This window comes from Zingiber officinale, chromosome 7A (assembly GCF_018446385.1).
Source record: "Zingiber officinale cultivar Zhangliang chromosome 7A, Zo_v1.1, whole genome shotgun sequence".
In the NCBI taxonomy this organism is placed as follows: Eukaryota; Viridiplantae; Streptophyta; class Magnoliopsida; order Zingiberales; family Zingiberaceae; genus Zingiber; species Zingiber officinale.
In genome coordinates, this window is record NC_055998.1 from 85,525,087 (window position 1) to 85,597,175 (window position 72,089).

Consider the following 72,089-nt stretch of genomic DNA (forward strand, 5'->3'; position numbering starts at 1 on the left):
TGATAGAAATATCGCCACCTTTTCTCTCCTTCTTCTCCAAGCAAAATCCGGCCACCACAAGGACTCCAAGGATAAGATGAGGTTCGGCCACAAGATGGAGAAGAGAGAAAGAGGAGAAGCCGACCACACCCAAGGAGAAAAAGAGAGGAGAAAAATAATAGAGTTGTTAGCCATGAAGACACCTCTACCCCCTCTTTTATAATCCTTGGTCTTGGCAAATAAGGAAATTTAATTAAAAAACTTCCTTAATTCTTTTGCCATGAAAAGAAAAATTTATTTAATTAAAAATAATTTTCTTCTCATTAAACATTATGGCCGGCCACATTAATCTCCAAAACAAGGAGAGTTTTAATTAACACAAGAATTAAAACTTCCTAATTTGTCTCCGAAAATTTATAAAAATTTCTCCAATAATTTTTCCCTTCATGGTGGATTATAAAAAGGAAATTTTATAAATTAAAAACTTTCTTTTAAACATGTGGATGATTTCCAAAAAGGAAAGTTATCTCTAAAAATTAAAATCTCCTTTCAATCTACAAATAAGGAAAGATATCAAATCTTTTCTTAATCTTTTGTAGAAACTTATAAAAGAGAATATTTAATTTTTAAACTCTCTTTTAAATCATGAACATGATTAAAAAAGGAAAGTTTTCTCAAAATTAAAATCTTTCTTTCAATCTACAAATAAGGAAAGATTTCAAATCTTTTCTTAATCTTTTGTAGAAAGCTATAAAAGGAAAGATTTAAATTTTAAAACTTCTTTTAAAACCATAGAATCCACATAAGAAAAATTTATAAATAAAATCCTTTTTAATATGATGTGGCCGGCCACATCATGCTTGGACTCCAAGCATTGGTCGGCCAACAACTTGGCTCAACCTTTGGGTCTTAGCCGGCCCTAGCTTGGGTTCCAAGCTAGCTTGGCCGGCCACCAAAGAGTGGGTAAGAAGGTGGGTATATGGTGGGTATAAATCTCTATATACAAGAGGCTACGATAGGGACCGAGAGGAGGAATTGGTTTTGGTCTCCCGATGAAATTAAGCTTCCCGTGTTCGCCCCGAACACACAACTTAACTTCATCAATAATAATTCATACCACTAAATAATTATTATTGAACTACCGTACCAATCCCAAATTACATTTTGGGCTCCTTCTTATTATAAGTGTGTTAATCTCCCTGTGTTTAAGATGTCGAATGTTCACTAATTAAATGAGTTACTGACAACTCACTTAATTAATATCTTAGTTCCAAGAGTAGTACCACTCAACCTTATCGTCATGTCGGACTAAGTCCACCTGCAGGGTTTAACATGACAATCCTTATGAGCTCCTCTTGGGGGCATTATCAACCTAGATCACTAGGACACAGTTTCCTTCTATAATCAACAACACACACTATAAGTGATATCATTTCCCAACTTATCGGGCTTATTGATTTATCGAACTAAATCTCACCCATTGATAAATTAAAGAAATAAATATCAAATATATGTGCTTGTTATTATATTAGGATTAAGAGCACACACTTCGATAATAACTGAGGTCTTTATTCCTTTATAAAGTCAGTATAAAAAGAAACGACCTCTAATTGTCCTACTCAATACATTCTAAGTGTACTAGTGTAATTATATAGTTAAGATAAACTAATTCCTAATTACACTACGACCTTCCAATGGTTTGTTCCTTTCCATCTTAGTCGTGAGCTACTATTTATAATTTATAAGGTACTGATAACATGATCCTCTGTGTGTGACTCCACACACCATATTATCTACAATATAAATTAATTGAACAACTACATTTATCATAAATGTAGACATTTGACCAATGTGATTCTTATTTCTAGATAAATATTTATACCAAAAACTAGGCTTTTAGTATACATCCTAACAAACACCACTACAACAGTAACACCACTACGACAGTACCCAACAGTGTCACCACTATGACAGTACTACTACTCATTTCCACCTGTCTCACTTTTCCAGATACTTTCCTTCACCCCCAAGCAAGTCCTTCTTTCTGTTAGAATATATACTAAAAGTCTAGCTTTTGTATAAATATTTATTTTGAAATGAGAATCACATTGGTCAAATGTCTACATTTAGTTAAATGTAGTTGCCCATTTAATTTATATTGTAGATAACATGGTGGGTGGTGTCACATAGAAGATCATGTTATCAGTTCCTTATAAATTATAAATAGAAGCTCACAACCAAGATGGATTCGGACAAACCATTGGAATGGTTGTAGTGTAATTTGGTACTAATTTATCTTGACTATAAAATTACACTAATACACTATGTGTGTATAGAGCAGGACCATTTGAGGTTGTTCTTTTTATACTGACTGCATAAAAGAACATAACCTCTGTTATTATGGATGTGCGTACTCTTAATACTGATATAATAACAAGCACATGTACTTAATATTTATTTATTTAATTTATCAAAGGGTGAGATTTATTCGTTAAATCAATAGGCCTGATAAGTTGGGAAATAATATTATTTATATAGTGTGTTGTTGATTATAGAAGGAAGCTATGTCCTATTTATTAGGATGATGATGCCCCCTTGAGGAGCTCATAAGGATTGTCATGTAAAACCTGCAGGTGGACTTAGTTCTGACATGACAATGAAGTTGAGTGATACTACTCTTGAAGTTAGATGTTGATTAAGTGAGTTGTAAGTAACTCATTTAATTAATGAACATTCGATATCATAAACACAGGGAGATTAACCCACTCATGATAAGAAAGAGCTCATAATGTAATATGGGATTGGTGCGGTAGTTCAATAATAACTCTTTAGTGGTATGAGTTATTATCGATGAACTTGAGTTGGGTATTCAGATCGAACACAGGAAGCTCAACCTCATCAGGAGGCCAAAATTAATTCTTCCTCTAGGTCCCTGTTGTAGTCTCTATATATAAAGCCTCGCATCCATCCAAGTCATCCTTATGGCCGGCCACATCCTTGCTTGGTGCCCAAGCAAGGGGTCGACCACCCCTTCCTTGGTGCCCAAGCAAGGGGCCGGCCAAGATGGGTTTAAAAGTGAGTTTTTAATTTTTTAAATCTTTCTTTTTGTAGCCATTTACAATGCTTTAAAAGAGAGATTTTAAATTTTAAAAATTTTTCTTTTTTGAAGCCATCCACATGGTTTTAAAAGAGAGTTTTAAATTTAAAAATCTTTCCTTTTGTAGTCATCTACAATAGTTTAAAAGAGAGATTTTATTTTTGTTAAAACTTTCCTTTTTTGTAACCATGATTTAAAGAAAGGTTTTAATTTTAAAAATCTTTCCTTTTTTAGCCATCTACAATGTTTAAAAAGGGAATTTTTAATTTTAAAATTTTCCTTTTGTAGTCATCTACAATAGGAAATTTAAAAGAGATATTTTAATTTTTGTTAAAATCTTTCCTTTTTAGCCATTACCAAGGATTATAAAAGAGGATAGATGGTGCCTTAGAGAAAATAATCATCTATATTTTTTTTTTCTCTTCTATTCTCCTTGTGGCCGACCCCCTCATATTCTTATTCTCCCTTTGCTTTCTCACCTAAAGCCGGCGGCATCAAGAGGCTTCAACCATTTTGTGGTCGATGGGTTGCAAGGAAGAAAGAAGAATAAGAGGTGGTGTTCCTAGCTTTGATCCCTTGGTGGCCGAAAGTCTTGGAAGAAAGAAGGACTTGGGTGTTTTTTGCATCTTGGTAGATCATCGCCCACACGACGTCCAAGAGGAGGAGAGGAATACAGCAGAAAATCAAGAGGTCTTTAAGTTACAAAGAAAGGTATAACTAGTTAATTGTTTCCGCTGTGTACTAGTTTATTTTTCCTTTGTATGGGTCCTGAAGTACCAACACAAGAGGCTAGCGATCTTGTGCTTTGATTTAGGTCTCTGTAGTTTAACCTAGGGTTTACTGTAAGGAGTTTAAATATTCAATTTCTTTGAAAAGCTTTGACTAGGAAGTGGTGGATGATTCCATACCCAAGAAGGCCGAGTGCCTCGCCAACGACCTGGAAGCCAATCCTTGAAATAGATATTTAATCAACTTCCGTAATATGGTTTAACTTCTAATGAATACAGGGGTGGAACTTGGATTAATAATGTTAAGTTTCGTTTGCAATCCAAGTTTAACTTCTGAAAAGCACATGGGTTGCTAGGAAAAGTTCTGTGCTTGTACAAATTTTTATACAAGGGAAACAGAATGGAATTCCGAGTAGTGCCAACACTTTCCACCTGACCCTCTTTTGTCAATGCTTTCCTTCCCCCCCCCCCCCCCCCCCCAAAGAAAGTACTTCCTTCCTTCGGAAGCTATCTCTACTCTCTTGGCTATAAAAGGCCATCCTCTTCTGGTTCCAAGGATCCACAAAAAATTCTCTCTCTCCCTCTTTGCTTCCTCCCATTCCAACTCTCCATTCTTTAAAGCTCTCCCCTCTTCTCAAGTTCTCTACTCTGTAAGTATTTTGTTCAGCAAGTAAGTAATATAAGTTTGTATGGTTTGTATCATGTATAATATCATGCTATAGTTTGGTTTGCTTCCTATAGAGTTTGTATGGTTTGTAGGCCCTGTGCAACTCACCTCACCACCACTTGCCCTCTTGGCTGCTATGATTTACCTCCCTCGTGATGACCTGGGGTCGGGTACGGCAGGGGCACTGGGGGCGAGTGATTTCACCTTTTTGCCACATGTATGGTTTGTAGGCTAAGTATGCTTCAGGTCCATGTATCAAACATGTAAAATATCAAGCGTAGGCAATAATAAAAGTTGCTTGCAGTACTGTTTCTTCTAAATCTTCTTCAGTCCTTATTGTTGGGATCGAAAAGTAGCTAGAGGGGGGGTGAATAGCTCGGCGCGTGCTCGGTGCTTGACGTTGCTTGTTTCTTCGAAGATGTGCAGTGGTAATACAAGAAACAAAAACATACAACGCTAACACTTGGGATTTTACTTGGTATCCACCTCACAAGAGGTGACTAGTCCAAGGATCCATGCACACACACACACCTCCACTAATAAACACTCCTTTTCGGTAACTACCGAAGACGGAGAAGCCCTACAAGTTCACACTACAAGAAGAAAGGGAAAGGATACACAAATACAAGCAAAATCTTACAATGAGTATAGAAACCCTAACCCTAGCTTTCTTCTTCAGCTATAGATCCACCTCTTGACTTGGAAAACCTCCAAGAACCTTCAAGAACTGGCGATCTGATCTTTGTGGAGAAGCTGTGGAAGCGCTGAAGTGATTTGAGATGAATCGGTGAAGTTCTGCTGAAGGAAACACTCGCCTGCAGTTAAATACGACGCCAACGGTCAGATCCCGATCGATTGGATTGCTCCCAATCAATCGGGGAGGCTTTGGATCGATCAACCGATCGATTCAGAGTGCCTCTGTGCTTTCTGGAATAGCCTGGATCGATCGGCTGATTGATCCAGGGCTTATCGCGCACAAACAACAGTTCCCAATCGATCCACTGATCGATCGGGACCTCTGGATCGATCCACGGATCGATCCAAAGGGGTTCTATTCATGGGGACTCACCCGATCGATCAGCTGATCGATTGGGCATGATCCAATCGATCGGCTGATTGATCCAGATCTGCTGGATCGATCGGCTGATCGATCCAGATCTGCTGGATCAATCCGCTGATCAATTCAGATCTGCTGGATCAATCCGTTGATTAATCCAGATATAAAATACTAAAAATAGGCGAATATTAATAAGGGAATTTTCCAAAATTTTTGGGAATTTTTCAGAAATTTTTCGGAGCTCGTACGGACGAGTTGACGGGGATAAAAACGGGGTCCGGAAAAGCCTGTTTAGGCTACCCCATTTAAGTGAGGAAAAGTTGAATTTCTTAATTCCTTTTTCTTTATTTATTTTCCTTTTTCTTCGTTTTTGTTGTCGCCGTTCATTCCTTCTCCCCGACGCCGAGCCCGCGCCTCTCCTTGCCCTAACCGCCCCTTTTTCCTAACCGGCGCCGCACACCTCGCGATTTAGGCCTCTTCCGCTTCTCCATTTTCTCCTCGTCTGCCCTAGTTTCTCCTCCGTCTACCGCCGTCGAACAGAGAGTGCTGGCCACCTATGCTCTGCCCTAGCGCCGGCTACCACCACAGTGCCACAGCCGACGCCGCTCGCTTCCCTCTTGCACCGACTGGTTAGCCGAGCACTACCTACGCCGAGGTTCATCTGTGCCCTAGATCGCCGGAATCCAGAGGCTTGAGTAGGTCTTCAGTTGGGAGCAGCAACCCAAGCCTTGGTGGTTCCGTCCGTGCCCTAATTCCACTGTTAAGTCTTCCTTCAGCCACCTCCTACAGTGAAGTCTCGGCAGAGGAAGCAACATGCAGCCACCTTCTAGTGGCGGACAACCCAATTCGGCCACAAATCTTGATTCAGCAACAAGGTAAGAATTTGGTGATTTTAGGTAGCTGTCAGTGGAAGTTTTATAAGGTTGTAAGCTTTGTGTAACAATTGTGAGGTTTGCTTGTTTTTGTTTACAGCAGCAAAACAACCCTTCTCCGGTAGAAACTATCTGGCTGTGAGTTTGAGGTAAAATTTAGGGTTTTGGACTTCGTTGTAGATGATTTCTAATTGTGTTAGCATTACATGTTAACTTGGATTCATGTGTAGGTTTCAATTGAAATCGAATAGTGGAATGGTTAGGGTTAATGGAGCTAATCCTAATTGATTTTGAGTTCAATTTAATTAGGGTTCTTGAAGGAAAATACTTTGGTTTAGCTATTTTTCTTATAATTAAATTTAGCTAAACTAGACCTTATGTTTAATATACAGGACCTTAACGCAAGACGAGTATCTCGGAGTCAGATTGGACCTTTCTATTTACGGAGGCGGGTACTTTTGACTTATTGTCTTTGATATGCTTAGTAATGAAATTAACAATTTACATTAATTGTGTTTTCTCATTTGTTCGATTAATCACTGCCCGATACATGTTGCCTGCTTGATTGATTGTTTGTTTGCATCTCGTATTGATACCTATCTGATTTCACATGCTCATGGGTAGTGATATAACCATGTTTTACCATGTCAGGACCTATGTTTGATACCTTAATTGATCAGTATACCTTGATATGATTTATTTACTTTGGTGCACATTATCATATGTCCAGAGATTGATTTAGCATATTACCATGCTTAGTGACATGCATCATTCGCATGATTGCATGCTGTGTGAGAGATTGCTCCATTATTGTCGAGCACTTTGCCAGTTTTCATCACTGTTCGGTGCTCCGTTGTGACGCTCATGGGTAGCATGACACAGCGTGGTAGCACGTCAGTTTGACTCTTCCGGTGCTCCGTTGGCCCGTCATAGTGTACCGGGAGATGAGAGCATTGCGCTCCCCCATTTATGATTTGGGGTAGGAGTACGTGTGTACTCCGACAGCATCCCGTCCACTCGGTCACTCATCAGGAGTAGTGATGCAGAGTGCACGGTCGTCACAACCCTACCCACTTGGTCCCACTTTTGTTGTGAGTTGACTGACTGGCATCAGGGGTGACCATGAGATTGACATCATATGCATGATGCATTTATTGTTTGTGATTGTGTTTGCTGCATTTATATGCTGCATATTGTTTGGATACCTATGTTTGACATGCATACAGGTCTTCTATACCTTTCGGACTGTTTGTCTTTATACCGGGTCCTGGTTAGTACAGATTCTCTCCTGTCTACTTCGGTTTGCATTTATCTTTATTTTTATCAGGAGACTGTACGCATGATTAGTGCTAGGTGTTATTTCTTTACTTTGCATATCAATTGTACCTGCTGAGTGTTGGACTCACCCCGCCTCCATTGTTGTTATTTTCAGGTTGATGCTGTCAGGAGGGAGTTCCAGTCGCTAGTCCTCACTGCATGTAGTGCAAGATCCCTGCAGACCTCGAGGGTTTATTTACTATTTGGCTTGGTTTTTATTTGCTTATGTGTGTACTTGGTTATTTGGATACTTGGACATCGTATGTTTTTCTTTTGATATTGATGGATGTTCTATTCGATATGTTTTTACTACATGCTTGCCTGGACGGCAGAAGAGGTGAGTTTCATCGGATTTGAGCTTTACGAGTGTAGTTGAGTAGGGTGGATTTCGAGTCAGAGTACTATAGTTTGTGGTTACTATTATTAACTGCGTGGTTGTGACAGCCAGAGGCTGAATATCTATATAAACTGCGTGGTGATTGTTTTTATTTATTGTTATTATTCCAGCCACCTGTGGCTGAGGTATGTGAGGATGTAGAAAAGTTTCAGATTGTCCACCGTACAGGGGAGATGCTGCCGAAATTTTCTCGGACAGGGACTCCTCTGGGGCGTGACACCAGATCTTGGTTTTTTTCCAAAAATAAGTCCAAAGCCCCCTAAACCAACATCCAGTCAACCATGACTTGTTGGTACCTAAAACCTAGCATCCGGTCACCCTTGGCCAGCTAGGACTCTCTCACCAAGTGTCTAGTCAATCCCTTTGACTCACTTGGACTTTTCTCCATCGTGTCAAGTATCTGGTCACTCCCTTGACCTACTTGGACTTTTCCTCATCGTGCCAAGTATTCGGTCAATCCCTTTGACCTACTTGGACTTTCACCAGATGTCTGGTCAACCTTGACCCATCTGGATTTCCCCGTGCCTGGCTTCACTCACCAGGACTTCCCTTCTGCCTAGCTTCACTCACTAGGATTTTCACTTCTGCCTGGCTTCACTCACCAGGTCTTTCACCTAGTTTCACTCACTAGGATTTTCTATCTGCCTAGCTTCACTCACTAGGTCTTTCACCTGGCTTCACTCATCAAGATTTTCCTTCTGCCTAACATCCCAGTTAGGACTTCTCAGTCAAGTATCTGGTCAACCTTGACCTACTTGACTCTTCTTCAATCAACCTGATCAGATCCTGATCAGAGGGAAATTGCACCAAACAATCTCCCCAAATGCACAATTGCATTGTCAAACATCGAAACCCAAACCAAGACTCAAGCTTGGTCAACCTTGACCTGAGGGATATTGCACTAACACTTATCTTAGTAACTATACGGTGAACAGTAACTGTAAAAGAGTAAAAACCAAAATAAGACTTGTGCTAACTTCAATAGGAAGGTCAAGTGATAGCCATCATCCTACCATAGCCGGGGCATTTGGTTTTCTTGAAAGATCTTTTATAGGTGAGGCTCACTAGGAGACTATAGAAGAAATAAATAAATAAAAAAGTTTTCTAGTTGTGTTAACATTAAGTTTGTATTTATGGGTGAGAAATCATCCCATAAGTCAGGCTCTTGGTTTACTGGTATGTAATCTAAATCTAAATATGAAGATTGTAAGAAGGAATTCACTAGGCTAAAGTCTAAAGAAGGAGATACTTCTTCCATGTCATCTACTGAGATAATTGAGTAAATAGAAGAGGTGTCAGAGACATCTGATTGAACTTCTACTAGATCTAAATTTGTACAATTAACTAATTTGGCTTCTCTTATATATAGATTTTTCTTATTGGGGCATGCTGAAGATAAATGTCCTAGTTCATTACAGGCAAAACAAGTAATAGTATTGGTATAGGTTTTTTTGTTTGAATTTTCTGACATGTTTATCTTTATTTAAATATGGTTTCTTTTCTCTGTTTTTTCAAACATAATATATTTTTCTTGGTCGGACATTTTTTGTTTGAACAGGTTTTGTTGTCCTAGTATTTTTATAATGCTTTTGTTTAGGCATCATGGAGCTATACGGTTAAGGGGTGTAGATTTGACTACATAACCCATATTACTAATTTGTAAGTTGTTTTTGGATATGGATGTAAGTACATTTTTCTTTTAATACCAAAATGATGTGTTGTATATGTATTCCAATATTGTCATACTGAGGTGCTACTTTCATATCTGTCCAGGTCTTGTGTATTTCTTTTCCTAATTCACCTGGAAGTTTGCTAAATAATCTTTCTCCTAATTCTGGATTACAGTAATTTTCTAACACTGCTGTTAAAGCAAGGAAGTCATTACAAAAGGGTTTAATCCAATTCCAATTAAAAAGTTATAATTTGTCGAATATCTAAACCTGTGTTGGCATCTCTTGCTGTAAAAAGTCAGTGAATGGTGTAACAAAAATTAAGTATATTATTTCCCTGAGAGGCAATCCTAGCTACTCCTTTTGGATGAATATTTTTATATGATTCCCATCCTGCTCTGGCTACGTCGCCTAAATAGTTTTCACCTATTCTTATCATGGCTTCACTAGATTTTATGTCTAACTCATGTTTTGCTTGGCAATCTCTTTTAACTGAGACTATCCGCTGTTCTAAGTATCATACATTTGGAGGTCATCACATTCTCCTATGTTAAGTAGAACCGAGTTTTTACCAAAGTATGTAATTTCAGATGGTCTCCTTTTTCCTATAGTTCTTAACATGTGATTATTATTTGTATAAGGGTGAATTTGTGTTCTTGGAGGATGCCCCTCTCCATAATCCATAGTTCGCATAGAACTTTTTGGACATCTTGCCTGTAAAGGTTGTGGTATGTTTTTAACACTAGATTCTGCAGAATTCATTAAATTAATGTTGGAAAAATAATCTTTCTTTTTGGCTATAATGTTATGATCTTCATCAAAGTATAGCATCCAATCTTTTTCTAACCCATGATGTAGTATGTCAAAAGTTTCTAATTCTGTAAGATCCTCTTTTGTAAATTAAATAGCTATTTCAAATGGGAGGTATACATACTCATTTAAATCATCATAAAATAAAAAGTTGTCCTTCTCCTTCTATGAGTGTGAGTACATACTGGTTTCTATATTCATTAAATTGAAATCAGGCTGGTTGTCTTCCTGGTTATCTTCTTGATAAGTTGAGGGCTTATAATTGTGAAATCTTACTAGTGATTTGCCATGTCTATCTTTATAGATTATGGACTCTCTTGATTGTAATGTTTGTGGTGTAATGTTTAGATCTAGGTTAAGATTCTAGTCCAATGCAGCAAGTAGGTCAGACGAAAAGTCTTTAGGTTTGATGAAATAGATTCCCTTTGTTGTAAGGGTTTCTATAATATTATTAATTTGAACTTTGAAATTGTTGTTATAAGTCATTGTTTTTCCTAGAAAAAGTATGTCTATTTGAATGTTGTGTTTCTGGAAATCTCCATATCCCTTGGCTTGAACAAAAATTTTAATATGGTCGATGAAGTCTGGAATAGTCATATTAAAATTTGGGAAAAAATATGTAATTTCTATATTACTGTTCATATCTACTTCTATAAGTCCAATAATTGCTTTATCATTATCTGAAAACTGTGGATCATATAGGACTAAAAAGACTTTAGCTCCTATACTTTTTCTGGTAAGTCCTGTTAGACCAAACACAATTAATCCTAAGTGGATATAATTATGTTTTCTATGTAAAAGTGTCCTGGCTGATTCTTCATTCATAAAAGTAAATCTTTCTTCTCCTCTATCTGGTAAGTGTAAGGGTTGGGTTCTATGATGTCTATAAAGTGAAGTAGAAAAGGATAACAAACTTTAATGATATAGGCATTTTGGATTTAGTGTATTTAATTATTCATTAGAGAATGTGTCTAGAGTTTGGTTTATATTTATAAGTTCTTATAATTGATATGTAACCTGCGTAGTTGTATATTTTCTATGTATCATAGAGAGATTCTTATTAGGTCTCAATGCATATGATAAACCAGAAAAACTTTCAGTTTGTGTTTTTGTCTATAGAGCCATTAAAAGGAAGATCTTCTATTTTTAGAAACTTGTAAGTGGTAGGTAACTGTTTAGTAATATGTTTTCCTAAAGAGAGTTTACCACGGTATTTATTTATATTTTCTAGTGTTTGCTTTAAATCCTGTGTTTGGTTTTTATGTATGTGGTTTCTAAAGTAAGAATTTGGTTTTCTAAAATTATAAGTCGATAATGTAGAGAAGTAAGTAGTGCTAGGATAGTATTATTTTGTTGTACTAGGATTTGATCTCCTTGACTGACTAAGGCAGAATTACTATAACCAATGTCTTTTGACTTAGCAAATTTTTGGAAAAAATCAAGGGATGCTTCGTAGTGGGAATTTGAAAATTGTAACTTGTTCATAAAAGGTCCGAATAGGATCTTAGGGCTCTGATACAATTTTTTTAATTTTTTTTTAATTTATTTCTTCTGTAGTCTCCTAGTGAGCCTCACCTGTAAAAGATCTTTCAAGAAAATCAAATGCCCCAACTATGGTAGGATGATGGCTATCACTTGGCCTTCCTATTGAAGCCACCACATGTCTTATTTTAGTTTGTACTCTTTTATAGTTACTGTTCATCGTCTGGTTACTAAGATAAGGACTGAAGAATATTTAGAAGAAACAGTACTACAAGCAACTTTTATTATTGCCTATGCCTGATATTTTACATGATTGATACATGGACCTAAAGCATACTTAGCCTACAAAACATACAAACTATATAGGAAGCAAACCAAACTATAGCATGATATTGTACATGATACAAACCATACAAACTTATATTACTTGCTAAACAAAATACATACAGAGTAGAGAACTTGAGAAGAGGAGAGAGCTTTAAAGAAGGGAGAGTTGGAATGGGAGGAAGCAAAGAGGGAGAGAGAGAATTTTTCGTGGATCCTTGGAAGCAGAAGAGGATGACCTTTTATAGGCAAGAGAGGAGAGATAGCTTCTGAAAGAAGCACTTTCTTGGGGGTGAAGGAAAGCATTGGAAAAAGAGGAACGGGTGAAAATGAATAAGTAGTACTGTTATACTGGTGACATTATTGGGTATTGTCATAGTGGTATTAATATTATAGTGGTATATTATTATTATTATTATTATTAAAAATATGAAAGCATGCAAATTGATATTTGTCATCGAGAGATAAAGACGTGGGCGATGATAATGCACCCAAATGACTCATATGTTATTTTCGACGTCGATAGGAAGACAAAGACGTCAGTTACTCTACCTAAAAAATTTATTTTAAATTTTGATCAATCTTTATATCAGTTACTTTATGTATTCTCTAAATTTAGATTTGATAAATAATAATTCTTTAAATTTAAAGAATAAAATTTCTCGTAAAAATAAAATGATATTTTTTTCTAATGTCTTTTTTACATAGTTTATAAATATAATAATAAAAAAAATAAAAAAAATAAAAAATAAAAAATTTTAGAATAATTAATATAATGTACAATGAAAAATATTTTTTTTACATTTAATAAAATGAATTATTCGCCTTCCAAGTGTAGTTTGATACGGTCAATGGGCGTGAGGTGGGCCAGCTCCTGTAAGCATCGGTACCGTGCATGCCACGAATAATCCTTACTTTATTTGAATTGTTTCGCCAATCTATCGCCCATCGCCTGATTTGGAATGTTGCAATCCTTTCGATTTGTACCGCATGATTTTGTTGTACTACTTGTAGTTGCAGAACGCCGTAAATTTCTCGGCGGTGATTCTGTTTTGAGACGAGAGTTTGTTGTCTCTCGATCCCGATGATGAAAGCTTCGATCTTTGGATTTTGTTTCGCCGGATGATGAATATGAAGGTGAAATCTTGCAGCTAAAGTACTAACGATCGTTCCTTTCTCTTTGATCGGTTTATGAGACCCTATGATGAGATTTTTGCTTGATATTGTAATAACCATATGAGTATTGCTCTACCATGAAAATGCCCCATTTACGGTGTTCTTCCAGGTTGGATCTTGTCGTTGAATGGAAGAAGGTAAACGGAAGAAGAAGCGAATGCCTACGACTGGCCAATCCGGGCTCGCGCAAATGGGGGAGCCTGAAGAGCTGCAAGAAATCGAGAAAGTTGAGGACTCGGAGGAGGCAGTGGAGACGGCGGCCTTGGAGCCCAAGGGGATCCCTCCGTGGTCCAAGCAAATAACCCTCCGCGGCCTCTCCGCGAGCCTCGCGATCGGGATCATTTACAGCGTGGTAGTGATGAAGCTCAATCTCACTACTGGCCTCGTGCCCACTCTCAACGTCTCAGCCGCCCTCCTTGCCTTCGTCGTCCTTAGGACTTGGACCAAGCTCCTCCACAAGATGGGCGTCACAACGACCCCCTTCACGCGGCAGGAGAACACCGTGGTGCAAACCTGCGCCGTCGCTTGCTATAGCATCGCGGTTGGAGGTGCACAAGCTGCAATCTTTACTCTTTCATGGCTGATTTTTGCTACTAATGTTGTGATTTGGCTTTGGTCTGATGTGATTTGTGGTGATGCTGATGATGTTGCAGGTGGATTTGGTTCTTATCTTTTGGGGCTGAACAAGAAGACTTATGAGCAAGCAGGGGTGGATACACCGGGGAATGTTCCAGGAAGCTACAAAGAGCCTGGGATTGGTTGGATGACTACATTTCTTCTCACTATTGGTTTTGTTGGACTGTTGGCCTTGGTTCCTCTGAGAAAGGTAATCCTTCTACTTCCTGTTATTCTTTATATCTTATCATATTTTGTTGTTATCACTGTTACATTGGTTAATTTGCAACCGACCAACAGAATCGTTTCTTATGTTTAAGGAGACTTATTTGACCCAAATTCTGATTTTGCACTGACATTGTAGTATTTTAGTGCATCCTTACAAGCATATATCTGAAATTTCAATTGTAGCTTAGTTGTTGTAATATTTTCAGCAGTAATAGCCAGCTAATCTGATTTTCCACTGCTGGGTAAGGGAATTTGTCGAGTTTCAGTTTCCTAAGAATATGTTGCTAACCCTCTCTCTCTCTCTCTCTCTCTCTCTCTCTCTCTCTCTCTTAAGTTGTGGAAAACATCTATCCTATCTTAAGTTATGCTTATCTTAAAATTCTTGCAAGTATCTCTGAAACAATGGAAACTGCTTCCCAAAATCTATCTGCATCGCTGCATGATTCTGTATACCCTATCTTAAATTATTGTGAATTTTAAGCTTCTGAAACAAATAATGGCATTACATCAAAGATTAAGTGCCAAAGCATCATTGAACATCTATATAACTTTATCATGGATTGTTTTTCATATGTACTGTGTTTTACAGGCTGAGTGAGTTTTATGCTACATTGTTCAAATAGAAAACATTGCTTCTGCTAAACCTTTTGCTAATTGAAGCGTAGTTAATTTATAGCGACACATTGCATCTGTGAATAGAATTGTCAGCTATTTTTGTAGTTACTTCACTAGTATAATACTACTTTGTGCAGAATACTTTTGTGCATTTATATTTAGTGTTATTTTGCAATGGTCATTAAGGTATATGCATCTATTTAGCAGTTATTAAATATTTTATAAGTCTTCATTATGGATTATATACACAATCCATTGGGGCGGCTGAGTAGCTCTTTATTTAAATAGGAGTTTTTCCCCCTCTTTAACAATTTTTTTTATTAGATCATGATCATTGATTACAAGTTGGAGTATCCAAGTGGGACGGCAACTGCTGTGCTTATCAATGGCTTCCATACTCCTGGAGGTGACAAATTGGCTAAGTAAATACCCTTCCTCCTTGGAAACTAAGATCTAGATTGACCCTAGTATACTGTATGAGCTTTGTTCCCTCTTCTTATTGACAGGAAGCAAGTATATGGGTTCGCAAAGTATTTCACAATGAGTTTCGTGTGGAGCTTTTTCCAGTGGTTCTTCACAGCAGGAGATGCCTGTGGATTCTCACAGTTGCCCACCTTTGGTCTAACAGCATTGAAACAGACGTATAATTGATCTGCAATTAATTTACTCATTGATTTTACCAGAACAATCAGTTTATACGACCTCTTATACTTGTTCCTGGTTTTGCAGTTTTTTCTTTGATTTTAGCCTGACATATGTTGGAGCTGGCATGATTTGCTCGTACATTGTGAACCTCTCTCTCATTCTTGGCGCAGCCATTTCCTGGGGAATAATGTGGCCACTAATAAGGGGACTTAAAGGTGATTGGTATTCCGATAACTTACCAGAGAGTAGCATGAAAAGCTTACAAGGCTACAAGGTATATCGCTGAAAAAAAAAACTCATGAGAGAATTCATTTGGTCATGTACCTAATCTTTTGCAGGTCTTCATATCGATTTCTCTTATCCTTGGAGATGGTCTCTATAATTTCTTGAAAATTTTAGCTTTCATAGTGAGAAGCATGCATACAAGAGCAGTATCCGAAAATTTTAACAGAGGTAAACTGACTAAGGCATTTGTCCTATGAACCTCTTTCCTCCTTTCTTATCTTAGAATTCCGGCATGTTGTACTGTGTTTTGTGCAGTGGCAGATGCAGACAATGACAATGAAGTCCTTGATGATGTGCGACGTAATGAGTTATTCGTAAAAGAGAGCATACCAGTGTGGTTAGTCTACTCTGGATATGTTCTTTTTGCTGTGATTTCCATTATTTCGATACCTCTCATGTTCCCAGAGGTGAAGTGGTACTATGTGGTCATTGCTTACATCCTTGCACCAGCTCTTGGTTTCTGCAATGCTTACGGCACTGGCCTAACGGACATGAACATGGCCTACAATTATGGCAAAGTGTCTCTCTTCATACTCGCTGCATGTGCCGGGAATGACTCCGGTGTAGTTTCTGGCCTCATCGGATGTGGACTAATAAAGTCTGTCGTTTACATTTGTGCTGATTTGATGCATGATTTCAAGACTGGGCATCTCACAATGACATCCCCAAGGTCAATGCTTCTTAGTCAGGCCATCGGAACAGCCATGGGCTGTATCATTGCCCCCTTGACATTCTTCCTCTTCTACAAGGCCTTCGACGTGGGGAACCCAGATGGGAATTGGAAGGCTCCTTATGCATTAATATACAGAAACATGGCGATACTTGGCGTGGAGGGCTTCTCAGCACTCCCACGTCATTGCCTACAGCTCTGTTATGGATTCTTCGGGTTTGCACTGGTGGCCAACATTCTGAGAGATGCTTTACCAGCTAATTATGGATGTTGGGCACCTCTCCCAATGGCCATGGCAGTGCCATTTCTGGTCGGTGCTAGCTTCGCGATCAACATGTGTGTTGGGAGCTTGATAGTTTTCATCTGGCACAAACTCGATAGCAAAACAGCCACTTTGATGGTACCTGCTGTTGCATCTGGTTTGATCTGCGGAGATGGATTGTGGATTCTACCATCATCTTTGCTCGCGTTGGCTAAGGTCAATCCCCCTCTTTGCATCAAGTTTGTGACTGGCTCATAGAGCGTGTGTGTGTATATATATATATATAGCAAAATGAGCAGGAAAGGAGCAACAAGAAGAGCTTCGATGCAGGTATATAATTTTAGTCATTCTCGAAAAGCTCAAGGAAAAAAAGAGACTCAACAGTCCTCTCATTCTGTTGTTTCTCTATAACTGTCTTTCTCCAATTTCATTGTAGAGTATGCTTTTAACCTCAAATGCAAGGTCCATATGACGAGATATTTTCTCAATTAACATGCAGATTCTCGATAGACAGAGTACAGCGAAAAGTGAGACAGCGACAAGGCAAAGATTTCACTGTTTTGTGCACCATTAGTGACAATATCAATGCTCCATCTCACCCCCAATGTCAAAGAATCAGATGGGACAACTTGCATTAGTTACTGGCCATGGAGAAGGCTTCACACCAATTGGGATATGTTCCGATACACCGCTAACGGTATGTTTCAGAAATTTCAAGCGCAAGTAAAAAAACCATGAGCGATCTGGCCTCTGCCTACCACACACGAATATCAGTTCTTTCATCCCAATCGGTAAACAATTGAGAGCCAAACAGCTTTCGTGAAAAAAATATGGAAGTTGCTTGTTCTTTTCCCCCTGTTTTCTGCGTTTCTAGTTGAACTTGGATTAGATATGATACTTGTTTGTGTTTCAGATAGACAGGTAAACTCGATAGAAATCTCATCTCAATGTCACATATGAAGTTCCAAATCTCATTTAGAGTTGGGATACTTGTCCCAGACCGGAATGAGACAGTGTTGGGCCATTTGTCATGTTGTACTAAGGTGTGTTGGTGCACTATGTCGGAGAAGGGGAGAAGATGAAGAGGCGGAAAGGAGAGAACAAGAGAGATAATATTTACATGTGAAAAATCTTAGTTGATCGATTTGTTTTGCTGTTCTGGAGTTGTTTTGGTGTTCGTAACTGTGTTGTTTTGTCATTCATGATCGGTGGCTATGGAACAAGAGTAAAGGTTTGGGTGTTGTTGGCCTGAGCAAAGGATGAGCTCGCGATGAAGATGAAATCACAATGAAGAGGAATTCGCATTGAACATATGATGGATGAGCTCATGGCTCGATTGCAAACGAGCTCGTGGATGAAGAAAAGGCTTAGATTAGGTTGTCTATGAATGAGAGTTCGTAGATGGCATTATGAATGAAGGATAGAGCTAACAAGAAAGGATGAGATCCCTATAGAATAAATAATAATGGAAAATAAAAGAATTTAGTAAAGATATTAAGATAATAATATGAGTTGTGAATAATTGTGAATTGTTGAAACTTGAAATGGAAAATGGAAGATAAATTGGAAGACATATAGATTTTTTAATATTTATAGATTAATTTTATAATTTTGAACTTGAATTTGTTACCATCATTCTTCGGCTCCTTAGCAAATGCTAAAAATTAATACTATCCTTAAATAAATATATTCAAATAATCTTTTTAAAATATTATCTTTTAAAATCCATTATTAGATTTGTTATTAATTTTTTTTCAATTTAAATAATATATTTTTGGTTAGATCATTAGATTTATATTTTTTATTTTTTAAAAAAATATTAGAAATAAATTAATAGATATTAATAATTTTTATATTGATTTGACACATGTAAAGTTATTAGATACTTGTTTTGAGACAAACATTAAAATAGTTTGATTATCTCTTTTTTTTTCTCTCTATTTATGTATTTTGATAATCCAATTATTTTTCAAACCAAGTCATGGGCACCATTTTGACCTTATGAAAAAGTCCTGTAATTTCAAATTTTGATCTCCTAACTTAATATGACAATATCTTATATGCTAACCATGTTAACCACTAGATAGAATTATGTGATTCAAATCAATGGTTCACTCGAAAAAAGGTCAACCAACCTCTAATAATTAAAATAATTTAATTAATTAATTGAATGATTGGCCTTGAGAGCCTCCAGATCGGCCCAGATCCCTGCGTGCGAATAACCAGTCCGCCATGTTGCCGTGTGCTGCACAGGACTGAAGCGGTTGCACGTCTCTGGCATCCAAGATGTTGATGGTGAAGCCGTCAATACCCTCGCCAGGCACTGCCCGCGGTTGTCAGAGATTGCATTTTTGGATTGTAGCGAGGTTAATGAGGCTGCCTTAGTGAATGTGGTGTCGCTGAGATTTATCTCGATCGCTGGCTCTCCGGTGGGCTACAGCGTCATTATCTTGGAGTAGCCTCCCAAACCTGGACGGTTTGGATGTTCCAAGGACTGATGTTTCTGCAAGTGCTGTATTGAGGCTTCTCTCTGTGACAAGGAATTTGCAGGCTCTCTGCGCTCTCAACTGTTCTGCAGTTGATGAGGAAGGCAGACGCAATCCTAGCACATTCATCAACACTAAAGGGAAGCTTCTTCTTACCCAGTTTACTGATGTTTTAAGGGGAATTGCTTCTTTGTTCAAGCAACCAATCATGAATCAACAAACTCTAGTTGTGCAATGGAGAAATTTCAAGAAGAAGGATAAGAATCTGAATGATATCATGATCTGGTTATAGTGGATACTCTCGCACTCACTTCTTCGTGTAGCAGAGAGTAATCCACATGGGATGGATGATTTTTGGTTGAGACAAGAAAGAGCTCACAAGAGGATGTGCAAGAGAGAGCAGCAACAGGACTGGCCACTTTTGTTGTGAAGCAGTGATGCAAAATGGCGGAATACCTTTACTTTTGGAACTTGCTTCATCTTATCGTGAAGGTGTGCAGTCCGAATCTGCAAAGGTTCAGATTTGGGTTGACATGATAAATATTTTACTGAACTTTGGTCTTGATTGTTGAATATAAGTAAATGGAAAAGAGGTGGAAGAGAAAAGATGTTCCATTGTGAATGAGACTTTAGTTCTATATTGGAAATTTCATGGTATGATGATTGATTTATATTGATTCACATGCACTAAGGATGTGAACAAATGCATGGGGAGAGACTTTCTTTTACACGTGGGTGCGTAGGGGGTGCAAATCCAGGGTCTGGATTGAATTGACTCATGTTGACTCATGTACAACCACGACCTGTGCATGTTGAATGCTAGACTGGTTGGGGCAAAATTCGTCCAATTGGAATCAATATTTTGCCATAGTAGACGTTTCACTGCTCGGCTAGTAATGATCATTAATCGACCATTAACGCTGTCATTGATCTGAGCTCCTATATAAACAGAACACACATGCAGCGAAGCAAGCAAAAGCTATCCACCTAATTTCCCTCCTTTGTCGTGATACTCTTGCTCGGCAGAGTGCCCATGATAGCGATCAGGTGCCACTCAATTCACCGTGATCCCCACCAAGCACTGGTGACCACCAGTGCTTGGTGGGGATCATGTCACCAGTGCTTGGTGGAGATCACGGTCAAACCGTTGTATCCTGGGAAACAAACGACCCGAGTAAGCCTCGAAGCACAGCGGGAGGTGGGGGCGAATCTGTTTCAAGGAAATTGCGACTCTCGCAGGCCTCAGTCAGTTTTCCTGGCTGGTCTCTTCGTCCACCCGGTCGGCCAGTCTGTTTGCCAGATCTGTCTACTCACCCGGTCTGCCTTTCACCAGATATGTCAAGACTTGCTCTGTCGCTCTGCAGACCTACAGCTTAGCCGATCTGCCCACTCGGCAACACAGACCTGTTGCTCGGCTGATCTGCTTGCTCGGCGACTTAGTCCGCTCTTCTGTACGTAACAAAAATCAGCCCCTGCTTGCAGCCTGAGATCATCCGCTCAAGTCATCTTTATTGTAAGTTGAATTTAAATTTTGTGTAATTTTAAAATTTAGCTAACTCCCCAAAATCTCCGGCAACATATTGTTTTATCCAACAACCTTGAAATAGATTCGATTATGTTGAAATGGTCACAGAACGAAATGTTGAGGTGTAATAAACTCAACACATGCAAGCCCCCTCCGCCCCGATTGGAAATGTGCCAATCAACCACGGGGAAAAGCCAAAGAAGTTCAGTGGACTGAACTTCAAGAGGTGGTAGCAGAAGATGCTCTTCTACCTGACCATGCTCAACCTGGCTCGGTTCTTGACCAAGGACCCTCCCAAGCGTGCTGAGGATGCTGATGCGTAAACCATCAGTACAGTGGAGGAATGGACTTATTCTGAGTTCCTCTGCTGAAACTACATCCTCAACTGCCTTGCCGACTTGCTGTACGTTGTGTATAGCATGAAAAGAACGACTAATGAGCTGTGGGAGTCCCTGGACAAGAAATACAAGATGAAGGATGCAGGGGCAAAGAAGTTCATCGTGGGTCAATTCCTGAGATGGTTGACTCCAAAACGGTGATCAGCCAAGTCCAGGAGCTTCAGGTGATCTTACACGAGATCCACTCAGAAGGGATGGTTCTGAGTCAAATCTTCCATGTGGCTGCTATCATTGAGAAGCTGCCTCCCGGCTAGAAGGATTTCAAGAACTATATGAAGCACAAGCGGAAGGAGATGAATGTGGAGGAACTCATTGTTCGACTTCGCATCGAAGAAGACAACAAGAGTTCAGAGAAAAAACTGTTCTTTTAGGCTACTATGAAAGCCAATGTGGTCGAGCATGGTCAAAGCTCGAAACGGAAGAATCCTAAATCTTCCAAGATGGGAACCAGAGGTGGCATCAATAAAAATAAGTTCTCTGGGAAGTGCTTCAACTGTGACTAAGTGGGTCACAAATCTTCGGAGTGCAAGAAACCGAAGAAGAAGCAGGAGGCCAACCTGAACGAGGGACCAGAAATGGACGACCTCTGCGCTGTGGTCTCTGAGTTGAACATGATCGGTTCAAACCCGCGGCAATGGTGGATCGATACTGGAGCCACCAGATATATCTGCTGCAATAAAAAACTGCTCCACACTTTGAAGAAGTCATTGGAAACAAGTTGTTCATGGGGAACTCAGCAACCTCGGACATCATGAGCCAAGGAAAAGTAGTGCTGAAGATGACCTCGGGCAAGAACCTTACTCTGAACAATGTGTTGTATGTTCTGAAGATTCGGAAGAATCTAGTGTCTGGATCACCGCTAAGCAAGCATGGCTTTCTCATTATTTTTGAGTCGGACAAAGTTGTATTGTCCAAAAATGGAGGGTTTGTAGGAAGGGGCTATGTATCTGATGGGATGTTTAAGCTCAATGTAATGACAATTAGGCTTAAGATAAATAAACCTGAAAGTTCTTCCACTTATGTGCTTGAGTCTTCATATTTGTGGCATGATAGACTAGGATATGTTAACTACGATGTGTTGCGTAGATTAATTAATATGCAAAGTATACCTACATTTCACCTTGACCCAAAACACAAGTGTGAGATTTGTGTTGAAGCAAAAATGACAAGGTCATCCTTTCAACATATTGAAAGAAGTAACAAACCACTTGACCTAATCCACACTGATGTGTGCGACCTAAAAGGTACGTCAACACGCGGTGATAATAAATACTTCATCACTTTTGTAGATGATAACACAAAATACTGTTATGTGTATCTTCTCAAAAGTAAGGATGAAGTTATAGAAAAATTTGCTCTCTATAAGACTGAGGTTGAAAATCAACTTAGTAGGAAAATTAAGGTAGTTCGAAGTGACCGAGGCGGTGAATATGTATCACCGTTTGCTGAGTTGTGTGCTGAACATAGGATCAGACACGAAACAGCAGCTCCTTATACCCCTCAACAAAATGGAGTTATTGAGCGAAAGAATCGAACTCTAAAGGAGATGATGAATGCTCTTCTATTGAGCTCTGGATTGTTAGAGTCCATGTGGGGGGAAGCTATGTTAACAACGAATTACCTTTTAAATAAGGTGCCCCGGAAGAAAATATATTAGATCCCTTATGAGTTGTGGAATGGAAGACAGCCGTCCTACAAATATTTACGAATGCGGGGGTGTCTTGCCAAAGTGTCGGTGTCTAATCCGAAAAGGATTAAGATAGGACCAAAGACTATTGATTACATATTTAATGGATATGCACAAAATAACACTGCGTATAGATTTTGTGTGTATGAGTCACACATACCGGAGATACACAAGAACTCGATAATCGAATCGAGAAATGCCTAATTCTTCGAGCATATGTTTCCGTATAAGACTTGAGAGGATGTTAGCTCCTCGAAATAGGCAAATGAAACACAAGGCGAAGAAGAAGATGATGATGATAAGGAACCTATGGAGGTTGAGCCTAGACGGAGCAAAAGAGTTCGGGTAGGAAAATCCTATAGATCGAACTTTATCATTTTCGTGTTGGAGAGTGAGCCCTGAAGTTACTCATAAGCCGTAGGTTCTTCTGATGGACCTCACTGGAGAGAGGCAATTGCATCCGAGATAGAATTTATCTTGCAAAATCACACTTGGGAACTTGTGGATTTTCCTCCGGGAAGTAAACCACTAGGTTGCAAGTGGATTTTCAAGAAGAAAATGAAGTCAGATGACACGATTGATAAGTATAAGGATAGACTAGTAATCAAAGGATACCGACAACGAGTGTAGGATCGTGAGAATTCGATAGAGGGGGGGGGGGTGAATATCGATTCGAAAAATAACGAGTGTAAGCGCGGCGGAATTAAAAACAATAGACAAATGAACACGGTGTTTTTACTTCGTTCGGAGCCTGTGACGACTCATACTCGAAGAACCGTACTCCGTGAGTAATTTCGTTGGGAAATTTACTAGCAATTCGAAATAATAATTACAAAGACAGTATAAGAAATGCTAATAAAAAGTAAAACAAAGCTATACCGATAGAAGGAAAACTGCAAGGACAAGAGCGCGTTGTCAGAGCTTTGTTAGCGTCGTTGGAGCGCAGAGCAGCAGAGCAAGCAATCTAAGAGTTCTGAATTGATGTTGAAGCTCCACCCCTGGGGCTTCTTTTATATGCTACTCCGGGCGCCTTGATCCCTTCCGGGCACTCTGGTGCGACGTGGCAAGTCTAATTAGCGAACTCCACGTGGCGACGACTCGGCATGGATAATATTTGCTTCCGGGCCCCCGGATCCCTTCCGGGTGCCTGGACCTCCTATTTCCAGAAACTCCTTCTCCTGCAAAATAGAGTTAGTCCGAGGCAAATATATATATCCTGCAAAATAGATTGTTAGCACAATTAAAGTTCAATAAAGTAATATGATTTAATAGAGAAGAGTATGACTTAGATTCCGTCTTTCCAAGACCGGAATCTAGTCACGATCTCGACTTAGATATCTGAAATGGATCTAAGCCGGATCGACGCCTAATGTTCCATTCCCGGGAATGCGTCCTCGCAGTCACTCCCCTCCAGTGACTTACCTTACTTACCTACCAGACGTTCGGTCAGCCCGTTGACCCGTCTGGACTTCGTGCTAGCTATCCGGTCAGCCCGTCGACCTAGCTGGATTTCGTGCCTAAGCGTCCGGTCAGCCCGTCGACCTGCTTGGACTTCGTGCCAGCTATCCAATCAGCCCGTCGACCTAGCTGGGCTTCGTGCCAAACATCCGGTCAGCCCGTCGGCCTGTCTGGACTTCTCCTGCACACTCGATCAAAGTGTTAGACAACAACAAACTAACTTAACCTGATTTGTCATTCATCAAAACCTGAGTTAGACCGTTAGTGCTACCCGCACCAACAATCTCTCCTTTTTTGATGGAATGACAACCTGGTTAAGTTAGTGAAACAGATGCAAGAAAAAAACAAGTAAAAATGAGTAAATGGTTTTTAAGTTAAGTTTTGTGTTTTCAAATTGGTTTAGCTAACTTAGCTAACTTAACCACCTAACCCTCCCCCTTTGTCATTCAACAAAAGAACTAATGTCAAGTAGGCATAAATACAGACTTCAGACAAAGTAGAAAATAATGTCAAGTTAACCTAGGGGAGTTTAGAATTAAAAGATAGTTTTACCTTTATTTCTTAAATCCTTGAAAAATAACTAAGTCTTGAAAAATAGCTGATTTATAACTTAGTAACTTTGAAAAAAATTTTAAGTTTGCAAACATCACTTTTAAAAAAAAATTCAACACTAAGTTTTTGCAAATCAAATTATCAAAATTAAGTTAAACCTAATTTTTCAGAACTAGATTCAGGATAATTTTTAAAGTGAAGTTAAACATTAAAAAAAATGATTTTGAACTTTACTTTTAGTTTTCAAAGGAGTTTGGTAAAACTAATTTTGGTAAAGTAAGATCACAAAATAATTTTTAAAATGAAGGAGTTTTCAAAATAATTTTGTAAAATTCTTTTTCCAAAATCAAATTTTCAAAGTTCAAAAGTACTAGTTTTAAAGCCATGGTTTAAAATACTTGAAAAGTTCAGTTTTCAAAGATTAAGTAAAAAGGATAAAAAGTTTGTGATTTAAAACAAAAAATTTCCACAATTTTAAACAAGTTGATTTTGAAGATTGATTTTTAAACTTTAATTTTCAAAATTAAGTTTAAAATTCAATTTGAAAAACTGAATTAGTTTTATTTCTCCCCCTGAACCTGGCATTAAATCAAATGTCTAACCAGTTAGTTACTGACTGACTATCAAAAGATAGCAGCTTTCACTTGGTTAGTCAAGTTAAGTTCAAACTTAACTTGATTAATGTATATTTTGTATTTAACGCCCAAACTTATATCGATGCACTGAAATAATCATCTTAAGTCTTAGGCAAGTGGCCTATGCATCTCACCCCTTTCTATGTTCGTCAAACACAAGCAAGGTAAGTCTAGGGTTTTGGTGAGATGCTAAAAAACTAGTCCTATGGGTACATGCTTTCTAAGGATTTTGAACTAGTCTAAGGCTAAAAGTATTTTTTAAAAATCTAAAAATAGGAAAGTTTTGAAAATGAAACATGTTTAACCTATAATTTGAGAACACTCATTTTTGAAAATATTTTTGAAATTTTGAAAATCCTAGTCTATTAGGCACATTCCTAGTTTTCTACGCCAATTGCTAAATTCACTTTCAGGGAGTGGTTTGGTGAATATGTCAGCTAAGTTTGACTTGGACTCAATGTATTTGAGCTCAATGTCACCCTTAGTAACATGATCCCTGATAAAGTGGTGCCTGATTTTAATGTGTTTGGTTCTTGAATGATGCACTGGATTTTTTGTTAAATTGATTGAGCTAATATTGTCAATTAAAACTTTTACATTTGTGATTTTTAAGTTGAAATCTTTTAAGGTGTGCATCATCCATAATAATTGGGCTACACATTCTCCTATGGCTATGTATTCTGACTCAGTTGTAGATAGTGCAACACAGTGTTGCTTTCTACTAAACTAGCTAACAAGTGATGGGCCTAGTAGTTGGCATCCACCACTTGTGCTTTTGCGGTCTAATTTGCACCCAGCATAATCTGAGTCAGAATACCCTATTAATTCAAAGTTATTGGTCCTAGGATACCAAATTCCTACATTTGTTGTTCCCTTAAGATATCTAAAAATTCTTTTGACTTGAGTCAAATGGGATTCTTTAGCACAGGTTTGGTATCTAGCACACATACTAACTGCAAATAAAATATCAGGTCGGCTTGCAGTTAAGTAAAGTAGACTACCTATTGCACTCCTATAATACTTTAGATCAACTGGTTTTCCATTTGGGTTATTGTCTAAGATTGTGTTTACTGCCATGGGTGTTTTAATTTCTTTTGTATTTTCCATTCCAAATTTTTTAAGTAATTCTTTAGTGTATTTGTGTTGATAAATGTAATTTCCTTCATTTGTTTGTTTGATTTGTAATCCTAGGAAATAATTTAATTTTCCTACTAAGCTCATTTCAAATTCTTGTTCCATTAGGTTAATAAATTCTTCTAAAAAGTCTGAGTTAGTTGAACCAAATATTATATCATCTACATATATTTGTGCTATAAATATGTCATTATTTAGTAATTTAACAAACAAGGTTGGGTCAATTTGACCTTGGTTGAATCCTTTGGATGTTAAGTAAGATGTTAGCCTTTCATACCATGCCCTAGGTGCTTGTTTAAGTCCATATAATGCTTTCTTTAACTTAAAGACATAATCAGGGTGTTCTAGATTTTCAAACCCAGGAGGCTGACCTACATAAACTTCTTCTTTTATTAGTCCATTAAGAAAAGCTGACTTAACATCCATTTGATATAGTTTGAATCCCTTTTGGGCTGCATAACTTAGTAACATTCTAATGGATTCTAATCTGGCTACTGGGGCATAGGTCTCATCGTAGTCAAGTCCTTCAACTTGACTGAACCCTTTGGCAACTAGCCTAGCCTTATTCCTAGTAATTTCCCCAGTTTCACTTAATTTGTTTCTACATACCCATTTTGTTTCTATGATTTTCTTATCTTTAGGTGGTGGTACTAGATCCCAAACTTCATTACGCTCAAATTGAGCTAGTTCTTCTTGCATAGCGATGATCCAATCTGGATCAAGTAGGGATTCAGCTACAGTTTTGGGTTCAATTTTTGAAATCAAGGAAATTTGACTTAGGTTCCTAAAGGATGATCTGGTCTGAACCCTTAGGTCTGGGTCACCAATTATTTGATTAGTTGGATGGTTAGGGCTGACTCTTATAGTTCTAGGGGGTTGATTTTCTTGAGTGTGTTCATCTTCTTCATAGTCTAGGGATTGATTGGTTTCTTCAGAATTATTATTTTCAATAGGTTGAAGTTGAGTTTGTCCTTGGGGTTCTTCAAATTTTACATTTGTGGTTTCCTCGATTTTTAACGTAATTTTATTATATATTCTGTAACCCCTACTGTTTAGAGAATATCCTAAACAAATTTCATTTTCTACTTTAGAGGTAAATTTTCCTAAGTGTTCTCTAGTATTTAAGATGAAGGCTGGACACCCAAATACTTTAAAATATTTTATGTTGGGTTGTTTGTTATAAAATATTTCAAAGAAGGTTTTATTATGTCTTTTATTTAATGTTGTTCTATTTTACACATAGCAGGCTGTACTAACAGCTTCTACCCAAAAATATTTACATAAGTTATATTCATTTAACATAATTCTAGAGGCTTCCAGTAAAGTTCTATTTTTTCTTTCTATAATTCCATTTTATTGGGGGGTTTTAGGACACGAAAATTCGTGATGGTAGCCATTTTCAAGATAGAATTTGTTAAAATTATGATTTTTAAATTCTCCCCCGTTGTCACTCCTAATTCTTTTAATTTTAAGATCTTTTTCGTTTTCAATTTGTTTACAAAAGTTTGTAAAGATTTCAAAAGTTTCGTCTTTATGTTTCAAGAATTTTACCCAAGTATACCTAGAATAATCATTTATTATTACTAAACAATATAAGTTTCCATTTATGGATTTGACTCCATGGGAGTCAAAAATGTCTAAATGTAGAAGTTCTAATATTGGGTTGGTTTGTGGCTGATTGGTTGGTTTGTGAGTGGATTTTGTTTGTTTACCTTGTTGACAAGCATTACATATGGTTGAATCTAGGATAGGTAATTTTGGTAAGCCTCTCACTAGTCCATTTAATTTGCTTATATTTCTAAAGTTGGTGTGAGACATTCTCCTATGCCATAACCAAGTTTCTTCTTTTTGTGTTAAATAACACTTAATTGAAGAAGTGGTTAAGTTGATAGCATAGATGTTGTCTTTTCTAAAACCTTTTAGGCTTATAGTAGGATTATCTAGATGTTTGATTAAACACTCTGTGGATAGAAATTTAACCTTATACCTAGTATCACACAATTGACTTATACTCAGGAGATTGTATTTAAAATTCTCGACAAGTAGAACATTTGTAATTATGAAATCTATTTTCAATTCAATATTACCTATGCCAATTACCTTGAGTTTGCCGTTGTTTCCAAAGGCAACTGTTCCTAAGCTTTTGTAGGTGAGTTGAGTGAACTTGGTGTGATCTCCAATCATGTGTTTGGAGCAACCACTGTCCAAAATCCACTTGGTTTCCTACAATGAGTAGGAATTAAGGTTAGTCTTTTAAGATTATTATTATTATTATTATTATTTTTTTAAATTTGAAATTTGAAATTTAATTTAATTTGAAATTCGAAATTTAATTTTGATTTGAAATTTGAAATTTAATTTGAAATTCAAAATCTAATTTTAGTTAATTTTAATTTAATTTGAAAATTAATTTTAATTTGAAATTCAAAATTTAATTTTAATTAAATTTAATTTTATTTGGGATTCAAAATTTAATTTTAATTTGAAATTCAAAATTTAATTTTAATTTGAAATTCGAAATCTAATTTTAGTTAATTTTAATTTAATTTGAAATTCAAAATTTAATTTTAATTAATTTTAATTTAATTTGGGATTCGAAATTTAATTTTAATTTGAAATTTGAAATTTAATTTTAATTAATTTTAATTTAATTTAGAAATTAATTAATTTAATCCTTATTCATCTCACCCGATCTAGATTATCAATCAGGGAATCCTATAATTTTGTGAGATGAATTAGATTTAATTACAGAGTTTGGTTTAACTTGTGTTAGATTCAGATTTAGCTTTGGTCTCAACAAATAAACATTCTTCGGATAAACTTCTAAGCTTGGTGAGTCACTTGGACGTCATTAGAAGTAACCAACCTTTCGAGGTTTTCCGAATAGTCCTATCCACGGAGCTTAGTACTAAACCTTGGTCTAACTAGTTAGGATCCATTTAAAGGAAGCTTCGGTCGATTCCACTTGGCCAAATGCACCAGATTGAACCATATCTTTCTAGACATGCGATGTCCAAGCTTACCCAACGTACTATTGTAAAAAAACTTCACCAGTACCATGATTCAAGTTAAACTGGGTCCCTTTTTATCTAATCCTAATTACCCTGCCGGGTTAGTTTATTTAGGTTACCTTGTCGAGTAAGTTAGTTTTGAAGGTGCCAGCTATTCTGGAGCCTCCCCCTGAATTATTGGCCTTTAATTTAAATTTTCGTTTTAGGTTTGTGTCTATTTCTTTTATAGTTATAATTAACTTGGTGATCATTTATATTTTGTTGAGTTTTAAAATGTTTAAATTTTGAATTTTTTGATTTAGGTTTGTATTTTGGTTTTTGATTTGGTTTATTCGAGTTTATATAATATATTTTTTCTTTAGGTATATAATATTGATTAAGTCCTACTTGCGTGGTCAAACACGCTTTCAGAACCCAAGCTTGATTAGTTGATTTGTATTGAGTTATTAATGATTTAAAAGTTTTATTTGAGTTCGACTTGTATCCGAGTCCGGTTTTATTATAACACGCCTTTTGATTATTCAGGATTAAGTCTAGATTTTTTGATCTTGTTGTGAATTTTTCTAGCATTTCTTTTAACTTATTAATTTCTGATTTTAATGATGAATTCTCCTCAAGTGTTAGATCTTGAGTTGGATCTGAATTTTTGATTTGTTCCTTGAGGTCTTGATTTTCCTCAAGGAGTGATTTGTTTTCATTTTCTATTTTAATCAATTTACTATTTAAGCAGGAAATAATTTTTAAAAATTTTTTGTTTAAATTGAAATATACCTCATCCGGGCCTTCGGAAACGAGTACGGACTCGTGGCTCGATTCGGGTTCGGACCCGTCTTCCGATTCATCTCCCGATTCGTCTTCCGTTTCAGCTTCGCGGGCCATCAGCGCGAGGTGGCTCTGGTGCTTCTGCTCTTCTACCTCTGATCCGTTCGAGGAGTCATCCCACGTTGCTTTGAGGGCCTTCTTTTTGGTCAGCTTCAATTTGTCGAGCTTCAGTCTTGGGCATTCGTTCTTGTAGTGCCCCTTTTTGTTGCATCCGAAGCAAGTCACGTTCTTTTGTTCCGCGGGAGAACTGATCTTTTGAATGTCCTTGCTGAAGCTCCTTTTTCTCCTGGTGAACATTTTTCTTACCAAGTTCACCAGGTATTCTTCGTCTTCGAAATCTTGATCGGAATCTTCTTCAGATTCAGACTTGCTCTTCTTTTCTTTGGAGGAGCCTGCAAATAAAGCAACACCTTTCTCAGCTCCAGCATTAGTTTGTTCATGCAGTTCTAACTCACAAAAAAGCTCGTCTAACTTTAATTTAGATAAGTTTTTAGAAATTTTGTAGGCATCTACGATCGATGCCCACAAACTATTACGTGGAAAAGCATTTAGTGCGTACCTTATTAAGTCTCTGTTTTCCATCTGGTGGCCTATCGCGTGGAGCCCATTGAGGATGCTCTTGATCCTCGCGTGTAGTTGACTTGTCGTTTCCCCTTCCTGTATTTTTATACTAAATATTTTATTTAAAAGTAAGTCTCTTTTTGTTACCTTTGCGTCGCTCGTTCCTTCGTGCAGCTCAATCAGTTTATCCCATAATTCTTTAGCATTCTGATGCGGTCCGACCTGGTTCAGCTCTTCTCGTGTTAGACCGCAGTGTAGCGTGTTGATTGCTTTGTTTTCCGTCGACGCCTTTTTCCTCATGTCCGGAGTCCACTGTTCCGGGTCTAGTGGATTTCCGGAGTTGTCGACTGGAGCTCGGTAGGCCTTTATGACGCTGAACCATTGATCGTAGTCCGTCTTTAGGTACACCTCCATTCTTTTCTTCCAGTACAAGAAGTCATCCTCGTTGAATAGGGGAGGGCGTACTGTGCTGAAGCCTTCTAGTTGAGACATCCTGCACACAAGTAAACAACGACAAAAAAATATCCCAAGACTTGGTCTTGGATTAGCAGTGCAGGAAAAAATAATAGAAATATCTAAATTGGTGTTGCACCAATTTAGATTTAATTGCAACGAGAAAAAAATTCCAAAACAGGTAATAATATCGGATTGGAATTAAGCGTAAAACTGAAAACCAAAAAAAAAATAAAGGTTAATATTTCACCCCCTGTCTGATTGGTGGTTGCACCAAATCAGAGCGGTACCTACTCTGATACCACTTGTTGGATCGTGAGAATTCGATAGAGGGGGGGTGAATATCGATTCGAAAAATAACGAGTGTAAGCGCGGCGGAATTAAAAACAATAGACAAATGAACACGGTATTTTTACTTCGTTCGGAGCCTGTGACGACTCCTACTCGAAGGCCCGTACTCCGTGAGTACTTTCGTTGGGCAATTTACTAGCAATTCGAAATAATAATTACAAAGACAGTACAAGAAATGCTAATAAAAAGTAAAACAAAGCTATACCGACAGAAGGAAAACTACAAGGACAAGAGCGCGTTGTCGGAGCTTCGTTAGCGTCGTTGGAGCGCAGAGCAGCAGAGCAAGCAATCTAAGAGTTCTGAATTGATGTTGAAGCTCCACCCCTAGGGCTTCTTTTATATGCTGCTCCGGGCGCTTGGATCCCTTCCGGGCGCCCTGGTGCGACGTGGCAAGTCTAATCAGCGAACTCCATGTAGCGACGACTCGACATGGATAATATTTGCTTTCGGGCACCCGGATCCCTTCCGGGCGCCCGGACCTCCTATTTCCAGAAACTCCTTCTCCTGCAAAATAGAGTTAGTCCGAGGCAAATATATATATCCTGTAAAACAGATTGTTAGCACAATTAAAGTTCAACAAAGTAATATGATTTAATAGAGAAGAGTATGACTTAGATTCTGTCTTTCCGAGACCGGAATCTAGTCACGATCTCGACTTAGATATCCGAAATGGATCTAAGCCGGATCGACGCCTAATGTTCCCTTCCCGGGAACGCGTCCTCACAGTCACTCCCCTCCAGTGACTTACCTTACTTACCTGCTAGACGTCCGGTCAGCCCGTTGACCCGTCTGGACTTCGTGCCAGCTATCCGGTCAACCCGTGACCTAGCTGGACTTCGTGCCTAAGCGTCCGGTCAGCCCGTCGACCCGCTTGGAATTCGTGCCAGCTATCCGATCAGCCCGTCGACCTAGCTGGGCTTTGTGCCAGACATCCGGTCAGCCCGTCGACCTGTCTGGACTTCTCCTGCACACTCGATTAAAGTGTTAGACAACAACAAACTAACTTAACCTGATTTTTCATTCATCAAACCCTGAGTTGGACCGTTAGTGCTACCCGCACCAACAACGAGAAGACATCGATTACTTTGACACGTATTCTCTGGTGTTGAGAATAACTTTCATTAGAGTACTGTTGGCTATCGCCGCTCTATAGAATCTCGAAATACATCAAATAGATGTAAAGACTGTCTTTCTAAACGGGGATTTAGAAGAGGAGATCTATATGGAGCAACCTGAGGGGTTTTCTGTACCAGGACAGAAAAATAAGGTTTGTAGATTTGTGAAGTGATTATATGGCTTGAAACATGCACCAAAGCTATGACATGAAAAATTTAATAATGTCATGAAGGAATGTGGATTCAAGATCAATAAATGTGATAAATGTGTCTACATGAAAGTCACAGAGAGTGATTATATCATCTTGTGCCTCTATATAGACGACATACTTATCATTGGAAGTAATGATAAGATAATAAAATCCACAAAAGGTATATTGAGCTCAAGATTTGATATGAAAGACATGGGCCTAGCTGATGTGATTCTAGCAATCAAAATTCTTTGAACAACAGAATGACTTGTCCTTAGTCAGTCTCATTACGTAGGTAAAATTCTTAAGGAATTCACCAAGGGTGATACTGCGTTGGCACGAATGCCAATAGATACGAGTCAACATCTATCAAAAAATTAAGGTGAAAGTATCTCTCAATTAGAGTACTCTCGAGTGATTGAAAGTCTGATGTACTTGATGAGTTGTACACGACCAGACTTGGGCTATGCAGTAAGCAAACTGAGTAGATACACGAGTAATCCCGGTGGTGAGTACTGGAAAGAGATAACAAGAGTATCGAGTACTTGAGGTATACTCGTGAATATGGACTGCACTATACAAGATATCCTGCTGTGATCAAAGGATACAACGATGCAAGTTGGATATCTGATATAAAAGACTCTAAGTCTACGAGTGGATATGTCTTCACTCTAATAGGTGCAGTCATTTCTTGGAAATCTTCTAAGCAAACCATAATAACCAGATCCACGATAGAATCTGAGTTTGTAGCTCTTGACAAATGTGGTGAAGAGGCTGAATGACTACGGTAATTCTTAGAAGATATTCCACGATGGTCGAAACCTGTGTCGGTAATTTACATACATTGCGATAGTTAATCAACAATCAGTCGGGCACAGAGCCATCTGTATAATGGTAAGTCTAGACATATATGTCGTAGACATAATACCATTAAACAACTACTCTCAACGGGAGTTATCACTGTTGACTATGTGAAGTCAAAGGATAACCTAGCGGATCTGCTAACCAAAAGGTTAAATCGAGAGTTAGTTGCAAGCTCCTCACGAGGAATGAGCTTGATGCCGTTGTCAGCGATCAGTGTAGAGGATACCCAATCTATGCTGATTGGAGATCCCAAGAACTAGGTTCAAAGGGACAACTAATCTGCACTGACTAGACACAATGAAACAGTGATTAGACCAGGGTAAGCCGATGAGCTTTTAATGATCAAGAAGAGTAGATGACAACTCTTAAGGGATCACCTATGTGAGAAAGAAGTGGAGCTGCTTCGAAAAGAATTGGAGACATAATTCATAGAGCTTCTCACAGAACCAGGCATGTTCATAGCTAAGAATGAACATACTCATGAGAACTGAGTTATATCGGGGAGAGTCTTGGGTGAGATTTGTCACTGCTTACATAGACGGTAGTATAGTTCAAGGACATCGTGTCTACTATCAGCTAGTAAGCAACCAAATCTTCACAAGGGAAGGTTCAAAGGGTAAAACCTACCTATCCTATACTTGACTCAACTGCTGAACGCTATCACATATCTTATCTCCATTCATGTGGGGGATTGTTGAATATAAGTGAATGGAGAAGAGGTGGAAGAGGAAAGAGACTCCATTGGGAGTTTTATGACATGATGGTTGGTTTATATTGATTCACATGCATTGAGGATGTGAATAAATGCATGGGGGAGAGGCTCTCTCTCACGCGTGGGTGCGCAGGGGGTGCAAATCCAGGGCCCGGATTACACTGAACCATGTTGGCTCGTGTGCGGGCACGACCTGCGCGCGCCGAATGCGGACTGGTCAGGGCAAAACTCGCCCAAGTGGAACAACCAACGTTTTGCCACGTAAACCTTTTGCTGCTGTAACGGATGCATTAAGTTTTAGATTAATGCAGAATCTAAACATTCGAGTAATAATGAGTGAAATAGTAGACGTTTCACTACTTGACACTACAAGAAAATTGGGATTTTACAACACTTAAAAGACAACGTTTTTTTTAAAAAGCATTGTCTTTTTCTTTTTAACAACGCTTTTAGTGAAAAGTGTTGTCTATTTCTTTATTTTTTTTACTAATAGACAACACTTTTTTAAAAACCATTGTCTATTAGTGATTTTTATGGGTCAAACACAACGCTTTTTGAAAAGCGTTGTCTATTAGCATTTTTTTATTGTCTACGACAACGATTTTTAAAAAACGTTATGTATTGTTAAACCCTCATCTAAATCTGGGATAATACAAACCGTTGGATCAAGTACCCTTAGGTTTCACTCTCACAACTCCTCATCTCATGCTTATCTTCCCGAACCCCTCTCACAACTCCTCATCTCATGCCTATCTTCCCGAACCCCTCTCACGCCCTCTCCTTCCAACTCCTCTCACGTCCTCTCCATCCAACTCCTCTCTAGCAAACCCTCTCCGGCAAACTCCTCTCTACGAACCTCCTCTCCTCTGAATTCCTTCACCTCTTCGTCAAATAGCAAATGCCCTAATCACTCCGCTCTTGGATCGCTGCCCTCCGCACTTGGCCTCCTCTTTGGAAGATCGATATTTGCAGCTCGGTCTTTGTCTTGCTCTAGTTTGTCGGAGAAAATTGTTATTGACGGCCTGGGGGGATTTGTTTAAGCCGATTCATCCTCGTTTCGTCTTTTTTTTTTGTTAGGGTTTGCAAAGGCGGAAAGCGGTATGGAGGATGGAGAATCGCAGAGCGTATGAAAGGAACAGGGAAACGGGTCGTCTCTTTGCTTCCTCGTCGCTCGCTCTGCCACCATGCGAGGCGAGCAAGGCCGATCCGTTCGTGCTTTCTTCCCCGAGTTAGATCTCATCCTTGATCGAGCCGAGAGCCCTTTGGGTGCGATTCGAGGCAACACAATTATGGATGATATCGCATCCATTACCATTTTTGACTGAAGCAGCTTGTTGTTTGATGATCTGCCGGAACTTGAGATTTTGAGTGCTCAGTTAAAATAATTTTTGAAACTCCGTACTAATGTCCTGTGGAATTTGTAGGAGCGATATGTGGCAATGGAAGCAAGAAGAAGAATGTTGCCTGCCAATATATTCCCAATTTGGTTTGTTTTCTACAACTAATTCTTCTTCTTTTTTTTCCCAAGGGAATTTACGTTTTAGTACCTATTTCTCAAATTCACAGCTTTACCTCTATGGGATGATACGATGGGAAATCAAACTCCACTTCGAGGATTTGGTGATTTCGACTTAGACGAATTGGATTTTGGAGGTGTCTTTGTCAACTTTGCCTTCTCTTCTGACTGTTTCAAGTCCTTCTAAATCTCAAGTGAGATAAATGGTAGCAGATGAGGTCGAGAAGGGCGTGGAGGAAGCAAACGAGGCATCAAGAGTGAAAAGGCGTCGTGTTCTAAATTTTTTTTCTGATGATGATGGTGCCACAGCCGTCAATGAGCATTTGTCCTCTGAAGTAGTTTGTTCCAAGACTGTTTCTTCAGATAGATAAATTAGATTCATCTTAATACTTTATTCAAATTAGGCTAAAGCATCCACTTGGTGCGTTTGATTTTTTTACTTTAGGTTCGAGAGGACTCGACATCAGCAAAAATATGCACACAAAATTTACAGTCGAATCTCACGTGTTCAGGTTTTAATTTTCTTACCTCGCAAAGAATTTTTCTAGCAGTAGATGTGGATTTCCAGCTATTCTAATCAAAGAATTTGTGATAGATGATAGATTTCTTTTCAGTAATGAAGTCTTGGATCCATCCTCAGATGAATGGATGGAGAACTATTTCAATGATAGTGAGATGTATTGCAACTCTAAATACACATCTTTTCCTTTCCATGCTTCATGGTTGAATTTACATAGTTGTTATATTCTGTTGATAATCTGGTGTTGACGTGATGTGATTAGATGCTCAGTCAGTAACTTGTTTCTTGCGTTTTAAGTGTACCAATGGGATGAACTTGTTTAGTATATATTGCAAGTTTAAGGACTCAATTGAAACAAAAAATATAGCAACCTGTTTGAGTTTTAGACGATAAGTGAAGGGCCATCCTTTCTTTGCACTCTAGAATCAAAGCCATGCATATTTTATATGTATAGTTTAGTACACTGGAAAACTACATTTGCTATTGGAAAATTTCAAGTTAAATTGTGTTTGATAAAGCTACAAGTTCTGCAAACCAAAGAAATCAGAACATATGCTGATTTCGACTTTAGTTCATGTGTAAGAACTCAAATGAAATATATGCTGTTCTTTTTGCACTGTATCTCTAATTATGTATTTAGGTCTCACAGTGGTTTCCCTAGCATCTCCAATTATGCTATTCTTTTTGCTATATTTCCATGGCGGAAACAAAGTAGCACATGTATTTTTCGTTTGCTCTATTCCCTGTTATTTTATGCTTAATTCTTTTTCTCTTAAAAGTTATTGTATGGTGTGAATTGTGACATTTATTTTCAGCTATTACCACTGAAAATTTCTTTTGCATAATACTGATGGTATTGTTTTCTGTGACAGATACATAGTGGTAGGTGTTTTGTCCCAGTCTCAAGCCGTCAATCCATTTTGATCTATATATCTAGTAGAAGTAAGCATGCAGATCGTTGTCTTCGAGACTGGCTAGCTATTTTGTGTTTTTTTTTTTTATTTTAAATTTGAATGTCACTAACTACTTTGAAACAGAAATATTTAGTCTTTGTGTATAGTTGAATTCTCCTGTAAATACTAATACTTTGTCATTGAATTCCATTGTTTGGTACGAGTTTGAAATCATTAGCTGAGCTAATTAATGCTATTTTATATGTCAAATTCGAATCTGGATATGGTAAAAGAAAATTAATAGTTTTGTAAATATAAAAAAATGATTTTGTAAATAGATTTTTTTAAATTTTTTTAAAAAGACAACGCTTTTAAAGCGTTGCAAAAGTGTTGTCTTTGCCAAAAACAACAACGCTTTTAAAGCGTTGCAATAATGATGTTTTTGCAAAAAATACACAACGCTTTTAAAGCGTTGCAAAAGCGTTGTCTTTGCTTCAAACGACAACGCTTTAAAAGCGTTGTCGTTGAGCAGACTTTTAACAACAGTGCCTTTAACAACGCTTTTTCAGGCACAAAGACAACACTTTAAAAGCGTTGTCTATTAGCTTTTTTCTTGTAGTGTGACTAGTAATGGTCATTAATCGACCATTAACCCTGCCGTTGATCTGAGTTCCTATAGAAGGAGTCCGCGATCATAGGCAGAGAACACACACAGCGAAGCAAGCAAAAGCTATCCACCTCATTTCCCTCCTCTGTCGGGCTACTCCTGCTCGGCAGAGTGTCTGTGATAGCGATCAGGTACCACTCAGTTCGCCGTGACCACCAGTGCTTGGTGGGGATCACGGTTAAATCGTTGTATCCTGGAAACAGACGACCCGAGTAAGTCTCGAAGCACAGCCGGAGGTGGGGGTGAATTTGTTTCAAGGAAACTGCGACTCTTGCAGGCCTCGGTTAGTTTTCTCGGTCGGTCTCTTCGTCCGTCCGGTCGACCTGTTTGCTCGCCCGGTTGGTCAATTTGCTCGCCAGATCTGTCTACTCACTCGGTCTGCCTTTCGCCAGATCTATCAAGACCTGCTCTGTTAAGACTGCTCTGTCAAGATATGCTCTGTCGCTTTGCAGACCTGCTCAAGTCGCTCTGCAACGCAGACCTGCAGCTTAGCCGATCTGCCCGCTCGGCAACACAGACCTGTTGCTCGGCTGATCTGCCTACTTGGCGACTCAGTCCACTCTTCGGTAAGTAACAGAAACCAGCCTCTACTGGCAGTCTGAGATTATCCGCTCAGGTCATCTCTATTCTAAGCTAAATTTAAATTCTATGTAATTTTAAAATTCAGTTAACTTCCCAAAATCTCCTGCAACATATTGTTTTGTCCAACGTTGATTCGATTTTGTCTATTTGCATGTGTAATGTGTAGGCTATTGCAAACTTGTCAGTGAATTCCAAAATCGCAAACGCAGTTGCTGACGAAGGGGGCATTGGTATCTTATCCAACCTTGCTAGATCCTTCTGCCGAACCTTTCTGTTGGAGAGGAGCATAAGGTCTGCTGTTCAATGGGTATTTGGAGGCTATCGTAGTTGGCTTATTCATCAACATTGGTTGTTTTGGTTTCAGGCAATTATTGCTGAAGCTGGTGGAGTAAAAGCGTTGGTGGATCTTATTTTCAAATGGCAGTCTGGGGCAGATGGAGTTCTTGTATGTTTCATTTACCTGTTCTATTGTGATTATAAGAAAGTACTTAAATACACATGTTTATTCTCAAATTAGGAACGAGCATTTCCTGTCATCAAACTTCATCGCTTACAAAATCATTATATGCCATATCTCAAACTTGGAAAACAATCTGAGATACTCCCTAGGAGGAAAAACCCAGACAACAACAACCTACGCCATTGCTTGTTGATTGCTTTGTTGCTATGGGCATGATTTAGCAGGATCTTTTTATACATTTCACCAGGAAAGCTAAGGAAGTCTGCGCACCCCTATATTGATCTATTTATTGCAACTTTAAATATGCTAACAAACATGTACTTGGTAGGACATACATCATTTATTTTCACTATAGAGTAGAATAGGATTCAATTTGCAGGATATTTTAGTAATTGGTGTAAAGGTAATTTTTTTTTTTTGTTCAGTGGGTTTGGTTGTTAGGTTAATGAGCTTTGAAGATGTTTCTAATCTTTGCCTAATCCCTTGACAAGGTATCTTGTTGGTGTATGGGGTACTATATCTTGGTTATGAATTTTGGATCTTCTTTCTCTTCCCTTTCTTCCTATCTTCTCTTCTGTCTCTCTTCTTTCTTTCACCCTAGTATTCCCTCCCAAATATTTCTCCCTTCTCCTCTTTTGTCGATCTACATAAAGTTGTGTTGGAATCTAATTCATCTTCTCCCTTTTATTTTCTCTCGTTCTCTTTGCTTTTCTAACCTAAATCTTTTGTCTTTATTTTTTTTTGTCGTTTTGTGCAACCTGCACAATTGGTTGACCGCCAATCGCAGATTGGTCCATCTGGCCTCCACTCAACCATCTTTTCATAATCGACTAGGATTGCGACCTCCTTGTCTTCATGAGATCTCCAAGCATGTGTTCATTGCCGTTCATTTAAGATCCATGATGTCCAAGAAGGCATACTCTCCATTTGTCATATCTTTATAATTCATTTATTATGCACACGTTTTTTCTTTGCCTATGGAGTTTGGTTTATTGTAACTATTATAGCTTATCTATGTAAACATCCTCACGTATGAAATAATAACCTATTTTTCACTTTTCCAATTTATAGGTGAGATACATAAAATAACAAAATAAAGTATTGAACAGCTAGCATCAGAAATGAAAACAGGCAACAAATGGATTATCACTCAGGCTATTAATCTGAAAGCTGTAGTACCTTGCAATCACCAATACTCTTGATATATGTAAAAAATACATTAAAAAAAAATTAAAATAGGAACTTTTGAATTTGGAACATTACTTTCTTTTGCTTGCTTGGCCTGATGATATATGATCTTTGGTGAGCATTATGACAATAATAGATATTGCTATGTCCAACACCCAAAGGTAGGAAATTTTGAGTTAATTTTATGGAATTGATCTGGTTAGTTACTATTTTTTTATTTTCTGGGACTGGTGATTTAAGCTGCCTAAGGACTTTTGATTTAGATTTGTGGTGTTGAAGTCTTGCAACATGGTCTCTTTTTGCTTCTTTTAGTCTATCCTAGGTGATGTGATTTGAAATTCTAGGATCCCCAATTGTACATCACTAATTTCTTCCCTTATCTTTGGCTGCTCGAGCTTGGCTAATTTGGCAGCCCATGGTGACAGCAACAGCAATAATGCGGCTGTCGGTCAAGAGTCCGGTGCACTTGAAGCGCTAGTGCAATTAACTTATTCTCAAAATGAAGGTGTAAGGTATTTGTCCTTTTGAATTGTCTTCTCAGAATTCATCTTCGAGTTTCTGAATTGTTATGTTTTATCCTCTTTGGCCTGCATTATAGCTAGTTTTTCTTCCAATATCTATAAACACTTGTATATTTCATCTTATTATGAGGTTTTTATCTTCATTTTTGTTTTCAGAACACCATTTTTTCAGCATTGCTAATATTTTATATAATAGTAAAATAATTTGTCACTTGCCCAGCAAAGAAGCTGCTGGTGCCTTATGGAACTTATCTTTTGATGATAGAAATCTGGAAGCAATTGCTTTAGCTGGTGGAGTTGAAGCCTTGGTATACCTCTTTTAATCATCCAGTGTAATTTTTTCCATCTCGAGTTATGCTTTATTTCTTATTTATCTTTGTTTCTGAAGAACTTTGAAGGTCCATATTCTCTCTCTTTTTGGATGATGCTATATTTTTCCATGTTTTGATGTAGCATGATTTTTACTTTGTGACATCAAAATTCTGAAGAAGATAATAATCATAACTAAAAGTATAGAAAGGGTGTCATAGCCCATTAACTAGATCAGATTGCTTCAGTTCAAGTCCACTGAGCTATCATCATCATGATCAAGCTGTATCTATCCAACTATTTGGCTCTCCTATATTAATGTTATCCCTCCATTGAGCTTTATGCAAGACTACATTGCTAGTAAAATGATCGATCACATTTAGATGATCACCTAGCCCACCCTTTGTTTATCTAAGTGCTCCCTGTGGTAAAGGCCCCTCATGGCAGAACATATAGGTAATGATTTAGTCATATGATAAACATCATAAGATCCATGCTTATAGGGATTTTAGTCGTACGTCTATTATGAAGTGGCCTAATTTGAGTTCAACATGAATCGTAGCTCAGCCAAAATCCCACTCAATAAGATTTCAAATAATTCCTAATTATTTGAGTCAACTCCAAAGCAGCCCCAATTAAATGAATTCTGCCTTAATTAAATCTCAATCTTTGCAAATTAATCAAATGACCTCCAACAGCAGAAAATTAAATCAGGGTATAACAAGTTTGCTTCCATTTTCGTTCTACTTGTTCTGCAGATATTATGCATAAGAATTCCTTCGACTGTATCAGCATGTCTTATTATTTATACATGATAGTCTCTTGAATTTCTTGTTTGCTGACAATTGAACTCTGTCACGAGTTCTATGATCTCCATTCTCAATTTTCTCCTTTCCCCCTAACTTTATAGATGCAAATCTTGTATTTCATTTGTTTTCCCACTCAATTCTGTACATTGATTTGATGGTTTAAATGTAACAAATCCATTCTTTTTTTCCTTCTGGATCCTGGATTTGTAGATTCCATTGTCTTTGCCACTGTTTGCATACTTTTGGTTCTTACTAGCTGCTTTCCCTTGTTTGCAAAAGGATAAAGTTTATGATTGTTTCACAATAAACTTTGACACTGTTATTTATTTTGTTAAAATTTTCAGGTGACTCTTGTACATTCTTGTTCAAATGCTTCCCAAGGCCTTCAGGAAAGTGCTGCAGGGCCTTTGTGGAGTTTATCAGTTTCAGAGGTGACTAGGTAATTTGTTATTTTATCTTAGTTGTTTCAGATAATTCTGTAATTGTGAATAGATGAAATGTTAATTGCAGCTTCTATTTGGTTATTGTCATAACAATGCATAAACCCCACTATCATCATCATCAAACTCTGTGTGCCCTTATTTAAGGCTAGCCACATGTATCATGTGTCCGTACTGTATCACTAGTTATTTTCAAATCAATTAGTTTTGTTATGTCAATCAAATTTTTCTTTAATGTTCGTGCCATCTAAATCTATTTATCTAATCGTTTTATTATTGAAGTCACACCTAATTGTTCTTAGTTGTTGGTAATTCATCCCCGGATTATGATGTAACGATAGAGTATTTAGGTTATCATTCAGGTATCCGTAGTTTAAGGCCCAGCTATAACGAATTTGTAGAAATTTGTCCTTTAAATGGGGCCCACAATTAAAGGATGATGAGTGATACGGTTGGTAACGGAGGGGCCCGAGAGGAAAGGGTGAGAAGGGTCAAGGCCATATGGCGGTCAAAAGTCAAGAAGACATGACAGTCAATAGTCAAGCTGACTAGGCAGTCAAAGGTAAGCACAGGGGGTAGGCAGGGGTCAGACAGGCTTATCGATCAAGGGGACAAAGTAGTTGAAAGACAAAGGAAGACGACAGGCGGAGCACTGGGCATAAGTCGGAAGTAGCAGAGCCGTTCGGAGTCAGCTCGGTCTGCAGGTCTGCGATTCAGAGGCCCAGAGGTGCAAGTCGCGAATCATAAGTCGGAAGTAGCAGAGCCGTTCGGAGTTAGCTCGGTCTGCAGGTCTGCGATTCAGAGGCACAGAGGTGCAAGTCGCGAATCATAGGTCGGAAGCGGCAGAGCTGTGTAGAGATGGCTCGGTCTGCAGGTCTGCAACTCGAGGAGCCGGAAGTGCAAGTCACAACTCATAGGTCGGAAGTGTCAGGGCTGTGTAAAGACAGCCCAACCTACGGGCTTACAGTCGAAGGCCAGCAAATACAGGGTGCAGAATACAGACCGTGATCGGCAAGGCTATTCAGGGATGGCCCGATTAACGAGTAACGCTTAGAGGCGAGATCTGGTCGAGGGGTGTAAGGTAGATGCTGACAGCGATAAATAGGATGAGCCGAGTTGGGCAGGAGTTGAAGCATCACAATTGTCCGTCAAGGGTAATCATTACATACCAGCAAGATGTGTGAAGGCGGAGGTTTCTAAAGGAGAAGATGCTCTCAGGACCAATAGCGGCCTGACAGGTGTCCTTCACTACAAGACAAAACCCATGTGTAAAGGCGGAGGTTCCTAAACAAGAAGATGCTTTCACAACCAATAGTAGCACGACAGGTGTCCAGGACTACACGACAACGACAAAGCCTAGCGTCTAACGTTTTCTGACAGGATGGCAGGTTCTGGAAGCAAGGCGGGGGCATAAAAAGGGGGAGATTCCTCGTACGCGGGTACGCGCGCACTCTCGTCACTTTTTCCTTTCACAACTTTTCATTTTTGAGTCTCTCTGTTTTCTTCTGGGGAAAAAGGACCTGACTTGAGCGTCGGAGGGCCTGATCCGGGGACTTTTTCCCTGAGTTCTGGTCTCTAACGTGGGAGGGGGAGGTTGTCTGAGTGTGCGCAGGGTCCTGCAGCAGCGTCAGCCACCCGTGGGAGTCGGATCACCTACGATTTTTTCCGTCAACAACCAGGCCACCGCGACCAGCCTCCGTCCGACTCAGCCTTCGGACGGGATCAAATTTGGCGCCGTCTGTGGGAAACGGTCGTCGTAGCCTCGTCAACTCCTCTGATTGGGAGAGCAGCTCTGCCTCTTTGGTTTTCAGCTTGGAAACGGTCGCTTGATGGCGCTCCACTTCCGAAGCCAAGGAAGACTCGCTTGTTTTTAAAGCCGCCTCCAACTGTTGAAGTTTGTCGAAGGCGGCGTGGGAAATGGCCCGAGCGGAGGCCGCAGATTCCCCGGCGGCACGTAGGTAAGCATCCAGGCTTCCAAGGGAGGGCTCAGGAAGGTCTGAGGAAGCCGCAGGGGGCTCTAGTTCCCGAAGACGCGCTTTGAGCGCCGCGTTCTCACGCTGAAGCTCGGCCGCTCGTTGCACGGCGCTCAGACTCGCGGAGCAGGTCTGCCAGTAGCCGGAAGAAGAGAAAGGAGGTTACAGAAACACACGGATATCAGGAAGAAGGAGAGAAAGAGCTTACCGCAACCAGGGAGCGAGCAATTTGATCGAACTCCTCCAAAGGGGAATTGCTCTCCCAGAACTGCCGATTGGCTGATTGCCAGGAGATGGCCAGGTCCCCATAGAGGTCGAGCCTACCAAAGATAGGCGACAGGTCGGCGGCGGGCACGTGGGCCGGGTCGGTCTCTGAAGGGAGCCTCCAGGAAGCTTCAAAGGCCAGGTCTGCGGATGGCAGCTCCAGAGTCGACACGGCTGAGCTCATAGGCACGAGAGGAGGAGAAGTTGAGCGAGCCAGCGAATCTGGGGGCTGATCGCCAGAGGACAAAGGTGGGGCAGGTAATACACTCTGGATTGGCAGCGGAGCGGTTAGGTCCGATGGCGGGTCTGCCACCTCCAGATCAGAGGCCTTCTCCCGTGCCAAGCTTGTCTCCTGGGTCGAGCTCGTGTTCGAGGACCTGGTAGGGGAGGAAGTGATCACTACGCGTTGACGACGAGGAGGTGGAGGAGAAGTTGCGGTAACCGGGGCCGCTCTCTTGCCCTTGCGCGTGAGGCGCAGCTTCATAGTTGGAGGGAGAGAAGACACTGGTCCTGCGGGCAATGGCTCAGTTGCAGGTTGATCAGAGGTGCGGGGCAAGGCTGAGTCTGCAGGGTTGGGGGCTGGTAGCTCTGCGAGCATCGGGGCAGTCACAGCATCAGAAGTCCGGGGCTCCGAAAGCTGCGAACCGGCGGCAGCAGCGGGATCGGAAGGCAGGCCTGGCATCAGCTCTTCGTTCAGAGCTTGCAGAACGACCACCGAGGGTGTCTCCTGACAGACAAAGGAACGGAGGATGGCGGCCACTACGAAAATAAGAAGAAAAAGCACCTTAGTTAGCGAAGAGCGGTATACAAAAAGATAACGACTTACCAAAAGGAGCTCCGATTTCTGTGGGGACAGGACTAAGGCCAAAAGCGTGCAGAATGCCTTCTAGCATCAGCACAGACAGGCGAACAACAACACCTCTCAGCTTGTCCGCAGTCGCGGAGCAGGCAGGTTCATGGACATGCGAAGGGAAGTCCGAAGCAAGGAGGGGACACCATCGGGAAGGCCCGGCTAAGGGGACGGGAGGCTTGAGGAAGAAAAAACGAGACCTCCAGCCTTTATTGGAGGAAGGTAGGTCGTCAAAAAACTTATGGCCCGGCTTGGCCTGAACGTTGAATACCCCTGCTTCGGCTCGTCGGAAGGAATAGAAGTGATGGAATAGTCTAGCGGTCAAGGGGATTTGATAAATGCGGCATAGGATGATGGTTCCGCAGACCGCTCGGAATACATTAGGGGCAAACTGAGAGATACCAATACCGCAATACTGACTCAACTCGGAGAAAAAAGGATGCAAAGGAAAGCGAAGACCACCTAAGATTTGGTCCCTGAAAACAGTGATAAACCCTTCGGGAGGAGAAGAAGGATGCTCATTTGGCGAGGGAAGACGAAACTCATATGCGGCGCCTAGTCCCAGATTGGATTGCAGTGAAGACAGGTCGTGATGGTCTAAATCAGAGATGTAACGGGAATACCAGAAGGGTTCCTTACCGTCCATGATCACAAGGAGTGAGCAGGCGAGGGGAAGGAAGACGAGAGGGGTCACAGGTCGGGCGCAAGTAGGAGAACGAGGAGTTGGACTGCAAGGAACGGCCGCAAACGAAGGGAGGAGGATATCGAAGCGTCGAAGTATGGAGAGCAGACTGCCTTTATAGTTTATAAAGCTCATTCATTCCTAGGAAACATCGAGAGTCGAGCCGAGTATCTTTTGGGGTAACGTGCCCCAGCGCCGTCTGATGGGAAATAAGCGCTGAAGGGTGCAAAAAAGGGTCAGAGGCTAGCGTCAGGAGGCATGCGCAATAAAGGCGTCGGACAGGTATCATCGCGAGAAGAAACGCATTAAAGATCGACAAGGCAAGGTAATCATGAAGGGGCGTGGCCTCAAAAAAGAAGCATTTTTCGTAAAAGGCTCAAGACTAGGCGGGAAGTTTCATGAAGCCCCAGAATCCAGGCAATTCAAAAAGGTCGCAAATAAGACAGGGCAGATCAGCGGGAGTGATGGCCAGGTCAGACAAGTAGCAAGCAGGCCTGTGGGGCTGTTCCTCGCTCGGGCCGGCTGGGCAAGTGGCTCTGCCCAGACAGCCATAAGTTGCAAGGGCACTGTGGCCCAGGGGTTGAGTAAGGTTTTTATGCTCCCTCCTTTATTCTTAATTCTATACCGTACATGATGCAATTGCAGGAAGAAACGCGATGCAAATGGATGAGCCGAAAGCTAGTGATAACAACTAGATCAACTAAAGCAATCAGGTCGACACAGGCGAGACAAATGAAGGCGAAGAAAAGCAATGCATCTATGCCTTTGCGGTTTGGGGATCTTACTGGTCACGGACCAGCGCCGTCGCCACCGGTCTCGGACCGGAGTATCATTACTGGTCTCAGACCAGCGCCGTCGCCACCGGTCTCGGACCGGAGTATCATTACTGGTCTCAGACCAGCGCCATCGCCACCGGTCTCGGACCGGAGTATCTCCAGACTCTCGCCCCAGTACGAGTTATAAGTGAGCTCTGCTCTCACGTCCAACGACCTTTCAGGTCGGCTCCCATGCGAGAATCAAAAGTGAGCCCTGTGCTCACGCCCAACGACCTGTTTAGGTCGGTAGTCCCAGACTCTCGCCCCAGTGCGAGTTATAAGTGAGCTCTGCTCTCACGTCCAACGACCTTTCAGGTCGGCTCCCATGCGAGAATCAAAAGTGAGCTCTGTGCTCACGCCCAACGACCTGTTTAGGTCGGTAGTCCCAGACCCGGTCGAGTTATAAGTGAGCTCTGCTCTCACGCCCAACGACCGGGTCCCATGCGAGAATCAAAAGTGAGCCTGTGCTCACGCCCAACGACCTTTAGGTCGGTAGTCCCAGACTCTCGCCCAGTGCGAGTTATAAGTGAGCTCTGCTCTCACGCCCATTCGGATCGGCTCCCATGCGAGAATCAAAGTGAGCCCTGCCCAACGACCTTTTAGGTCGGTGGTCCCAGACTCTCGCCCCAGTACGAGTTATAAGTGAGCTCTGCTCTCACGCCCAACAACCTTCGGTCGGCTCCCGCAAGAATCAAAGTGAGCCATGTGCTCACGCCCAACGACCTTTTAGGTCGGTAGTCCCAGACTCGCCCAGTCGAGTTATAAGTGAGCTCTGCTCACGCCCAACGCGGCTCCCATGCGAGAATCAAAAGTGAGCCCGTGCTCGAGCCCAACGACCTTTTGGGTGGTAGTCCCAGAACTCTCGCCCGGTCACGAGTTATAAGTGAGCTCTGCTCTCACACCCAACGACCTTTCAGGTCGGCTCCCACGCGAGAATCAAAAGTGAGCCCTGTGCTCACGCCCAACGACATTTTTAGGTCGGTAGTCCCAGACTCTTGCCCCAGTACGAGTTATAAGTGAGCTCTGCTCTCACGCCCAATGACCTTTCAGGTCGGCTCCCATGCAAGAATCAAAAGTGAGCCCTGTGCTCACGCCCAACGACTTTTTTAGGTCGGTAGTCCCAGACTCTCGCCCCAGTGCGAGTTATAAGTGAGCTCTGCTCTCACGCACAACGACCTTTCAAGTCGGCTCCCATGCGATAATCAAAAGTGAGCTCTGTCTTCACGCCCAACGACCTTTCAGGTCGGTCCCCATGCAGGAATCAAAAAGCAATCCCCCCTGCGAAAATCATAAGCGAGCTCGGCGCCCACGCTTGACTACCCTTCTAAGGGATATGCCTCACATTGAGCGGAGCGTTTTCAATAATCAGGTCAGCTACATCTGACTTTATTTTACGCAAATTGCAAATATGCAGCAAATACGCAGGGCAAGGAAGGCCGTCTACTCTACCCTTAGAGCGTCAATATTAACTACGAAATCAGGTTTTGTACGTTCATTACAGCTTTAAATCTCAAGCACCCTGTCGGTTTTATTATCCAAAATTCATACATGAAAAGGAATCATGAAACAACTCTTGGCTCTCACATACGGGCCAGCTTTTAAAAATGCTTGAGACTCTGAAATTTGAGCAGGAACCATGAAAAGGAATCATGAAGCAACTCTGAAATTTGAGCAGGAAAGACTATGCTAGAAGGGGACAGACATACAAGTACAGCAGCACAGTTCAATAAGCAGGCAATACAGCTCAGGCTACAAGAGGGAGAGTTTTGCGGAGAAGGAGCCACTGAGACAACTATGGCCCGAGCTAGCCTTAACTCGGGGAAAAGATTGGTCATGGAGAATGAGCACTGCCGTGTGAAGAAATGTCTGGGGACTCAGGGGCCTCGGGGGTGTTCAGAGCCCGAGCCAGCTCCGCATGTAAGGAGTCGATGACTGCTTGTTGCTGGGCGATCGTGTCTTGCTTGACGTTAAGGCACGTGCAGAGAAGAGATAACTCTGCCTCATGCTCTCGCTGCAAACGTTCTTGGAGGTTGATTTGGCGCTGCAGGCTAGCCTGGCATTCCTCTTTACTCACCTTTTCAGAATGCACGCAAGACTTCGCAACACGATACTGGGCTTCCATGGAGTGCAGGGCAGCTAGTTGACGATCTAGATCCTGGGACACACGCTCCAGTTCGCGTTCTCTCGCGGCAAGCAGCGAGGTGAGTTGATTTATCAGCATCTGGGAGGGCGGCTGATCAACTTCGTCAGAGGAAGGAGAAGGCATCTCGGGGGAAGGAAGCTGGCAGAATGTGGATTAGCAGAAGGAAGTAGGAAAGCAAGAATGAAGAAGGATAGAGTAAAGGGGTGACCATGAGGCTCTTTATAAAGAAGGCGGGTGGCCAAGTCAAAGAAACTACGTGGGCACGGTACCCTAAGCGACTGGCGAAGCAATTAAGGAGGCATGGTATCCCAGGCGACACGACACAAAGATTGATGCATGAGGCGGGAATCAGGGCGCGCAGAGTTATGCTGAAGCAGAGACACAGAGATAGGATGAGGTCACCAAGATATGCTGAGATCTTAGAGATGTACTGAGGTCTAGTCAGTCAGACTGTCGTCCTCCTTCGACTAGACTTGCGGGGGAGGCTTGTGATACGGTTGGTAACGGAGGGGCCCAAGAGGAAAGGGTGAGAAGGGTCAAGGCCATATGGCGGTCAAAAGTCAAGAAGACGTGGCAGTCAATAGTCAAACTGACTAGGCAGTCAAAGGCAAGCACAGGGGGTAGGCAGGGGTCAGGCATGCTTATCGATCAAGGGGGCAAAGTAGTTGAAAGACAAAGGAAGACGACAGGCGGAGCACTGGGCATAAGTCGGAAGTAGCAGAGCCGTTCGGAGTCAGCTCGGTCTGCAGGTCTGCGATTCAGAGGCCCAGAGGTGCAAGTCGCGAATCATAAGTCGGAAGTAGCAGAGTCGTTCGGAGTCAGCTCGGTCTGCAGGTCTGCGATTCAGAGGCCCACTGGTGCAAGTCGCGAATCATAGGTCGGAAGCGGCAGAGCTGTGTAAAGATGGCTCGGTCTGCAGGTCTGCGACTCGAGGAGCCGGAAGTGCAAGTCACAACTCATAGGTCGGAAGTGTCAGGGCTGTGTAAAGACAGCCCAATCTACGGGCTTACAGTCGAAGGCCAGCAAATACAGGGTGCAAAATATAGACCGTGATCGGCAGGGCTGTTCAGGGATGACCCGATTAACGAGTAACGCTTAGAGGCGAGATCTGGTCGAGGGGTGTAAGGTAGATGCCGACAGCGATAAATAGGATGAGCCGAGTTGGGCAGGAGTTGAAGCATCACAATTGTCCGTCAAGGGTATTCATTACATACCAGCGAGATGTGCGAAGGCGGAGGTTTCTAAAGGAGAAGATGCTCTCAGGACCAATAGCGGTCTGACAGGTGTCCTTCACTACAAGACAAAACCCATGTGTAAAGGCGGAGGTTCCTAAACAAGAAGATGTTTTCACAACCAATAGTAGCACGATAGATGTCCAGGACTACACGACAACGACAAAGCCTAGTGTCTAACGTTTTCTGACAGGATGGCAGGTTCTGGAAGCAAGGCGGGGGCATAAAAAGGGGGAGATTCCTCGTACGCGGGTATGCGCGCACTCTCGTCACTTTTTCCTTTCACAACTTTTCATTTTTGAGTCTCTCTGTTTTCTTCTGGGGAAAAAGGACCTGACTTGAGCGTCGGAGGGCCTGATCCGGGGACTTTTTCCCTGGGTTCTGGTCTCTAACGTGGGAGGGGGAGGTTGTCTGAGTGTGCGCAGGGTCCTGCAGCAGCGTCAGCCACCCGTGGGAGTCGGATCACCTACGATTTTTTCTGTCAACAACTAGGCCACCGCGACCAGCCTCCGTCTGACTCAGCCTTCGGACGGGATCAATGAGCTTCTGAGCTGCCGCTGCGAGTGCTTTCCGATTTACCCTGGTGGTCGGTGGAAAATTTTCGTGGGGTCGGAATGATCACCCCAGACTCGACATTATCCAACTTGATTAATCATTTTTTTTTAATTATTGGTAATTCTTATTTTATCATTATAACATACTTTAAAATTTTGAGTGACATGGTTTAAAATTTCAAACTATATTAAAGTTTCAGTTTAGGATCGGAACAATATGATTTCGATATTGTATATCAATACGATTTTGATATTTTTTTAAATATAAAATATTATTATAATATTTGATTAAATACCTACTATTAGATTAAATTAATATTTTTTAAATTAGAATTGAGTAAAAATTAATTTTGAATTAATTAAAGTTTAGATTTAATGAGGAGGATTAAGTAGTTTTAAATTAAATTCATATTTAATTTATTTTAATTAGTGCGAGGAATTTTTTCCCTATGAATTTAATGAAAAAGGAAATAAAAAACAAAATTTTATATAAATAAAAAAAAAATTTAAAATATAAGGAAGAAGGAAAAAGAAAGAGGAAAAAAATAATTATTAAAAAATATAAAAATAACAATTGAAAAAACAAACTATAGAAAAATTTTAAATTTAAAAAAAGCTCTGCCTCGTGAGAGCCCTAAGTTTCACACCATACATTCGTGACAGTCGTGGGACTCATATGAGGCCTCTACTAAGTACGTCCGATTTTAAACAATACATTATAATGACTCTAACATCCATCTTAGTTCTTTCATCTCTATTATATTTTTTTCCCTCACAAATCCAGCACTCCGATTTATTGAGTATAGCAGGTCATGTAACAATCTTAAAAGAATTTCTTTTAGCCTATTTGTACATGACAATCACACAATACTCTGTAAGCTTCTTTTTACTTTAGACCATATATGATAGTTCGGGTAAAACTTTAAATCGTATGAATTCTAAATTATAAAAAACTCACGTATAAGAAATAAAAAATAAGAAGATATAATTTCATCAATTAAATATGACATAAGAAAAATAAATATATAAATATAATGACAAAGAACCTGATTAAAGAGCTATGTTTTTATCCTTTAGCGTCATCTAGAAAACCCTGAGGAAGAAAAAACGGAAGCAAACGGGAGGATCTTCTAAGGGACTTAGGGGATGACGGCGCTATAAAACTTCTTGTCAATAAGGAACAAGAAGCTATATCAAGATTCTTCCATAAACCCTTAGGAACCAACCCTATATATAGTAGATATATCATCCCATAGATAATAATAGATGCGGGACTATAAGTCCTTATATATAGTGAACATCTATTATCAGCATATAGATGATAATAGATGTGGAGCTATAGATTCTACACATATAAGGTTTATATCCAACAACCGAATCCAATGAGCCTAAATTAAATCACTTTAATGGGTTCGATTTGTACTCATATGCACAACTTACAATTAAGCCCACTAATTAGAGACAATAACCAATAATCTCCCATTTGGGCTACTTGTGAGTTGTATATGGAATATAAGTAAAACTTCAGTTGATATCAAACTTTATGGGTATAGAATATCCTTGTAAACAATCTGGTCCATTAATTTTATTAGTATATGACTAAAGAGATCATAACAACTATATATGATCATAACAAACCCCAACAGTAATCATAATACTAATGTCATTAATGACATAGATCAAGATGTAGATGTCTAGAGTGAAAATTACATGAAATATTATCAGTACATGTCAATTTTCAACTGGTCCTAAGATGACCTCAAAAGAGGTCAGATTATATTTGAAAAATACTTTATGCTAAACTGCAATAGAAAATCATGATCCAAACTGTATGATTCCAAAAGGAATCTATATCTTATTTACAAACACCAAATATTATAGAGCAACAGTAAATGATGATATCATAGTTAGAGTGCCAAAACAAACATAAATTCCCATTAATATTTTGAATTTTAAGTATGTACAATTATCAAAATAAACATTTATCTTTATTAATCAACATAGAGTAATAAATACTGACTCTACTAGATGAGTTCTTCTTCCATAAGAAGGACTCTTATATCTACAACATGTGCATGAGACACCTTAGGCACCAAGCCTTTGGTGAGTGGATTAGCCAACATGAAATATGTGCTGATATACTCTATCATAATCTGATAAATCTGAACTCTTTCTTTAACCTCTCGAAACTTGATGTCAATATGTTTAGACTTCGACGAACTGCGGTTGTTCTTGGCATAAAGTTCTGCGACTTTATTATCACAGTAGATCCTCAATGACTTGTTAATGCCATCAACGATCTGTAATGTTGTGATAAAGTTTCGCAGCCAAATCCCATGATTGGATGCTTCATAGCATGTTACCAACTCTGCCTCCATAGTAGAAGTGACTACTAGCATTTGTTTGATGTTATTTCAAGATATAACCCTTCTAGTAAGCATAAAAATATAGTTCGAAGTAGATCTCATGTTATCCAAGCATTCAACAAAATCGAAGTCTGAATATCCAATCACCTCCAGATAATCTGATCTCTGATACGTGAGCATATGTCCTTTAGTTCTTTGCAAATACTGCATCACTCTCTTTACTACTTTCTAGTGCGATGGTCCTCGGTTATTTACATATCTGCCTAACATCCCTACTATAAATGCTATACCTGGTCAAGTACAAACTTGCGCATACATGAGACTTCCCACTGCTGACGTATATGAAAATTTTTTCATCTCATTTATTTCAAGTTCAAGCCATATACAATGCTGTAAGCTGAACTTGTCACCTCTTGACACAGGTGTATCACCAAGTGTACAGTTCTACATACCATACCTTATAAGTACCTTTTTAATATAGGCCTATTGTGAAAGTTCAAGAATGACGCTTGAACGATCACGATAGATCTGTATGCCTAAAATAAAGGATGCTTTACCAAGATCTTTCATTTCAAAATTACTAGATAAAAATGTCTTTGTTTGATACAACATAACCTTATTATTGCTCACAAGCAATTGTTACGAACCGTAAGTGCACGATTGTCGTTAAGTAATAAATTATCGATTCCACGAGGACTGTTGATTAAGCACTAGTTGACTTCACACAATAAGTTATCTAGACAATCAAATGTGGTTCTTAAACATAAGGAAAAGAGAGTGAGAGAAGAGAGAGAGAAGGAAAGAGAAAGTGTAAAGAGTAGAGAAAGAGGGAGAGTTGGATTTAGGGATGGATAGATACTAGGATTTCAGTTTCACCATGATGTTGGTTAATGTCCCTATGCATTATTCATATCCTTAACTCCATGTTTATATTAGTGTAGGGATTCTAATCAAAGTTCAGCATAATCCCACGCAGGTTGTACCGGAGAGTCTACCCGAGTCCTAATGCCATTAAGTAAAGAAGCAACTCTAGAAAGTTCAGTTAAAGGGTTACCCTCTGTCATAGGGCCTCCCGGTCATACATTTCTAGAGTGTAACACCCACAAAACTATAAGATAAGTATATGGGTGTTAGTTGCTTTAGAGCATAAAAGTTAGAAGAATCAAAAAGAAAAAAAAGAAATAAGAGAAATAAAAGAAGAGGTAAAGGTTTGAACCTTGAACCTCCCACAAAGGATAGAGATAAAACTATGTATGATAACCACTAGGATAATGAATAACATGTGAATGGGAAATGATGGAAATTGTAGTTAAAAGTAAAGATATAATTAAGTGAGAGAACAAGAGAAAATCAAGTAGCTTTCCTTCCTCTTGTTTACCTCTTGGTTAAGAAAAGGAGTAGCAAAAGACAAGTTGTCTTCTCCCTTTCCTTCTCTATTTTCGTGGGGTTTGAGGGACTAATGAAGAGAAGAGTTAAGAGGAAGGAATGAAGACACATTCTCATTAGGAAAATACATGCATGCATTAAGGAGGAAAGGAAGCAAAATTCGCCTTTGTAACTTCCACCCACTTAGCATAAAAAGGAAAGGAACTAAAGGATTTCATTTTTTTCCTTCTCCCTCACCCTTGCCGAGACTAGAAGTCTGCTTCCTCATCTCCACAAGCCAAGTTTAGGTTTCTCTCTAAGAGAAAACTAAACTACAAGAAGGAGCCTTCAAGGTGTACCCTTCCAAGCAAGAGAAATCAAAAGGAGTGCTAGAAGAAGAAGCTCCCTTCTTCCTCTTCACCAAGGGTACCAATTCTTTAAAGATTTATAAGTGAACACTAAGTAAGCTTCCCCTCACCTGTGGTACAATAGTTTATACGGTTTTTCCATGGTGATAGATCGCTTAAAAACCTAGGACTTGCTTTGAGAAAATTCGGCCAAAAACAAGAAGAAGAGTCTAAGAAAGTTGTAATTGGATATGCTTACTATTTTTCTTGTGATATGTACTTTATGTAAGAGGTTAATCTAAGGTTTCCATGCTAGAATAAATAATGAAAAAAAATTAGATCCATAAGCCTTAGACTCTCGGCCAAGCATGAACAAGAAGACTAGGTAAGTTAAGACTCAAACTAAGCATGTTTCCTTATTCTTTTGTTATGTACCTTATGATAATGAGGTTGTTAACCTTTTCTCTTACTTGTATGTTGTTTGAAACTCTATTTCCATGCTCATGAATATTCGGCCATATAAGAAGTAAAAGCCTAGAAGAGTTTTAAACCTAAGACTAAGCATGCTAAGATTTTTCCTAAGACAAGATATGAAGCTAAAATGTTATGACATGATTATATGTTAGTTATGAATCTTATTTCATGCCTATGAAGGTTCGGTTATGATGAGATTTGAATGTCTAGGAAAGTTGAAATCAAGGCTAGGAGGCTCATGACCTTCTTGATAAAATAATATGAAACTAGTTGATGCTTTTATGGTTGCTTGCTACATAGAATTTTGGTTATATATAACTTTCGGCCACACCAAGTTTTGAAAGCTAGGATGTGTAGATTTGTAACTAAATTTACTCATGTTGTTCCTTGTTATGATACCATGAAAATTGTGTAGGGTTTCCATGCTTTTAGGCCATATGAAAAACAAAACCAAGCTTATATGTTTCGGCCACCTTTGGATTAAAGGCCTAGGAAAATTAGAACCCAACTTATATATGTTCATGATGTTTCTTGTGGTAAGTACTATGAAAGGTAGTTGTGTTTTCCATGCTCTTATGCCACTAGAAACTTAGTTTCATGCTTGATAGGTTTCGGCCAATACTAGAGTAAAGGCCTAGAGAAATTTTGAAACCAACTTACATATGTTCATAATGTTTCTTGTGATAAGTACTATGAATTGTAGTTGTGGTTACCATGCTCTTATGCCACTAAAAACCTAGTTCCATGAGTTATAGGTTTCGGCCACCTTGAGTTAAGGGGTCTAGGAAGCTTGAAATTTAAATCAAATATGCTTATGTTGTTCCTCATGAAAATGTATAAGATATTGGCTTAAGGTTCAACACTTCCATGCTACTTGTAACCTAGAATGAGACATGCTAGGGTTCGACCATGATAAGATTAGGAGCTTAAGGAACTTAGAACCCAAACTAAATATGCTTAAGTAGTTCCTTAGGAAATATGATATGATATGAGTTTAGGGTTACATGTTGCATGTTTGCTTAGAATTGATTTCTCTTCATGAAAGGTTTCGGCCATGAAAGAATTAGAAACCTAGGAGGGTTTAAAAATTTAGGTTAACATGCTTATAACCTTTCTTATGTTAGTATGTGAAGATATCATGAGATTTTTATGTTTGTATGTTGTCTAGAGATCATGCCTCTACTCATGACTTTCGGCCATATGGGTTTAGTGACCTAGATATACCTCACATGCTATGAATGAATCAAGAGATGATATGTAATGATTCCATGAATGGTTATGTCTTTTTATGATATGTAATCTCTTCTTTCATGTATGCTTATGACCCATGTATGTGCTATGTGCTCAAATATGCTTATTTTATGATATGATAAAATGGTACGTTCGTTATGCAAACCTATGATTCATGCATGTGCTGTGTGCCCATATGTGCATGCTTTATAATATGATAAGTGATATGTTCATGATATATGCCATGATTCATGCATGTATTGTGTGCCTATATATGCATGCTTTATGATAAGTGATATGTTCATGATGTATGTTATGATTCATGCATGTGCTGTGTGCCCAAATATGCATGTTTTAAGATATGTTAAGAAATATGATATGCATGAAATGATAAGAACTATGATATGTAAGTCATGCTACTTTACTTTATGTATGGCTTGTACCAAGGGTGGGCTCCATAAGCGTCCCGGGGTCGATGGACTAAGAAACGGGCCTCGTTAGGGATGGACTCCTAAGTGCCCCTAGGTCGATGGACTAAGAAACGGGCCTAGTATGTATGCCTTATAGGGTTCAAGACTTGCTACCTTGGACCTACATAGGACGCGCGCATTTATGTATGTGGTACAAGCCGGGGGCCCCAATCATGTTGAGATTATGTTTAAGTATGTATTGTATAAGTTTTCAAAAGACATGTTGCATATGTTGCATGATTTATGTTAGGAGTTTACCATGCATATACTTTATGATTATGCCATGATAGTTATGATGATGTTATGCTATGACAGGATACGTTTGATAATTATGTTATGTTATGTCATGATACTTTATGTTATGTTACGATATGCCATGATATGTTCTTGACATGATACATTTGTCTTTATGCCTTATGACTTGTGATTTTGATATGCTTTACGATTTTTGTGAGTAGGAAAGGAACTTACTAAGCCATGAGTGCTCACAGCTTACTTTCTTGTACCACAGATAAAGGCAAGGAATGGATGTACTAGGGGAGCAGCAAGAGGGGCTAGAAAGATGTGTGCGGTAGTGGACTGGCTAAAAGAAATGACCTGCTTTTGTTTAATAAGAAATTTGCCATGTTGATGTTTTTACTTTATGACTCCATGACCTTAAGTATGTGTTTGGGTATTAAGACTCAAAATTTATGATAGGTATGCTATGTGGTTCTTTTATGTCTATGGTGAATTTTTAAGTAAGAAAAGGTTTTTAAATTCTCTAAGTAAGACTTCCGCTGTGTTTAAGTATGTATGTGTCTCAAGGTAACCCCCGTCGCCTTAGCAGGTGGGGCGGGGCGTTACAGTTTGGTATCAGAGCCAAGTTTAGCCATTCCATTACACACATGTCAAGGCTCCATCCTGCCGCTCCAAGTAAGATTTTATATGTTTAATGTAATTTTTGTTTTTATATGCTTTAATATTATGCATGTTTATTTATTCTTTGATTTAGTTAATTTAATTTTTGTTTTGATGCTTTAATATTATGCATGTTTACTTATTCTTTGTTGTAGGTTAATTTAACTTCTTGTTAATACTCTAATAATCTGCATGTTTACTTATACTTTGAATTAGGATAGGTATGCATGATGGTAGGATAGGAATAGTAATAACCTTATGACAGTAAATAGGGATAACGATAATTTATTATTGTTTAATGAAGATAAGCATGGTTAGGAGACGTACTACCCGAGCAGACGAGGCAATCACTACACCAGATCTGACTCAGGTAGTCATCGACCTTCAACGTCAGATCACGGAACAACAACAGTTGATCACGACCTTGATGGGTCAACAAGGAACCCCTACCACCCCACCAGTAGTTCAGAATGCAGTGCCCGACGTGCCAATAGTTGCACCAGTACCACCGGTAGCCCCTGCCCCAGTGGTTCGACAAGAGACTTACTTGATACAGTGGTTGAGGCTGAAACCGGAAAACTTCTCGGGTACTTGCGAGCCGTGGGATGCTCAGGCCTGGTCAAGACAGTAGAAAGCACAGTGAAACTTTTGGACTGACCTGAATCAGAGAAGATCAAATGTGTATCTTTCTGCTTCTCCGGAGATGCGAGAATGTGGTGGGAAAGAGTTAAAGCGAAGAGGCAAATTAATCTGATGAATTGGACGGACTTCGAGACAGAGTTCTTCGAAGAATTCTTTCATACGCAAGTGATGAACTGACACTAATCTTCCAAGAGTTTTTTCTTTTCCCTTTTATTTTTTTCTTTTCTTTCCTCTTGATTGAATCAATCACCAAATTAGTTGGATGATGATTTTATTTTTTTTGTTTTGGTCGGCCACATTACTTGGGCACCAAGCAAGGGTGGCCGACCACTATAAGAGGAAGGAAATAATTTTTTTATAAAATTTTACAAGAAGAAAAACTCTTATAAAATTTTACAAGCTCTCTTTCCTAAAGTAGGAGTTAAAAAAAGGAAAGTTCTAAAAATTAAAACCATGTTTTAAAATTTAAAACTTCTCTTATAAAATTTTCTTTTTTATCATGGTGATAGAAAATTTAAATTTTAAAACTTCTCTTCCTTTTTTTTCTAAACCATGAGGATGGTTAAAAAAGGAAAGTTTTAAAACTTTTAAACTTTATTTTAAAACATGTGACCTAATTCAAATAAGGAAAGTTTTTAAATTTTAAATATCTCTTTTAAAACTTGTAGTTTTCTACAAAGAGAAGATTTTAAAAATTCAAAACACTTCTTCCTATTCGAAATATTGTGGCCGACCCTTCCTATGCTTGGACACTAAGCATAGGGCCGGCCCTCTTGAGAGGAGATGTGGCTGACCATTGCTTGGTCACTAAGCAATGGACCAACCCTCTTCTTGGATACCAAGATGGGTCTTTCTTTGGATGGACTTGAGGATTTAATGAGGCTACGACATGGACCTAGAGGAGAGTTATTATCGCACTATCGCACCAATCCCAAATTACATTATGGGCTCCTTCTTATCATGAGTGTGTTAGTTTCCTTGTGTTTAAGATAATAAATGTCCACTAATTAAGTAAGTTACTGACAACTCACTTAATTAATATCTAGCTCTAAAAGTAGTACCACTCAATTTCATTGTCATGTCGGACTAAGTCCACCTGCAGGGTTTAACATGACAATCCTTATGAGCTCCCCTTGGGGACATTCTTAACCTAGATTACTAGGACACAGTTTCCTTCTATAATCAACAACACACACTATAAGTAATATCATTTCTCAATTTATCGTGCATATTGATTTATCGAGCTAAACCTCACCCTTTGATAAATCAAAGAAATAAATATTAAATATATGTGCTTGTTATTATATTAGGATTAAGAGCACACACTTCCATAATAACTAAGGTTTAGTTCTTTTACTAAGTCAGTACAAAAAGAACTTACCTAAATGGTCCTACTCAATACACTTAGAGTGTATCAGTGTAATTTATTAATCAAGATAAAGTAATACTTAATTACACTACGACTATTCCGATGGTTTGTTCCTTTCCATCTTAGTCGTGAGCAACTGTTTATAATTTATAAAGAACCGTCAACATGATCTTCTGTGTGTGACACCACACACCATGTTGTCTACTATATAAATTAATTGAACAATTACATTTAATAAATAAATGTAGATATTGACCAATGTGATTCTTTTATTTCAAAAATAAATGTTTACAAAAGCTAGACTTTTAGAGTACATTCCAACAATCTTCCACTTATACTAAAAGACTAAGCTGCCATAAATGCTGCCATACATCTGATTCTCAATCCTTTAACATGTCCATCAAAAGCTCTTGCCTTAAGGACCTTAGTGAAAGGATCTACAGGTCATCACCTAATGCAATTTAGGTGGCAACAACTTCTCCTCGTTTATATGATTTCTTGTATTGGGTGGTACTTGCGCTCTATTGTGTTTACTTGCCTTATGGACTTATGGTTTCTTCGAGTTTGCTACTACACCACTATTATTATAATAAATTGTAATAATTTTTGGGTAAACTAGAAAACATGTCTAAGTCCATCATGAAGTATCTGAGCCATACAACTTCTATGACTGCCTCAGAGGCTGCCACTTACTCAGCTTTTATGGTGGAGTCCGAAAAAGCATCTTTGCTTATCACTTTTCCATAGTTATGACTTCACCTCCTAAAGTAAACACAAAACCCCGAGGTCGACTTACTATTGTCCCTATCCGATTGGAAGTCAAAATCCGTGTAACCCATAGGGACCAAATTATCTGCCTTGTAAGCTAGCATATAATCTCAAGTGCCTCTAAGGTACTTCAATATATGTTTTACCGCAGTCCAATGTCCTTGTCCAGGGTTACTTTGACATCTGCTAACTATGTCCTCGACAAAATAGATTTCTGATCTCGTACATAACATACATTAGGCTTCCGACAGCCGAAGCATAAGGAACTGCCTTCATTTCCTCTATCTCCTTTGATGTCTTCGGAGACATCTCTTTAGATAAAGCTACTCCATGCTGAAAAGGTAAGAAATCTTTCTTGGAGTTTTGCATGCTTAAAACAAGCAAGGATTGTTTCGATATATGAAGCTTGGGATAAGTAAAATATTCTTTTCTTGCGATCCCTTTGATCCCAAGAATATATGCATTCCCTCAAGTCCTTCATATCGAATTGTTTGGACAACCATACCCTTACTTCTGACAACACTTTGATATTATTTCCAACTACCATAAATGTTATCTACGTATAGTACAAGAAATACCACCACGTTTTCATCACACTTCTTGTATACACAAGACTCATTCGGTTATAAAATAAATCCATAGGTCTGGATTACTTTATTAAACCGGATGTTCCAAGACCTTGAAGCTTTACTTTAGTCCATAGACTGATTGAGCCTACACACAAGATGCTCTTTGCTCTTTGCAATGAACCCTTCTGGTTGCCGTATATGGATGTTTTCTTCAAGACTTCCATTAAGAAAAGCTGTCTTGACATCCACTTTCTAAATCTTATAGTCCATATGAGAAGTAATAGATAAAAGAATCTGGATAGATTTAAGCATGACTACTGGTGAAAAAGTTTCCTTTTTCAACAAGACTTGCTTTGAAAGTTTCCACCTTCCTGTCTATCCCTCTTTTTCTATTGTAGACTTATTTTCACCTAATGACTTTTACACCATTTGGTGGTTCTACAAGCTCCCAGACTTTATTAGAACACATATATTCTAATTCTGTATTCATTGTTCTTTGCAAAGATGCTACATCTTTATCTTGGAGTGCTTCGTCATATGTCCGGGGATCATGTTCATGTCCACCAGGAATCAAGTCCAAAGGCTCTCCCAAAACATGAATCTTTTAGGTTGCCTAACAACCCTCCCACTACGACGAGACACTTTCTACAATTGTGTATCATTTGTGATACGTGTTACAGTTTCTTGTGATATTTCATCTTGTACAGTTGGTACTAGATTAGACGTGCCCTTTAATTTCCTTAAGAACAATTTTTACTAATGGACTTGTGGTTCATAGTATAGTCCTTTTCTAAAATCGGGCATTGGTGCCAACAATGATCTTCCGATTTTAAGGACTATAAACTTCTTTTCATTTTTCTAGGATAACTCACAAACAAGTGAACTCATGTCCAACTTATCAGTGTCTGTCATGTGCTAGACCACCCAAATCTGAGTATGCTTCAGACTAGGCTTACGCCCATTCTGTAATTCTATGGGAGTAGAGAGTCCTGACTTAGAAGGTACTATGTTCACTTCCGTTTCGAGTATATATCCTTAAAACGAATTTGGTAATTTTCTGAATAACTCATCATCGATCTAATTATTCCATAAGAGCCTTATACCTTCTTTCTACTATACCATTCTGTTGGGGTGTACCAGGTGCAGTTAGTTGGGATTAAATCCCGACTTCTGATAAGTGACTCCTAAACTCTCCTAAGAGATACTCTTTACTATGATTTTACCGTAGTGTCTTGATACTTTTACTTTGATGTTACTCCACATCAGTCTAGTACTCTTTGAACTAATCAAAGCACTTAGACTTGTGGCGCGTCAAGTAAATGTATCCTTATCTCGAACAGTCGTCTATAAAAGAGACGAAATATTCGAAACATCCTCTTGTTTGGATAGTCAAAGGTCTACACAAATCAGAATGAACAAATTCCAACATATCTTTAGCTCCATACCCCTTAGACTTAAAAGTTTTTTGGTTATTTTTCCTTCTAAGTAAGACTCGCAGGTTGAAAAGATTTCCACTACCAATGAACCCAAGAGTTCATTGGTTATTATCCTTTGAATCTTACTCAAGTTAATAATCTTACTCAGGTTGAAAATATGATTGGTTCATTTCCGTAGGTTACTTTCTCTTAACGTTAGAAAATGCGTTATTAATTTCCATTTATTACATCGTGGGAGTTATTGGATTATAAATTGTCAACCAACGTACCAGAACAGATAACTTCCCTATTTTTCTTGATAACAAGTTTGTTATCAAAATAGACAGAATATCTATTCTTTAATAGTTTAGAAATTGAAATCAGGTTCTTTCTAAACTTAGTACGTAAAGACAATTTCTGAAAATCCATATTTTATTCCTATCAGAGGATAAACATCTCACACTCCAACAACTGCTACTTTTACAGTAGTACCCATGTAGACGGTGTTTTCCTTTTTATATAGCTGTCGGGCTTCCTCGAACCCTACAATGAATTACAGACATGATTAGTGACATCTGTATCTACACTCCAGGTACTGGCAGATAACACCACTAAACATGTTTCAACAACTAATGAATTAAATACACTTATATTGCTCTCAGTTCTAAGAATACAGTCTACCTTAATGTCCAAGTCATATTTCTAATCATTATAATTGGGACTACTAAGTCTTTTCTATAGTATAACAACTAGGGGATTGACAAATATTTAAAATCCTAAGAATCACAAAAATATTTGGTCAAGACCAATACTTTAAAATCCTCGTGAATATTTTGTATGCCACGATAGTGTGGACGTATACAAATTTAAAAAAAAAGATTTTGTCCATTAATTTTATTATCTCGTCATCCTAACTTCATGACAAATAAAATTAATAATTGGTCTATCTTTGATCAAATATTTGATCAAAACTTTGAATTTAAAATAACATTGATTCCTCAAACAATATTATTTAAATTCACCAACAACTCAAAACACCGGAAATTATGCATGCCACGTTAGTGTGGACGTATACAAATTCAACATTCGTAAGAGGAGGATCTTACCCATTAATTATCTTGTCAACTTTGAATTACCTCAAACACCATGAATTTTGTATGTCACGTTAGTGTGGACGTATACAAATTCAATTGTTTGTAAGAGGAGGTATTACCCATTTTATATTGTCAACCTAACTTTATGACAAATAAAATTACCTCAAACACCGTAAATTTTGTATGCCACGTTAGTGTAGACATATACAAATTCAAACATTTGTAAGAGGGGGTTTTTACCTAACTTTATGACAAATTAATAGTTGGTATTGCTTTGGTCCCGTAAAACAATAGCAGTGACTCCATTGGAGAGGATACTATTGAATGCGTCTAAGTGTATACCATTACTTGATACTTAGTCCATTAAATAGGATTATGCCCCTTCAGTTGGAGAAGATCACACGCTCCTAAATAATTTCCTATAACCATCCATAAAAGAAGTTTAATCTAGTGATCCGCAACAAACTCATCCGTTGTGGAGGGAGGCACTCAGAGCCAACACGCAAGCTTGTTGCATCACTTACAAACCAGTAATGGAGACCATGAGATTTATTAAAATCTCTCTCCCACTTAGTTATTTAAAAATGAGGATTTTAACCTATGCTAGCATACATCACATGAACATAAACATCATAGTAAATAAAAGCAATAAATTTAGAAATTAATTTTCCAACTATTATGACCTTTTCCATCACTGTCTTCAGTATGCTCCAACCCTAGCTGTTGCCATCTTTAGCCACCGCCATCGGGTCGAGTTATCACATCTATCTTGCTTCTTATTCCACTGCGCCTCTGGTCCTCCAAAAGTACCACGCCTTGCAAGCATCCGATCCGTGACAAAAATAGAATTTTACATATAACGATCCTATATTCCATAAAGGAATGCACATATATTCTAGATCGAAAATAAAATTCTAAAATCCTAGGGCTATGTAACGACCCGCCTCCTACTGACTAGGCTGCGAGGCCGATCGTTACGTAATGCTGTGCTAAATTACTATTGCGGAAATCTGGATTGATTAAAATTTTGCTAAACTATTATCTTTGAAATCTGATCTTAATATTCTAGGTGTACCTAGGAGTTGTACACATGCTAGGGGAGACAATTTATGCCTCTCGAATGTCCTGCTAGCTATAATCAGGCATTTCAATCGGTCCGTGGATCGATTGGGGCTGTCGGATCGATCCAGTGATTGATCCAACTTGATACTGGCACGGGGGAAACCCCTGGATCGGTCGGCTGACCGATCCATAAGCTATTTGCCTCTGTATGCAGCTGGATCGGTCTACCGACCGATCCAGGAGTGCACTGATCGGTCGGCAGACCGATCCAGTGGCTCACTGTTCGCCTCTGGATCGGTCAGCGGACCGATCCAGTGCAGACGCGAACTCTCTGTTCACATCTGGATCGGTCGGCTGACCGATCCAGCGGCACAACCCATACTCTGATCGGTCTGTAGACCGATCTGGGTTCTGATTTCGAATCAGAACCCTGATTTCAACACTAGTTCGTGCCAAAATCTCATATAAGAGTTCTAAAATCAATGGAAATAAGTTCTAGCATCTATTAACTAGCATTCCAACCTAATTACTAACAACTTAAACAAATCTTCCATGGTTTAAACATTCTAAGGTCTAAAAGTGCATAAAAGTACTTGAGGAAAAGAAACTAAGTTCTTAATTTGCTAAACCCCCTAAGGATCTTCATTCCAGGTTCCTGCCACACACACCATCTTTGCATTGAACTCCAGCTTCCTCTGATAGTCCATCTTCCCTTTACCTTTATCTGCAGTATAAGGGAAAATAGTATCTGTAAGCTTAAAGCTTAGTAAGAAACCAACTACCTCACAAAACATACATACGATGCTAATGATGCTTTGAAAACATGCTATTTAAAACATATGCTGAACATATAAACATGGCATGACATACAATCATCCAAACATGTATAACGAACTAAACATAGAGTTATCATGCATATTCACGGGGTAAAACTAAGCTGGAGCATGATATTGAAACTGAAACTGAAACTAAGCTAAAACTGATCTTAAACTATAATCACTTAATTAGTTTATGAGTTTGAAAGCTATTATCATAATAAGTGAAAATACATAATCATGTTGCTGTTTGGGTCCGGCAACTGTACGTGCTGTGCGCGCATCCCTAACTAGTCCCGGGTTTGCAAGTCCCGAATTTAGTAGGGTTACTAGGTTGTCTGAACCTAGGGACGATTGTGGGAGTCCAACCCAATGGATATCTGATCCTGTACAGTGCCACTGAAAATAAAATACTGGTATAGCTGAATTTACTTATCTTGCTATTACTAGGTTATCTGAACCTAGTGCTAGGTTGTCTGAACCTAGAGGCGACTGTGGGAGCCCACCCATTGGACCGTAGTCCCATGAAAGCTGTAGTAAGGCTAACTAAGCTATTTTAAATGCTTCTATTGCATTTACTGAGCTATTAAAAATGCCTAAGTTGCATTTTACTGAGCTAATCATTTAATCGAATATCTAGTGTGCTTAAACTCTCCTCTCTATTAGGGAGACTACCTTTAGGCACCCAACAGTATCTAAACCTCCAACTGAAGGGGGAAAGACGTGTCCGGCCCATCTAAAGATACTCACTAAATCCCTAAATCTGCGAGGAGGGTTAAATACACCCTATATGTCGAAAAATCTGCATATAACTAAACCAATGCATAGAAAACCGAACGGAAGCTACTTATACTGCAGGTGAGGGGTTTCTTACCTCCTGTGCGTAGTTTCTTACGATTCTAATCGCTGGTTTTCCGGTGGAGACGATCCTTTCGACGATCTTCTCGCGTCCACGCGTTCCTCTCGCGGAGGGGAGCGTCCTCGTGTCGAAGTCGTCACCGGAAAGTACCCTTGGGACCCTAGGGATGAAACCCTAAGTGTGCTGGTGGTTGGCGCTGAGAGAAGGAAGAGAGAAAGGGTTCGGCGTGAGGCTAGGGTGAGGAGAAGAGATCACGTTAAAACCCAAAATAACTCTTCACCTAATTATTTTTCTCTATTTATATTAAGTGGGTAATGTCAGCCCAACTCTAATATAAATTTAATTGTCTCCCTTTCCTTTCAGCACGGCCCTGCTGGGTTCAACTGGTTACTAGCATTATCTCTAAGCCATAGGTCTCGGGTTCAATCCCCGCTTAGGCCGTTTTCGTTTTCTATTTATTTTTGCTACTTCTGCTACTCTAAAAATTTCGGAAAAATATCTAAAAATTTCAGAATAATTATAAAATATTTCTAATATAGTTTTGAGAATTTTCGGGCGTTACAATCCCCCATACCTTATAAAAAGTTCGTCCTCAAACTTAGAATAATTCTGGGTACTTCTGTCTCATGCTGGCTTCTGTCTCCCATTTTGCCTCTTCTGCTGTGTGACTGTGCCAAATGACTTTGACTAATGGTACTTCCTTGTTCATAATTTCTTGCTGGTCTATTATCTGAATAGGCCGATTATCATAGCTGAGGTCTTCGGATACCGACTGGGGCTCAATCACGGGTGACATTTGGGGTATGCTTCTTCACGTAGAGACATGAAATACATTATGGATAACCGACATTTCCTGAGGTAGCTCTAGCTCATATGCTACCTTGCCCACTCTTCTGCGATAAGGTATGGTCCCACATATCTGGGACTTAGTTTGCCCTTCTTCCTAAAACGCATTACTCCTTCATGGGAGCTACTCGAGAATCTTGAATTCCCATTGAAAACTCTAAAGGTGCAGTGTATCGGCATAGCTTTTACGGCTCTTGTCTCTATCCTCTGGCGGATCAGTTGTATAGCTGCTGTGCCACTAGATCTGTCTGAAGTTCTAGCTCTTTGTTCACCACTCTCACAGCTGATTGGAGATCTACACCTCCGCCCATAGAGAGCCTCATAAGGTGCCATACCGATAGTGGCCTGATAGCTGTTGTTGTATGCAAATTCTGCTAGACTCAGATATTTGCACCAACTTCCTTTGAAATCTAGGGCACATGCTCGGAGCATATCCTCGAGTACCTGATTTACTCGCTCCATCTGTCCATCTGTCTGTGGATGGAAGGCTGTGCTAAACTTTAACTTCGTGCCCAAAGCTGTCTGTACACACTCCCAGAAGTGTGACGTGAACATGCTATCTCTGTTTGAAATAATGGTTCGTGGGACTCCATGTAATCTAACGATCTCCTTGAGATACAACTGTGCTAGCTGTTCCATGGAGTAGGATATCCTGATAGCTAAGAAGTGGGCTGATTTAGTCAATCTGTCGACTATTACCTAGATGGTATCAAAACCATTCGTGGTTCTGGGTAGTCCCACTATGAAATCCATAGAGATGTCCTCCCACTTCCATTCTGGTATCTGAATAGGCTGCAAAACTCCCCCTGGTCTCTGATGTTCTGCCTTAACTCTCTGACAGGTTAGGCAGGTGCTGACATATCGAGCGATGTCTCTCTTCATCCCAGGCCACCAAAAACATTTCTTCAAGTCCTGGTACATTTTGGTGGAGCCAGGATGCATCGCATAAGGAGTCCTGTGAGCCTCATCTAGAATCTGCCTTCGTAGTTCCTCCTAATCTGGAACACATAGCCTATCACCAAAATACAACACCCCGCTATTTGACACTCTAAACTCTCCACTTTCTGTTTCTGCTAATCCTTCCTTGATTTTCTGAATTTCAGGATCCTGTTCCTGAGCTGTCTGGATGTCACCAAGCAAGGTCGACTCTAAGGTCATAGTAGAGAGCTGTCCAACTATGAATTCGAGACCGAAATCTGTGATCTCTTTCTGTAGGGGTGGTGACATGGCTGCTAGAGATAATAAGGTAGCACTGGACTTTCTGCTAAGTGCATCTGCTACCCTATTTGCTTTCCCTGGGTGGTAGAGGATGTCTATGTCGTAATCTTTGACCAGCTCTAGCCATCTGCGCTGTCGCATATTCAGATCGTTCTGAGTGAAGAAGTACTTCAGACTCTGATGATCTGTATACACTCTACACTGAGCTCCATACAAGTAATGTCTCCAAATCTTGAGAGCGAACACTATTGCTGCAAGCTCAAGGTCATGAGTAGGGTAATTCTTCTCATAGTCCTTGAGTTGTCTGGAGGCATAGGCAATCACCTTGCCGTTTTGCATCGACCTTGCTCTAGTCCCAACTTAGGCATCACTATAAATGTCGGCATGTTCTTTGGTAGAGCTAGAATATGTGCCGTCAATCTCCTTTTCATTTCATTGGCTATTCTCCTGATCCTCATCCTTGAAATTTTACATTCTTTACGGTAAGAGGCATCGGTGGGAGACTATCTGGAGAAGTCCTCTCAATTTCTGTAGTAACTCGCTAATCCCGAAAGCTTGATCTCCTGGCGTTCTTGGGTCTTTTCCAGTTGCTCACAACTTCTATCTTACTGGGGTCTACCATGATACCATCATTTGAGATGATGTGACCCAGGAAGGACACCTGATCTAGCCAAAATTCACATTTTGTGAACTTGGCGTACAGCTGATTCTGCTGAAGGGCCTATTTTCAGGTGCTCTGCGTGTTCTTCCTGAGTTTCTGAATAGATAAGAATGTCATCGATGAATACAATAACAAATTTATCTAGGTAATCTCTGAATACCCTGTTCATGAGGTCCATGAAAGTAGCTGGAGCATTTGTCAAGCCAAAGGGCATGACTACGAACTCATAATGTCTGTATCTGGTCCTGAATGCTGTCTTGGGTATATCCCCTTCTTTAACCTTCACCTGATGATAACCTGATCTGAGGTCTATTTTAGAGAACACTGTTGCTCCATTTAGCTGATCGAACAAGTCATCTATTCTGGGAAGAGGATACCTGTTCTTGATTGTGACCTGGTTCAGTGCCCGGTAGTCTATACACAGGCGCATGCTCCCGTCTTTCTTCTTCACGAATAATACAGGCGCTCCCCATGGTGAGTGACTAGGGCGTATGAAGCCTTTGTCAAGCAGCTCCTGTAGTTACTCATGAACTTCCTTCAGTTCTGCTGGAGCCATGCGGTAAGGTGCTTTGGAGATAGGATTTGTACCGGGGATGAGCTCTATCTCAAATTCGATCTCCCTGTCTGATGCTAGGCCTGGTAACTCTTCAGGGAAGACTGCTGGGTAGTCACATACGACTCGGACCTCTGCTAGCTGTTGGTCCTTGTCCTGACTGGTACTGATTACGTGTGCTAAGAACCCCGTACATCCTGAATCCATCAACCTCTGTACCTTCATAGCTGAGAGAAACTTCTTGGCTTTTCTCCTGGGTTCTCTGACAAATTCGAACTGTGCTTCTGCTTCAGGTTGGAATATGACTTTCTATTTACGACACTCGATGGAGGCACCGTATTTGATCAAGAAGTCCATCCCGAAGATAACATCGTAGTCGGTCATATTAAGCACGATCAGATCACAGAAGAGTTCTCTGTCTGCTATAATGACTGATACTGCTCTGAGCCAGTGCGTAGATGCCATAATTTCTCCCGAAGGTAATGTCGTCGGAAACTGACTACTGAGTACCTCTGGAGGTATTGCTAACTTGTTTGCGAATGCCCTGGCTATATAAGAATGGGTTGCCCCAGTATCGAATAAGACAGTTGCTATTTGCTGAAAAATACTAATCTTACCTGTAACAACTATCGAGGCATTTGCTACATCTTCTCTGGTGACTGAGTAGATCCTCGCATTGGTCATAGCTGGAGGGGCTTCTAATTTGCCCTGGCTGATGTGTGGACCATCTAAAGCGGCCTGCATCTGATGCAACTGTGCTGGCTGGCCTCCGTACTGAATCGGCTGTGGCTGAGGAAGACTGGTCTTGTTTGGGCACTGCTTAGCCATGTGCCCTTCTTGTCCACATTCAAAACATCCTCGTGTGCCCTTACGACAAACTCCAGGATGGAATTTCCCACAAGTAGCACACTTTGGATAACTGGGCTGCTTGCTGGCTAGTCCTCCTTTTGGGTAACTCCCTGGTTTGCGCTTGTTGCTGGAGTTCCCTTTCCAGTTAGAGCTGTGGCCCTGCTGTTCTGGGTGCTGAGCCTCCTTGACCTTTAGCCCGAGAGGACTTGCCTGCTTGATGCTATTCAGTAATGCTCGGTGATTGAAACCGCTCACTAATTCTTACGTGGTTTGTGGCCTATGAGCGCCCAGACACGTTCATCGCTATTTCGGCCTCAACATCTTGAGCATCAACCGGACTCGTTCCTTTACATCTTGACTAATTCGGGCATAGGCGAGCCAACTGTTGAATTTCTTCACGGCTTCCTCAACTGATAGGTTGCCCTGAAACTCCGTGAACTCGTCGTAGTGACGGTTGGTGACCGCGTGTGAAAGAACTCCTCAAAGAATTCCTTCTCAAGTCGGCCCATGTCATCTGGTTCACTGGGCGCTTGATTCTCTCCCACCACATACGTGCATCTCCTGTCAGACGAAGGAGGCGCACTTCACCTTCTCATGTTCTAGCATCCAAGCTCCATCGTACTTTCCGGTGTTTGAACCATGCAGGCATCCCATGGTTCATTCTTTGCTGAGAAACTCTCGGCTTTACTCTGCCCTTTGGATCGGATAGGCTTCTCTCTTTGCCTCTCTTCTGCTGAGACTCTCTGATGCAAGTAAATTTGGGTGGTGGAACCTCTAAGACCCTTTGGGTTGTCGGTTTGGTTCGGGGTTGTGGGGTATTCTGTTGATTAGCCCTGAGGGTGGCTATCTCCTGTTGCTGTTCAGCTAGCTGCTGCTGTAACTGAGTCACTAGTGCTATAAGGTCTGGGGGAGGCACTGAACTGCCTGCCTCATGCTGGGGCTCAATGG

The 72,089-nt window shown here is 39.8% G+C and overlaps 2 protein-coding genes and 1 pseudogene across 5 annotated transcripts; all 3 read left to right on the forward strand.

Annotated features, from left to right (window-relative positions):
- The first annotated feature begins 13,319 nt into the window (after positions 1–13,319).
- Positions 13,320–18,059, forward strand: LOC122001672 (probable metal-nicotianamine transporter YSL9). The gene is made up of 9 exons (XM_042556550.1): positions 13,320–13,537; positions 13,686–14,124; positions 14,230–14,402; positions 15,359–15,456; positions 15,541–15,675; positions 15,764–15,953; positions 16,018–16,132; positions 16,220–17,226; positions 17,396–18,059. The coding sequence occupies exons 2-8, from the start codon at positions 13,704–13,706 to the stop codon at positions 17,152–17,154; spliced, it is 2,067 nt and encodes a 688-aa protein (XP_042412484.1). The 5' UTR covers positions 13,320–13,537; positions 13,686–13,703; the 3' UTR covers positions 17,155–17,226; positions 17,396–18,059.
- Positions 18,060–19,066: 1,007 nt separating this feature from the next.
- Positions 19,067–42,975, forward strand: LOC121999491 (annotated as a pseudogene).
- Positions 35,555–37,990, forward strand: LOC122001673. Of its 4 annotated transcripts, none has more exons than XM_042556552.1 (7): positions 35,555–35,827; positions 35,929–36,337; positions 36,418–36,504; positions 36,581–36,705; positions 36,813–36,879; positions 36,963–37,044; positions 37,760–37,990. In XM_042556552.1, the coding sequence occupies exons 2-7, from the start codon at positions 36,256–36,258 to the stop codon at positions 37,809–37,811; spliced, it is 495 nt and encodes a 164-aa protein (XP_042412486.1). In that variant the 5' UTR covers positions 35,555–35,827; positions 35,929–36,255; the 3' UTR covers positions 37,812–37,990. The 4 variants fall into 4 exon arrangements, with proteins under 4 accessions (XP_042412486.1, XP_042412485.1, XP_042412487.1 ...); XM_042556553.1 differs by having other exon boundaries at positions 35,556–35,827; positions 36,982–37,044; XM_042556551.1 differs by having other exon boundaries at positions 36,963–37,990.
- Positions 42,976–72,089: the final 29,114 nt, after the last annotated feature.

What these genes read in the sequence shown, in the direction of transcription:
- LOC122001672 (XM_042556550.1), top strand. Translation starts at nt 13,704, where the DNA reads ATGGAAGAAGGTAAACGGAAGAAGAAGCGAATGCCTACGACTGGCCAA. An exon ending in CTAACAGCATTGAAACAGAC is followed by an intron (nt 15,676 to 15,763) that starts GTATAATTGATC and finishes CTGGTTTTGCAG; the next exon opens with TTTTTTCTTTGATTTTAGCC. An exon ending in ATCCGAAAATTTTAACAGAG is followed by an intron (nt 16,133 to 16,219) that starts GTAAACTGACTA and finishes TGTTTTGTGCAG; the next exon opens with TGGCAGATGCAGACAATGAC.
- LOC122001673 (XM_042556551.1), top strand. Translation starts at nt 36,256, where the DNA reads ATGTCCTGTGGAATTTGTAGGAGCGATATGTGGCAATGGAAGCAAGAA. An exon ending in AGCATTTGTCCTCTGAAGTA is followed by an intron (nt 36,706 to 36,812) that starts GTTTGTTCCAAG and finishes TTTTTACTTTAG; the next exon opens with GTTCGAGAGGACTCGACATC. An exon ending in GTCGAATCTCACGTGTTCAG is followed by an intron (nt 36,880 to 36,962) that starts GTTTTAATTTTC and finishes AATTTGTGATAG; the next exon opens with ATGATAGATTTCTTTTCAGT.